A 57,062-nucleotide genomic window follows, 5' to 3' on the forward strand; every position below is an offset into this window, starting at 1 on the left:
TGAAGCGAAGTGAGAGGATAAGAAATAGTACAAATACAAACACAGCAATCTGCTTGCATTATCTAAATTCTGTAATTACTCATAAAGACAAGTTAAAAGATTTTACAGAGAAAATTATTCAGATCTAAGTCCCCCACAACGCATGGATATTCAAAAACAATTAAAAAATAAATAGAAAAGGGGATTCAGCCACACACCTGGTCTTGATCTTGATTCGTCAAGCGAGACATTATCGCATTGTGGATTGGATGAACAAATGGTTTAAAATCAAAGCCCATGCTCTGAGCCACATAAGAGAAAATATCAGTCGCAAGGATCTGTGGGTTGTGTATGGGTAAAAGTATGGTTTGAATAATGAAAGAAAACGCTGACACCGTATCTAGAGAACAGACTGACTCAGCAAGCTAGTACAAAATGTCTCAATGTAATGAGATACTCACCTGAGTACTTGGACGGACTACTCTGACAAGTTCCCCACAGACCCTTAATGCCTCAGCGGTCACCTTGTAATAGCGTTCTCCAACAGCAGCTAAAACAGGACTGGAGAGAGCCTAGATTAACATAAGAGTTGGAAGAGTCGGTCAAATCAACCCGCATCGGTTGTTTATGTCCACTTTTTGGGTCAAAGGTTGTTATGTTCTTTTTTTTTTAAACTGAGGGTTTTGAGGTATATGGACTCAACAACAATGACTAAACATTTTGTTAATATTTCAATGGACTAAAAACCATAAAACGTATCCAACCTTAATGTAAGGATGGAAAACAGGAGGCGCATGCGATGCCAAGACTAACTTTGTGAAGACAAGAGCTTCGATTTTCAAGTTTGATGTAGAAGATTTATCCTGGAGGGGAAAAAGAGGAAACATGAGCAAATGAACAAAGAACACCACTGAAAATACATGAAAAAATATGTGAATATCCCAACTAACATTTAGTGCTCTTTCAATTCCAGGAACTAGCGAACCAATATGATCAGCAAGGCAGTCCGGTAAGACAACCACTAGCTCTCTCAAAACAGAGAATGCTCCAACCTGCGGATAGGTAAGGAGTTACTGAAATATCATATAGGAACCAAACCAAAAGGAGAGTTTTATACTTCCATACCTTTGTCTTAACAGACTTCTCACGCAGTTGCCTATTTATGGATTTCACAACCTTTGAGACTTCTTGCTTCAGTAGCCATTTCGGACTGCTTTAAACAAAGTTATATATTTAGTCAGTAAGGACTCATTAGTAACGTGAAGACGTCCATACTGATGGAGTGAAAGGGTGCAGAAAATTTGCCTTGATTCATCGGTGTCAGTTTGACCTTTTGTCACATTTCCTGTTTGCCGTAATAGATCAATGAATGTGTTGAAAACATCCATCTGTAACAACAGTTTCTCGGATCAGTAACCATATAACAACGCAAGATAAATAATTTATATATTTTACATACCTTCACATTCTCCTCCCTTTCCTTAAATCTATCAATTAGTTTCGGGCAGGCCTGTACAAGAAGAGACTTATTTTAAAATTTCTCAACAGTAAGGACTACAGTAAATTTTCATTCCGTATATTAATAAACAATACAATAATGCCAGTTATCAACGGAAGCAAAGGATGATTTTACAATATGAATAATCCTCTTGATCATTATTAAGAAAATTATATACCTCTTGGTATACTTTAGAGATCATCTCAGAACGGGAAACTATTAATCCTGCTAAGCATTTTGCTGCTGCTCTCCTAACTTTCCAGCTGGCATCCTCATCATCCGTGTACTCATTTGCACTCTCGCTGTGAGGGAAAAAGACATATATCACTGAGACAATGGTGCAGTGTAAGGGAATAGGATACGGATGCAATGTTTATATCCGAACTTACTCATCTTCTTCATCTTCAGGAGTCTCATCATCAGTATCTTCATCCATGTTGTCCGTAAAATTTGGGTCGTAACTTATATATTCCAAAGTGAGATTTAAAATTTCATCACAATATGGTGAGATGTCTCTTGGACACCGTAGCAAGAAACTTTCAAGTGCCTGCAGTTGAATTTCAGAACGGGCATATTATCACCAGCCGTATACCACTTTCATTAAAGCTTGATAACGACAGAATAAGAGAAAAGAGGCTACAAGCACGCCTACGTAGTTACCCATTGGATAAGAAAACAAATATGTACGCCTAGTGTCTAGTGACAAAGTAGAATAGGGAATCTGGGGAGACCTGTAAGCTATATTCGCGGAGCTCCTCATCATTTTCTGAAGCGCTGGTGCAGTAATTGATCAATACTGGAACAGTGTTACCAAGATGAGTCCCAAATCGGTATCCGACAGCACGGCTAAACCAAAACAAAAAACGCATTAAATTACATTACACCCGTGTCAAGCCTAATAACAGATATACGGTAAACAACGCATCCCACTCAATACATAGGTATAAAACCACAACTAACAGAAACATATGATAGCACTGCAGTTATACCACAACCAAGAAGGATAGAAAGGAAGTACCTTATTGCTCCAATCATTTGTATATTGGTGCGTGTAATCTCCGATTTAGCATTCTTGTTACTTAGGTTTTTCACAACTTGAACTGTCGCCTTCGCGAGCAAATCATCAGATAGACTCGACGCAAGAGATGCTAAACCCAAAAAGATTGAAAAATGAGAAATCAGATATCCACCACTGAATTAGGAGTTCAACATAAGACTAGGGAGAAACAAATGGAGCTGAATATATCGTTTGAACCAGCATTAGTATCAAATAAATTGACACCAACCGCTGAAATCCATATTCCAATAGTTCATATTGGGATGAGGAAAGCTGTCAATTAATCCCCATGAATTAGAATATGGTTTCAAAAACAAGCCAGCTATTGACAGAGCTAGCCAGCAATCTTATTGACTCAGTTTTGTTAACTTACCAATGCATGTAACAGTCTTCTTCCTAACTGTGGCTTGGTTACAGTCCAATTGCGATAACAGTGTGTTCAGTAGCTTCTCGTGATCATCGGCCATTAAACTTCCGTACTTTTGAACAACATCACACATGATCTCAAGACATTCACACTTAATCCCTGGGCTCATTCCCTTCAGAAGCAAGCGAGCGGAAAGTTAGTTACTTGCAAAAACAAGTAGATAGTACATCAGTTTTCATAGGGTAAAGCAAATATTATAAGCGTGTATAGTTCTATGGTTTACTAAGAGCTATCCAGAAAGAGCTATTAAATTCTAACAGGGCCAGCAAAACTGTAACGTAAAATCAATTCAATTGTTAGTATCAATTCATCTATTGTGTAGCCTGATTTTCACTTTGAATTGTAATTTTGCTGGCATCCTGAAATTGCCTCAGACCCTAATTGTGGCATATCATTTGGAAAAAAAAAAGGAATAGGCCTCCCAGAAACTAACCTGGCCACTTATCCCTCCAATCATTTGTGGAGTTAGAGTAACAAGAATAGATGGAGCAAGCGAAGGAGCAACTTGAGCAACAACAGTCCTGAGAGCTATGCTCGCGGTATCACGGTGTTGGTCTTTCCCACGCAGCAGTTTATCACACAGTTTGTTGGTCATCTCCACAATACGCTCTTCTCCAACCTTCTTCACCAATGGAGCAAGACTGGAACAAAACACAAACAGATAACTTTAAAAAAATCTCACGAGCAAAAGGAAAAAAAGGCTGTTGAGAGAAGAAAGCTAACCACTTAACAGCCAATCCAGAAACATCACCAGCAACATCATCGAGCTGTTGCAAAATGATGGTCGACAATCTCATCTCCAGGTCGGAGTCGAGTTTGAAGGAATCCTTATTCAACTCATTGAGCAAATCAGAGGTTGCCATGTATCTATAATCTTTATCTTTACCCGTCATCTGAACATCATACAAAAAAAACATAGAAATAAAGAAAGTGAATATAATCAAATCACAAACAAAGTTGAGCTTCGTTTGAGATATAGATGATGAAAGAAGACCTTTTCAATGATTCCAGAGAGTTGTAAGTTGGCCATATTTTGCTTGACCTGATATCAAATCACTCCTTCCAACTGCAATCAAACAAGGATCCATCATTCAATTGGACTAAAACGCTTACTCAAAAACCATATCAGCAGAGCAATGCAACTCTAACAAGTTCAATACGTCAGAAGAACAAGCGAGAAGCCTTGAACACGGACTAAATCTCACTCGGTAACGAAAACCTAATTGATCAATCGAAGATCGCAGAGAGGAAGCTCGGTTCTATAAATCTAAGTACCTTCACAGCAAAACCCTAAGACTACGAGTACGAATACCAGACGATGTTAGTGACAGACATCATCATCAGAGAGAACATAATAGGAGGAAACCCTAACCTGAGAAGAAGAAATCGACGGGAGAGAGCGGCGGAGACGGAAACAGGGCACCGAGAGAGGTTCGATCTTACGGTGGTGAAGTTTTGCAAAGTAATAAAGGATTAGAAGAAGCGACAACTGTAATTATTCCTTTTCTGTACTCGCGTGAATCGTTAATTTTCTCTTCTAAAAGAGAAACTGAGTAGTTACAAATGGGCCAAGTGGAGATTAAATGGGCTTAGGCTTCTTTTGTGGTAAAGTAGTTATTAATGGGCTTTATTCTAGAAGCTTCTTCACATATCATTTATTGTTTTGGACAAACTAGAGATTACGGATGATGCAGATGGTTGCGATTTTAAACGTTTTCTAGAAATTTGTACGACTGGTAGAACAGTTAGAAATTTGTGCATTTGCGGAACTCTCATGACTGGTTAACTACCAAATACAATAACTGCTAAATAATAAACTAACAATATTTATATTTCATATTAATTATTAAAGTATTATAAATCATAATATTATAATAAATCTTTATAAAATCATACTAGTATTTTTTTTTAATTAGAGAAAATATTATTCTTTTAAAATTTTATAATATAAATTAAAATATAATATGTATACATTTTACAATTGCTATTATTTCAATTTATTTTTTATTGAATATTATTTATTTTTTTTTAAATAAAAACTTTTACATGTTCCTGAATTTAGCTTAGTCGTATTTCTCTATCCGCATGTCGTCCAGTGGAAACTTGGGAAAGAAACCAAAACGGAGCAACCGCGGACGCTAGTTGAAACCAGTTTTTTTCTTTAAGAGGTTCCTTAACTGGAAACTTGACAACATTCAAGGTTTTTTCGAATGTGCAACGTCCACATTGAAACCAACTCACCTCTGCAAATTTATCACTTACCTCCAGCCATTTCTAATTATTTCTTTCAGGTTTTTATCGACAAAGAAGAATGTATAGAGTAAGTGAGAATATCAAATTTATCTTCTTACCCCTTTTTCACCTTAGAATTGGTGAGTTAAATTTTGAATGTTTCCGCAGCAAGACAGGAGTGTAGCATTACTGAATTTTGCTAATGAATTGCAGAGCAGGAAGAAAGATTAAAACATCTCATCATCATCAAATTCTCTATCGTTTAATGATGGCCGTGAGATTAAGGAGTAGTAATAAATTCCTACTTGATTCATTCACAAAAACAAGACTGTGTTTAAAACGATGAAAGATGATAATGTTGTATGTTCTAGATCGATGATCTCTGGTTACATAAATTAAGTTTTTGTGGAGGATTCTGAAAAGATTTTCAATGCGACCAAAGTAAAGTATGTTGGGGTCTACAATGCAGTGGTTGAAGTTTTAAACAGATTAGTCGAAACAATTATATTTTATGTGGTGATCAAGAGAATAAAAGAAGATGTTTCAAGAGTACTGGTAATTAATAAACATTTAGTATTATTCAATTCAGATACAGTGAGCTTGAAAACATATATGTTCTGTAATGATCACCAACGAGAAAAAATGGTTGATCATTTGTGTATTAGTGTATCTGGTTTGATGGTGCATTTCTAGAGGTTGCTTTGTCAACCAAGAGAACACAAAACACTCTTGCGGAACTTATCCATGGCATCTTTGAAATCAGGCATTGTAGATTGACATCAGTAGAATATGGCAAGAATACATGGTTACATGCTTCCTAGCAACTTGCCTGATAAAAGAAATACCGTCAAAGCCGCTCTTTTTTTTGCAATTCCCAAAAACAACATGAGACGTTGCTTTGAATTCTCAGTTTACAGTAACAAACCTTGATGAAGTCAATAAAAGAGCTAGCTTATTCGTAATTTTTTCATATAAAATTTAATAGTTATAAATATATTTATAACCAATGAGATCTTCATACATTTTCTCGCCAATTTGAAAGCATGTTGTTGCTCAAACACGGTGAAGGCACGTCTTCTCAGATTCTGGAAGCCCTAAATGTCAGAAAAGGTGGAGAGCTTACGATTCTTGATATGCTTCTTCTCGATGATCAGGTAAACTCGGCGATTTTTTGTTTCTTATTTCTGTTAATTACGTATTTCACAAACCTGAATTTATAAAAATTGGTTCATTGAGTGAGCTATGTACGAGCTTAGTGGCTTTGATGTTACGAGGAGCAACAATTATTTCAAGCTCTTTGATTCCATCGTCGCCATCCGACTTAACGAGTTTACGAAGATGGACGAAGTGACTATTGTTGTAAATCCGATTCCAACGAAAATGTTTAAGTTCCGTAGTGTTGATCAACTCATGGATTTGCCTAATACATTACCGGGTCATCATGGTCACTGATGCTCCCTGAGTTGTTAAGCAAAATCATACGCCCGCGTGAAGAAGTGGATAGAGATCACACAGGATAACTCCGGCAAAATCACTTTCCCTTCTTGCCTCAAAATGGTATATCTTGAGAGAATCATTTTTTTTAATTTTGATTGAGTTATATATTAGGCATTGATTAAAATATCTTTGAGACAAGTTCTTTGATATATTATTATGTAAACTTGGTTGCATTGGATCATAATTGAAAGAATAGTTGCAACTGTGATTGAAATTTTTAAACTTTTAGTTGTGAAATCAATCAATTATGTATTTTGTTGAGTTTTCAATTATAGTATTGATAAAAAAAAATCATAAATGCAAGTTCTTTGATCATATTGCTATGCTTTCAATCATGAGTGAAAGCATAGTTTCTCCTGGATTGAAAGTTATAAGTTGTAAGTAATATCCTTCTCTAACACAGTGTTATAACTTACACAATAACTCGTAGCTACACCCAAATTTTATGTTTAGATTTTAATTTTCATTATATATTTTTATATGTTTATTTAATATATGAATAATATAATCTATTATTAAGATATAAGTAGATATATAATTATAAAATCATTTTTTAACTTTTCTTTGTTTTTGTCTTACAAATTTCGAATTACAGTATCCAAATTTTTTATTTTTTTGTTATTAGAAAATATATAATAAGGTGATGAGCAAAATGAACAAAAAATAATTAAATTTTAGTTACGGTGTTTGATTGATTTAGACTATAGATATGTTTAATTTCACTTACAACTTTTTTATAACTTTTGTTACCAATTAGTCTTTAAGTAATTTAATGGACTCATCCCTTTAAATCTAAAATCTTACTTAATGTTATTTTTCCAAAAATCAGCACTTTAAAAGTTTAAATGTTATAATATTTCCTATATAAAATTACTTACAATTACATCACCAAAAATTACAGACTAAATTATGTGTTTATATAAATTTACATCATTAGTGTAACTTATAAAATATATATATATATATATATATATATATATATATAATGTTAAATTTCCGTTAGGACGGGCCAATCCCTACTATCTTATAATAAACATATGTTTTAAAAAGATAACTAGATTTTGACCCGCGATTAAAAAGCGCGGGTTTGTTTTTATTTATTTTGAAATATAAAAAAATTTAACATGAATAAGAATTTTGAAATTTTTATATATTTATGTTACAAACTCGTATTATAGTAAAAAAGTGAATATGTTTAAAACTATGTAATTTATTAATTATTTTATTTAAGATTTTTGTATGTACACTCTTGTATAACCTTTTTAAGCTTGGCATATTATCCGATCCGAGAAACCAACCCAATAATTGACTTAAAATACAGGTTTTGTTTGGATCCGGATTCACGGTAAACCACCTTTTGTGTATTTTTGGAACCCGCGGGTCATGGTTCGAGTATGGATCAGGTCTCAGTTCGAGTTTGGGTCATGATTGAGACCCGACCGGATACCTAAAATACCTAAAAAAAATTGCGTATATCTGGGTATTTTGATTTTTTTCTGTATTATGAATATTGTTTAAAGTTTTGGATTTGGTTTTATGTATAGTTTCGGGTTTTTAATAAAATTTCAAATTTTAAAAATATGTTTTGGGTATTCAGATAAAAATCTGAGTGTATTTTTTTGGTTCCTCCGTCAGATTTCAGATTAAAATTTGGAGAAGGATTTGGTATTTGAATAGTTTCAGGTATTTATTGGGGTTTTCGAATATTTTTGAGTTTTAAGATGTTCCAAATCTTTTTTTTAGTCTTAAATATCCGGATTCGCTATATATTTTTTTTAAAATTGAAATATTTAGTTGGGATTAAATGTCTAGGATTTAAAAGTTCCGGACCCAAAATAAATCAATCTGTATACGACCGCAAGACTCGAATAAATCAATCGTGGTGAATCACGAGTCAATGAAATAGGAAATATGTATTGACCATATTTATTTTCATAGCTATAATCGTTAGGCGTCAAGTTAGTTAAGTAGTGAGCATCTAACTGTGAGGTTTTAATGTTAGCACGTGAAATGTTTGTATACTTAGAATAAATCATAGCGTTAAATGTTAGTATGGTAAATTCGTAGTACATCTATCAATCAGAAAATATAATTGAATTTGTAGATATTTTTAATTTTAGTTATATCCTGTACAACCCTAAAATATCTCTAGCTATCAATATAATTAATAAACTAGACCTTGACCCGCCCGACCGGGCGGGTATTTATTTTCTGTTTTTAGTTTTTTTTTTGTTTATATTAAATGATGAATTTGATACTTACACATAAATCCAGATTGAAAATTATTTTTTTCAGTTATAATAAAACTTAAAATTAAAAGCTTAATAAAATATTCTGATATAAAATATAAATTTCTTAACTAAAATAATATAGAGGTGTGTCATATTTTTTTCCAATTCGAAAATCTTAGGATCCCAAATAAAATAAAATTTATAAATACATAAAATATATAAACATATTTGGAACTATAAATTTCTATCAAAATAAATTTGTTAAAAAATAATTTAGCGCTGTTGTTGTTTATTTCTAGAGCTTGATCCGTGACCGTATAAATATTTGCTTTCATTTTAATTTTTTATTTGTACTAATGGTATTATATATATATGTAAATTAAAATGTATTACATAATTATTAATAGAACATTTTAAAACATAACAATTTTATTTATTACTTTGAATAATTATATTTTGTGATTTTGATCGTCTATTATATCACAGTGTATCATATAAACAAATCCAACATTTATAACTAATTAGACTTATATTATGAAAGCATTATACTAATAATATATGAATAAATTGTTTTATATTTTATTTATATATTATATAAATTAATTATGATGTGTGATTTTTTATTTTATTATTTATACCGATAAATATTAAAAATATTTAACATGTTAAAACAAAGTATAATGGGAAATATATTTTCGTAAAGATTTGATTAAGAAAATCTATTATTTAAATTAAGAAAATACATTAAATGTTTAAATCTATAATTTAAATTAGGAAAAGACAAATATACTTAAATATAGGTTCAATAAAGATAACTATAATTAAGGAAAATGCAATTATAAATCAGAAAAGACAACTATAGTTAAGGAAAATTAATTTATTATTTCAGTGGCATTCTAATGTAAATAACTTCAAAAATTTAGGGGCATTTTCAAAGTGTACTTCTATTTTAATAATATAGACTAGATTATGACCCGCCCTTAAAAAGGCGGGTTTATTTTTTGTTTTTATATTTTTTTAGAAATTTAATTTTTATATTTATGTTTTTAATCATATTTTTTGTTTTTGTATTATATTTCTTTTATAAAATGTTTTAATAGTTTTATTCAAATAGTTGGACCACACCTATATCAATAGGTCATGTTCATGTTTTAATAGTATTGATGCATATATATATATATAATTACTTAATTTCAAATTAGATTAAAATTTGAAACCCGGTTGAACCGGTTGGAATGGTTGGACCAGTCTGACCACTGATCCAAATTTAACTGAGTCAATGTCTGGTTTGATTCTCAAAACATAGATAAATATTTTATGTTGAGTTAAAGTTATATTAAAAAAATTCTTGTATGATTTAAATATATGATTAATATTATATTATTAGTATATAATGTTGGTTTGAGTTAAATTTTGAATCAGTTAAATAAGTGATGGGCTTACAAATTAATATCGTATTCAACTGATAGATTTGAGGAGATTGTAACCTTAATATATTTAATAATGGTAATTGGAAATATTTCTTTATATACTTAAAATTGATAGCATTGTTTTACAAAATTATAAAATTATAAAGAATGGTGGTTTTTTAAAAGTGAATCACGCATATCATATTCAAAATCTTTCCTTTATTAGTTAGAGAATATTTAGATAGATAGATTATTAATGATAATTTTAAATAAATAGTTGTTAAAATTCAGTGGCATGTAATTGTAATTATTTAGAAAGAATTAGGGTTAACTACTAAATGTACTTTAGTTCTAATAGTTTAGAAGATAACAACCTTAACTATTGTATAGTTAGAGAAATAAAAGGAATAACCAAAATTAATTAGTTAATGAAATAGTCCAAACAACATTGCATACGTAGATTTTTTAAAACTCCTTTTCATTTAATAGTATAGATATAGAAGCTAGCCACACAATGATTAATTAACAAACCAACAAAGAGTTAAACATTAATAATTAAGGTAGTTATAAATTAAGAAATCCCAAGAGAACACACATAGAACCACAATCTTAACTTAAACTAAGGAATAGAAGCAAGATTCTCAATGGGGGATTTATTGATGTCGTTATTACCAGAAGAAAGCTCAACGACATTGTTAATAACGTTGTTGCTCTTCTTGGATAGATTGTGTTTGTTGTTATGTATCCAAACTTTAAGAACTCTTCTCCGAACTCCAATCTCTTGACAAAACTGCTGAACAACAGCTTCCTCCTGTCTCTGCATCTTCCAACCAATGCTCTCCGCAAAACTCAGCATCTTCTCCTTCTGTTCTTGACTAAACTTTGTTCTATACCTTTTCTTCTGATTATGTCGGCCGTAACTGTACGGTGCTGGAGGCGGTGGTACCTGACCGTCTTCCTCCAGATGATCTTCTGACTCTGAGTTTGATCCAGCTGCGGTTGCAACGCCAATTGGCATTACCATTTGCTGTGGTAATGGCGATTTTATCATCTTGTTATGGCTGTGATGGAACATGAGTTTTCTCTGAGGTTGAGGTGGTTGGTGGTGGTGGTGGTAGTAAGTGGAGAAGAAGGTGTTTTCTTGGCCTTCGATTTCTCTTCTATGGAAGTTTCTGTGGCAGTTACAAGCTGAGCAAGTGAGAGCTTCAATGGAACCTTCTTCACCGCTTGGCATAAATTCTCCACAACCATCAATAGCATTGCCTCCCATGGAAGCTGCATGATTCTTCAGACATTCCTTGTACTTGATCACCACTGGCTTCTCCTTTTTAATGTTGTTGTTGTTGAGCATGGTATTGTAATCCACAAGATGAGGAGGAGGAGGATCATGATTTTTGTCAAGACCATTACCATTTGAGGGGACTATTGGTGGGTTTGGAGCAGTAGAATTGGCCGGATGATGATGAATCATGTGTCCATGAGCACCATAACTATTGTCATAAGCAGTGCTTATTGGTATAGGCATGACATGATCTTCTTCACTTGCAACTTCCATTGGATCTTCTGGTATCTTTTCTGCAGAAAATAATCAAATAAATACTCTTTTTAATTGGGATTTGCAAAGTGTTTCTTGGTTTGGGGACAAAGAAACTAGTTAAAACTTAAAAGCAATTAGTAGAGATAACTAATGAGTAAGATCAAATGATTAAGCTACAAAAAGGCAAGAGCTTTCTTCACTACTCATTAAGCTCGATTAAAAATATTTTTCCCAGAACAAACAAAAAAACCCTAATTCTGGAAGGTCCAAAAAGATAGAGAACAAAACAAAAAATACAAAAGAAAATATATGACTTTATTGCAAGCATGCTCAAGCAAAAGCTGACAACCCCACTTAAAAAAAAATCTTTGTTAAAGTGAGAGGTTTATGATAAAAGACATTAACCTAACAAATATTGTATTGTCAAAACTCTTATATTAAAATCTAACGACAATTTTTTTGACGAAAGGTTTATATCTAACGACAATTTGAGATAGAGAGATTGAAGAAAGAACACATATACCCTTGCAACGAGAAAAGTCCGCAGCTTTCTCTTGATATGCTTCTGAAAAGCAGTATTATTTGTCTTCAGGATAAACAGGAAGAAGTATCTAAACCACAGTGATCTGAAAATTATAGTCAGATGACAAGTTTTGAGATATACTTAGGGTTTGTAAAGGAAAGACTTCTAAGAAAGAAGATAATGAGAGAGAGCGAAAGAGAGTATTGTAGGTGGGTTTTCGATGTGAAGGCACTCTCTTAAGGGCTTAGAGTATTATTGAAAGCCTAAAAAGCAAGAGAGAGATAATTGTTCGTTGAACTACAGCTTTTTTACTCTCTTTTTCTACAGGCAAAGAGAAAAAAACACCATTAATGAATTACATCGCTTTGACCTGGTTTTCATATTTAATAAGTGAGAAATTTACCCAAATATATTAAATTTGTATTTGTGTTTGTTTGTTTTTTTCGTATTCTAGCGGGTGTAGTATACAATAAATAATTACACCAACCAGCAATGTTTAAAAGTTAGTAACTTAGATCAGCATTAATGCTGGTATCTTAACACGAGTTTCTAAAAATTAAATAATTAAAATAAATGAAAATTAGGAAAGAAAAATTTGAGAGACTTTAAATTAAGAGCATTAAGAAATGGTGTTTGGTCTGACACATATATGTGTAATGTATTTATTGGTTCTTTTTTATAAAGAAAAATGAAAAGTATATATATTTTTATTATATTTTTTTTATTTTAAGATCTTTTTACACGGTTTTAGCATTAATACTGTCCTTAGTACTTAAGAGAATAAATGATTTAAAATATCTATAGATAAAAAAAATTAAATTCATCCACACAAAAATTATCAAGAATGGTAGAGAAGAGATACGACAAATCTGGATATCCGAAAAATTTAGAATATCTACATCCGAATCCGGACTCGTCGAATCCGTAGATTTAATACACGAAACTGGATTCGGGATTTTTAAATATCCGAGTTTTAGATCTGGATTTGGATCCGGATTCATAACATAATAAAAAATAGTTTTAAATACTAAAACTCAAAAATAATACATAAATTAAATATTTATACAAACACTTATAAATATATGTATATAATATTAAAACTAATTTTATGTATAAATATTAATATATCAAATAAATTATTGATAAATTAAAAATCTAATATATTTTAAAAATACAGATCCAAATATTTTATTTTTGGAGTGGACCTAGAGTAAATCTGGATCTCTGATAATAAATCTCAAACCTAAAGAGCAGGGAAGAAAATGAGAATTAAAGGCTATGGGAGATTGCTTGGCTTGCACTATCAGACGTCAAATTTACAACCGTGTCGAAACGTGTCATATAATTTAGTGGAAAGAGTATTGAAGCCGGTAGACAAACAAAAAGTCAGAAAAAAGAAGCAAACATGTCGAAATTAGTTCTCAATACGCACACTTAACCACCAATATAATCGCGTGGCAAGCACGTATTTTGGAGTTAATTCATGGCATTATAACTTAAAAACTCATAACAATAATACTAACATAAAACCTTTTGCAAAAAAAAAAAAATACTAACATAAGAACCACACTGTTCATTTACTCAAATCACATCGATAATTATCTTCGGCATTAAATAAGTCACGTATGATATTAGCATCCAGAGGTTGTCATGTCATGCATGTGAATTTATATCATTCACTTAAAGTTACTAGTATTAATTTTGGTCCTACGATTAATATGCACTCATAAATTACTGCGATCTTCGGTGTCGTGGTCATATGCTAGGATAAGATCTGCGTCTTGCGCATGTTGAATTTATATAATTTTGTAAGAAAAATTGTATGGAAAAATAAAATCTATATTTTTGATCGAATTAATATTTTGACACTTAAACAATTTTCAACAAATTATTTTTGTTAATTACATAATTTGTTTGTTGAAGAGCTGATCTCATTTTTTAAAAATATTTTAAGTCAACAAATCACTTATCGCATAAAAACCTAACGTTTAGGCCGAAAAATCTGAAGCCTAATATTTGGTTACAATGAAACAATATCAGCTCGGTTTTATATCATAATTTAGCAATTTGAAAGTTAATTATAGTTATAAGAAGTTTATGTTTATATGTCAATCATATCTATCTTCAATATTTTTTCTCTCTTTTATGTTGCTTTTTTATTTTTGTTATTTCTCGATATAAATATTGATTATGGAGTCTATTCTCATTTTTTGGCATGAGATTTAGAAATTGTTAAGATTTAAAATAATTAAAGAGATACATATTTAGATTAAAGAATAAAATAATAATTAAGAAATCAGTTACTATTATGTAATAAATTTGCGTGCACATATAAATTAAACGATCATTCTTATTTGTTCGCAATCATTTTAAAATAAACATATAAAACAATCAATTTTATCTATGTATATGATGTATAATTAAATTTAAATGATATTAACATAGATATATAGTATATTTTTAATATGGATATTTATTAAATGAGGTTTCTACTCATATGATTTTATGCTTATTTGCATATTTGTGTAACAAAAATTTACACCAATGAATTGCTTTTTAATGTGTGATGTTTAGTTGTTTCAATAATTTATAGTCATTTCAAAAATAAGGATTTCACAATTAAAATATTAATTTTTCAATAAATCTTCAATGCAAATATCAAAATACAAGGTTTTATAAATTTGAGATTTTAAAACTTTATGAGAAAACTTCGTATCATTTTTCAGAAACTGATTGATTTTGAGAAAGCAAGCTAAAATAATAAAAAGAGACGAAAATCACCATATATTATCAAGTCACCTTCGTAAGCATTTCTCACGCATTTGTCAAAAAGATCGTTTTCTTTGTCTGAGCTTGTAGAGTTTGTCAGGTTCGCCGGAAAACTCGTTAGCTTCGTCAAATCTCGCCGGAAAATTCGTAGATGTTATCAAATCTTGTCAGATTTGATTACCGTAAAAAATTAAGATATCGTTCAATTTTGTGGAACTGAGATTTGATGAAATTGTGGAGAAAAAGAGAATAGTTTTAGGTAATTAGATAGGGGTATAATATATTTTTCCTACTAAAATTTTATTGATAAAATTGATTAAGGTAGAAATGAAATAGGGAAATTCCCTTGGATAGTTTTTTTAGTTTGTTTTCACAAAATAAATTTCAGTGAAAAAAATAATCAAACGAAGTTTTATTAAAAGGTAAAATATGCATTTACACTCTTTGAGTTAACTAATCTAGACTTAGGGCTTAGAGTTCAGATGTGGGTTTTGAAGATGGGGTTTTAAATTTCAAAAAAAAAAAAAAAGCTATTTTGGTTATTTTATTTTTTGAAAGTTATTTTTGTGACAAAAACTTTAAAAGGCTATTTGAGAGAATTGCCGAATCAAATATGGTACAATTGGAAAATTCTCTTTATATTGTTATGTATTATATTTATTTAAGTGATTTAATATTAAAAAGACATTATGGTTTCTACTGTTGGCATCCATGGAAACCGGGAGGACAAATAGGCGGGACTGGGAACTGCTCCACTGAGACATTTGCATCCGGGTTTGGTCAAGGAGAAATTGGCTCGGGTGGGAACTCGATCGGTTAAGACTCAAATTGAATAGGCTCGCTCGCTCCTAGCCTGCGTAACCACCAGTCACTGCAAAGAGCTTCATGGTCTTGATCATCTTTGTGTTGTGATTAAAAAATGTTTAGCCTAGTTTGCTTATTTATTATTACTGTTGTGACCAAAGCAGAAAGCAATATGATATTATATTATTGTCTTTAATAACTGGAATTATATTGCAACATATGTAGCAATATATTATTGGTGTTCAAGAGATTGGTGATTACCAAGATAATTCAGTTGTATATTACGTGTATATGCTATTAACAAAAATTGGCAGATGTTCATAAACTTAATTTTTCTACAAAAATGCTACACAAACCAGAAAAAAAAAATAAACCACTGCTCAAGATTGACATTTTATTAAATTTCATAGTAACATTTTTCTAAGATTTATAAAAAGAACACAAAAAAGGAGAGTCTATTAAACTCAATAAGATATGAACTTTACAGTGAATAAAATAAAACTATCCTTTGACATATCAATTATCAAATAGTATTCAAGGAAAACTATGCGGAAGTGGAATATCAGATGAGAAAATTAGATTTTTGAGAGAACAATTTGTTTTCAATGACTCTTGGAACTAAAGCTTCATCTTCTAAAGTTACCTTCTGCCTTCCTTGGCTTAGCACATCCATTAAACAGAGAGAAGCCTCTCTTCCGGCTTCTCCGGGGACGAACAGGAGTTCCCTTACTCTGTTTCGACTTAAATCAAATCCACAGAAACGAATCAATAATATATTGAAAAAACCATTCAGTTTCTGATTATTGACCCACATACCTTGTTACTCTTTTGAGTCTTGTGTGTGTTCCAACAAAATAACATATTACACCCAACTCTTCTTGTTCCTGGTCCTGATTCGTATCCTCCTCTAAAACAACCAAATCCAAAATGTTGATACAAAAACCAACTTTTTGTAGCGGCATGGGAACACAACAAGGATTATAAAGAACTTACAGATTGTCTTTCTTGTGTCCGAAGTTAGAATCATGAAGCAAGCTCGGGGAAAGAGGACAATGCTCTCCTCTTTTACCGGCTAGATTCTCTTGAAGCTCACCGTTTTCACCGATTTTCAGAAGCTTAACTTCATTGTTTAACTCATCTACCCAATGGTGAGAAGTTAATCCAGAAGAAGATATAGCAGGAGAAGAACCTACGTTAGGTTGACGATAAGTGTCTTCTTGAGGTAAAATCTGGTTCCTTTCGGGTTTTAACCCTACTAGCGATCCAGGTGTGTCTTTATCAGCCGTTTGTAACCACGCCGTCTCTAGTCTTTGTTCTCGGATGATGGATTCTATCCTTTGCATTGGGATTTTTGATCTGCTTTCTTCGCTGCTACCAACTCCTATGTCTGATGCAGCGTTTAAACCAGTAATGGCATTCAGATCTCCACCTCTGTTGGTCATTTCTGGTTTCCGGGTTTGATGAGGAGGGGCTACGAGTAACTGGGTTTCAGGCAAAAGGATTATCCTGACCTCTACGCTTCTCCTTAGTACCATTTCCATCGAGTTTGTGATACTGCTTAGAAACCTTTCAGCTCTTGATTTGATATCTGTTTCTCCAAACGCGAGGTAAGCAACTAGAATGCCTGCAAGCCATATACAACCTTTTAACTCAGCAGGAAATAAAAAAAGTGATAAAAGAAAAAAAGTTTTAAGCTTTTTACCTTCAACTTCACTAATAGATATAAGTTTCCCATGCGTATAGAGTAGCTGCCTCAGTGTTTTGGAATGGCATTTTTCGATACATTTTCTCCATATATCGTTTAGTTTCTCTGAACTTCTTTGTGTAAGCATCATGGTGCTTGCGGTGCTATTGTCATGCGAGGAGATGGAGGCATCGCTCTCTGGAACTTGGCTAGATGAGGATGATTTATAGCAGGTATTATCGATAACCCTGGAGAAGGATTTCGGTTCGTGGGCGTGGTTTCCGCTCCTCTTTCTAATCGAAGCTGGGGATGCTGACTTACTAAAGTGCAGTCCTCCTATTCTCTGTTTGTATGCCATCACTTCCCTCGAAAGGCTTGATGGGTCATCATCAGTCGCTCTAGAGCTTTGCCTTCTACTACTTCCGGTATGTGTTGTTCCAGGAGAAGGCATTGACCCAAGCTGAAGCAATGTCGCTGTGAACCATGTTGAACGGTCATTAGAAACTCTTAGCTGCTTCTCAGCCTCAGAAAGAAGTTTCAAAGCGTGCTTCAGTCCCTCCATATCCGCTTCAGTCACTACAAAACAATAGCAAGGATTTGATCAATCAGCTAAAACACTCCGAATCAAACGGAGTGGTCAAAGACACATCATGGCTTATAGGGTCTGGTTTTGATTGAGTAAAAAAAATGACATGTGAAATGTTCTCAACAAGCTAATAGATCATAATGCATCGAAGTTAAAATTCTAACCACTATGGATTTTAATTAGTTTGCTAATGACTCACAGTTTCTTCCATCAAGGAAGGCGTCGCTGTATTTTTCGTCTACGACCTTGTATGTACCAGCAATGATATCCATGATAAGACTAGCAAGTTGAGACATCAACACTATTGGGTCAGCTCCAAGGTCCAATAACTCTCTAGCTCGTTTCACTGTCTCTGCCGTATCAGATGACAATGCTAATTCCAAGAGTTCTAACAATTTTTCATCTGAAACAACGCCCACCTACACAAACACCAATGCCACATTTTCAACATTAGTAAGATTACCCTTTTCAATGCATATAAACATAGACAAGTTAGAAAAACTTACTAGCTCGTTTACTAGACCAGTGGTGATACGTTTTCCTAGCAAACTCAACTGTTCCAACATAGTTTCAGCATCTCGAAGGGAGCCATCCGCGTTCATAGCAATCAGGTCCAACGCGTGCGAGTCCACATCAAGATTTTCGTCAGAAGCAATCTTCTTTAGTCTCACTACTATGTCTGCATCTTTGAGTTTGTCGAAGAGGAACTTCTGGCACCTTGACTGAATGGTCCGAGGAACATTATCAAGGTCTGTCGTTATAAATATGAAGACAACTCTCTGCAGAGGTTTCTCAAGAAACTTAAGAAAAGACAGCCACGTCTTAGATGGCAGCAAATGACACTCATCTATCACAAAAACCTTGTATGTTGAGGAACTCCGAGGAAGTATTGTCGGTAAGTTTCTTAAAAGGTACCTAACCTTATCAGCTCCCTTCTTATTAGCTCCATCAAGTTCCCAAAAATCTCTACTTTTAGCAGACATGAAGTCACTGCACTCTTTACAGTACCCACAAGGCTTCATTTCTTCAGTGGCCACACAATTCAACGCGGCTGAAAAAATCCTCGCCGTCGATGTCTTCCCAGTTCCCCTCGGACCCTGGAAGAGATAAACAGGAGCGATCCTACTCCTTTTTACAGCGTTCATTAGCGATTGAACCACTATACTCTGCCCAATCAATTCATCAAAGAACATTGGTTTGTATTTTTGACTGAAGCTTCGGATGTTTTCCGGTGTACTACCTTCTTCTCCTTCCCCATCTAACACTGCAGCCTCCAAACCATCTTGACTCCTATAACTAGTAGACCACCTCCTCCCATCTAATCTACTCTGAGCCTCTAAATCAATCTCTCCAAAATTAGTGGAAAGCTCGTCGTCACTAAGTCCGGTTCCCAGAGAAGACCCTCCTCTACCGTCACCACCGTATGTGAGCAAAGGCAGAACACCTTGAGCACTTCTTGAAGCAATTTTCTGTTTACTAAACCCTCCAGAAGAATGTCGACTATGTCTACGGTACACCGATTGACTCCCACACAAAATGCTACTTCCCGTTCTCCTCAAAGTATCCGAAAAGGAGGGAGAGCAGCAGCTTCTACATCCACCTCTATGTTTCATAGCCTTCTTGGTCCAATAACAAGGAATCCCACAACCTTGCCTCCCTGGTAAATCCAAGTGATCATCCAACTCATCATCACCGTCATTAACCGAAGTCGTGGTGCCATCCCAAGATCCAACGTTGCTCGGATTACGAACAGCATACATGTTATAGGAGCTAGTGGATAAAGCCGGCGTGCTATTATAAGTACACGAAGAGTCCTCTTTTCTATTAGCTCCTCTCAGCAGCTTATTAGAGGAAGAACGTGACCAGTTCTTGTGCTTAAGCTTCAAAAGCAAAGGAGAAGCAACACTGCCAGCGATCTTCCTTAGATCCTCTGGAAAGCTGAGTTCCTCTGTATCGTCTGATAGCTCAGTATTCTCACCTCTCCTTACAGCTAAAGCTGATGCAGCATTAGATTCTCTAGGTTGATATTTTGATAGAAAATCCAAACGAGAGGAGGAGTTTTGTTTCTTACTCTTCTTCTTGATACCACCAACACTGTTCTTCCTCATCTTTGACACACCCCCTTGAGACGCTAGATTCGCGTCTCTGCATCTGGATATCAAGGAAGCCGAATGGATTCCATGAGAATCGCCACCGTTCCTCGCATCACTCACATCATCATCATCATCATCGTTGACGCTAGCTTCAGTCCACGAAGATTCTTCTTCTTCTTCTTCTTCTCCTTCCTCTTCCTTGCCGTTTTTGGCTAAACCGCTTTTCTCGCTGGAGGATCTCTGAGTTTTCCAGTTGTACAAGAACACTTTCTTCTCCTTGCCTCCTCGGTTACTACTACTAGTCTCTCCTCGAATCGGGAGCTTCTGACCCGAGCTCGCGCCGTTTCTGGTCGGGGGAGGATCCACAGCCGCGGCAGCAGCAGCGAGGGATCTAGAGGAATCGAGAGGAGATCTCCAGGAGGAAGTGGTGCCTGGATCGCGTAAAACACGGCCAGCTTTCCTGATTTGAGTCAGCTCTCTCTTCAGATGCAGTTTGCTCAGATCCGAAACTCTCGCACTCGACATTTCTTCTCCTACCACCTTCCCTAGATTCTCGCTTCCTCTCTCAACCTCGCGTGTGACTGTTTCGCATGCTCAAGCACACGAGCGAATAGCTGTAAAGAACACGACGATGGAAACAATCGTAGTGAAACGGATCAGAAGAAGCAAAAAGAGTAGATCCAGGAAACAGTACGATACACTAAAGAAAGAAGAAAAAGAAGAAACAAGTTGATAAATGGAGTGTACTTTGTTTTCGCCGGAACTAAGCCCTAGGGCTTATTATGCATCTCCGGCGGTGGAACGCAAAAACAGAAAAAGGATGAATCTCGAGCTCTGAGTAGTTGCCTGCGACTGCTGCGAGAGAGAAAGCATGAAGAAAAGAGAGAGAATGTATTTTTTCAATTTAAAAACTTCAATGATTTTCCGATTTTTTTTAAGCATCTTATTTTAAAAGTATTTTGTTTTGGAGAAAAATGAAGCATAGAAAATAAAAATAAAAAACTGTGACGCTTAAGGAAAAGTGCGGATTTCACCTTTGCTCCGGTCTCGTCATGCCCCTCTCCACTGTTTTCTTTCTAAGCCTGCGTCATCTGTTTTTAACTTTTTAAAGAAAAATTAATATTGTAATTAAATTTTTGTAATAATATTTTTACAGAAGAATATGTCGGTAATAATTTTGTCGATGAGACCAAGATGAACAGAATTAGAAAGTATTGGGGAGGTGTTCAAGAAACAAAAGTATTGGAAAATACATATATAAACAGATGAATACTAAAACAAAGTTTATATGCAGTGTTGTTACTTACTTTCTTTTTCAAGACTAGCATTTTGCTTTTATATATTTTCTACCGAGTTACTGATGCCTTACTATATACTAGTAGCAAAGTTTAAAAATCATGATCCTCATTCTATAATAAATACAACTTTTCCAGCTTTCAAATTTTTATTTCACCTGTATTCTTAAGATACATTTTGATATATAAAAATAGATATGTAGCCTTTCAGCATACAATTTGTTTTCAGCATACAAGTTTCCACAAACCAAGTCAAGTTTATTATTACAAGGTGTTGTTAATTTCCTTCTTGGTTCTGCCTTTGAAATGGCCAACAGCAACTCTTGGTTTGAAAAAAAACAATCTTGGTTACACAATCAACCTCGGTCGACCTCGTGTGAAGCTTGCCTTTTTAAACACACGATCTTGAAATTATAAAGCCTCTCTCTCATGTGACAAAAACGACAGAAAGTCGAATATATAGCAGAAAATATAGCAAATGAGTTAATAACACAAAATACGAGCAACCACTTGAAAGTTGAAATATATTTATTTGTCTTCAATAGTGATCACGGTGGTAATTTTCATTTATCAAACATTTCTTTTTTTGAGATATTTTATCAAACATTTATTCGGTAACATCTTTCATCTTTGGTACGTCGAAGATAGCGAAAAAGATGAAAATAAGTTATTTAAGACGTGCTTACTTTAATAAAGTTTCACAAAATGTATCGGTATAAGAAGAGTAACTTCATTAATGATTTCACATTAGCCATAACATATTCGATAGGTCTTTTGAATGTGTTGATATACTATTATTTGGTACGTGGAAGAAAACGAAATGATATGAACTTTTTTTTGGAGAAGAAAACAGCATGATCAATCCTCAAGTGGCTGATATCGGTTAAAGTTTATCTATCTTTCCTTTTTCATCGAATAATTATGACTAATGTGAAATCATTTTGAACTTGAAACTTAAAATATGAGTTGTTACAAGAACTTTGCGTTGGAGTTATGACCAAATAACTGTATATTACTATTTCACCAAATTACCTTTTCTCTTTTGGGTAAAGTATCTCACCAAATTGCTTTATGAGCCTAAATCTTTGCCGTGACAATGTCTTAACTGTGAAAATCTCATGTCTGTGCTGTTTTAATGTTTGTTTCCGTTGGATACGCCGAAGAAAATGAATAAGATCACATGACTATTTGTTCACATTATTAGTATTTATTATTGATGCTCTTTTCTGATTACAGTTATTGTTTTCATCAATTATCCTTTTTATTTCATGACATCTAACAGAGAGGAACATATTTTATAACGTAAATTCGTAAATCCAAATATGATGAGGCTTCAGAAAGGGTTCATATTAGTATATCTTTCTGATGACAGAGGTAAGAAATTAAATGATCAATTAACGAGTAAGTGAGGTTCTCGACATAAAAATAAAATAAAAACATAACGGAGGTTAGATCTTGAGCGAACTTTCAATGATTTGGTCATATACTCGTAAGAAAGTCAAAAGAAAGGATGAGAAGGAAAATCATCATATGAACACATTGAAAACTCACAACTTCCAAACCATGTCTTAGATCTAATCATTGTGTTAAATTTTTTGGGCTTCCACTTAAAATCAATTGACAATTATTGGTGTGACCCAAGTCTCTTATATATTACTCATGTTCCATTTATATTTCCAATATGAGATCTTTATCCCAACACCCTCCCTCGAAATAATGGTGCGTATAACCATTAATCTCGCGAATCCATCATACCCCTCCGAGACAATGCTTGTATTCTCTAGCAATCTCGGAGAACTGAGCCTTCTCTGGGCTATCAGTTAATGGGTTGATCGGGCCACTGTCCGGGCCGGATTAAAGGGTCAGAGTGTGGGCCGGCTCTGATACCATGTTAAATTTCTTGGGCTTCCACTTAAAATCAATTGACAATTAGTGGTATGACTCAAGTCCCTTATATATTACTCATGTCCCATTTATATTTCCAATGTGGGATCTTTATCCCAACACATTGCAATCTCGTTATAACAAAATGCTAATTCTGGTCAATTCTATAATGATAGTGTGCCGTAACACACTTTAAATACTCCTTGACGTTTTAAAAGTTTATACAATTTGGTTAGTTTTTCAATCCTGTTTATGCAAAGTTGTTTACTTGTAAATAGCCATCTGCATTGAGAAATATTCTGCTGGAGTTATACATTTATTTTTATTAATCAGCCAAGATGTATATTTACACAAATAGCAAAATTGGAAGAAAAAAAAGAAAAAATTTAATTGAGTAAAGTCAAAATACCAAACAAAAGAAAAAACAGAGCAGAGATGAAATGCTAAAATAGTCTTCGAAACATCAGTGGAAAACGGGTAAAAGCATATTTGAGAGAAGCAAATATGACCACAAATAGTTTTTCGATGGTGCCATGGTGGTAGTCAGCTAAGAAAGATAGATCAATACACCGTTATGCGTTTTGATTACGAATCAGAACGAAGTCTAATCTACCGCGAGCTTTGGATGAGAAATTGGAGAACGTATGAGACTAACATATAGTGACGGTCAGGGGCGAAGCCATAATTTGTTTTATATGGGTGCATCATTAAAAGGAAAAGAGTGAGTGCATGGCATGATTTTTACCATTTTACTTGACAAATTCTAATATTTTTAGGCCTAAAATTTGAAATTTTATTTTTCAAAAAATTGAAATTTTGTTACTGTTGTTTATGCTTTATGAATTTTACTTGGAAAATTTCCAACCTGTCTTCGCCCCTGGTGACAGGGAAGTTTAAATAAAAAGGCTATTATTCAAATACAACACATAGTTGAAGGACATTGATTTTTTTTTTGGGTAAAATAGGATATATATTTTTTTCTAATTAAGTAATGAAGAATATCTTATTTATGTTGGGGTGTTTACTTTTAAGTTTTAACTAAAACTAGATTTTGATCCGCGCTTTATTTTGGATTTTAAAAGATTTTGAAATAGTAGTTTTTTGATTATTGCACATTATTATGTTACAAAGTGTATTATATCGAAGAAGAGATTTTTAAAATTATATAATTTATAAATTGGTTTATTTGATATTGTGCATACACACGCTTATGTAATTATTATTTTTTAGGCATAGTCATTTTATCCGAATCTAAAAATTTGGATCGAAACTGACCTAGAAATACAGATTCGGGTTTGGTCCGGGTCCACGGCAAAGTACTTATTGAGTATTTCGTAAATTAAAAGAAAGAAAAAGAAATACAGTTTTCTTAGGAAATAGACACACAATTCCAAACACAATAAATTAACAGTTTTATTATCTGATAGACAAGTTTTATATTGGACGACATTAAGCAGACACACCTTGTCACAATTTTGAATACCAGACATATATAGAGTAACAAAAAGAATATTAGACACAGTGTCTATAATGTTATATTTTATTATAATTTGATTCTTCTATATATTAATCTCGGAACATAATTCGATTATATGATAACTTATATTCTTGGTTTAATATTTGAAAAGAAAAGAAACATATACAATAGTTTGTTGATGTTTTCTCGACACATCCATGAATCCAAGATTAGTTGATTACTAAATGGAAAATCTAAAATTAATATTATCTTCCAAAAAAAATTAATACGTCAATCAATATATATTCTTATAACTATACAAATATTTCGTGTTTTCAATTTAATGGCTACATAGTGCTAAAAATGTGACTCAAACGGATCCAGTTTGGTAAATAAGTAATTAGAAAAAAACTCCAGTGTTGGGTTTATGCACTCAAAGAGAATAGTGAATAGGTTGAAAGATCGTTCGATCATGCCAACAACGCAGTAGATGTGTTTACGAAGATGACATTTGTGTACTTATCTGAGATCTTTCTGAATTTGCATCAAAACAAAACCTGGTTGTTTACCTTTAGGTTGGATTAGAGTATTTAGATAATGCATTTGTAGTTGCATATAAAATAACAAGAGTCCAAAAAACACATGCAACTGTTTTGTTAGATATTAAGAGGCCCCTATCAGTATGGTCCATATATCTGAGTCATTTACTTCATGTCTTTTGCGGAAAGGTCCGGACTATAAATATCTTGTGAAATATATGAAGATTTAGATTTTTTTTTGGACAACTTATGAACATTTAGATAGTGTTAAAAGAAAGAACCAACTGAGCCAGACATATAGCCTAGTAATTTTATGTTAATTTATATAGTCTTTTTTTTTTGATCAAAAAGACTATAAAGCCTGAGTGATAGCGATTTCCCAAATCCAAAACCCTTAATCGAACATGAATTAACACATTTCATTTTCAATTACATAATATCTATAATCTGATCGCTATCACATTTCGTATTACCACTCATTTGTCCAAAGGCAGAAATTTTCAGACTAAACCAACCGCTTGATCTGTCGGATCTGTCTCAAACCTCACGTTATCATGTAAATGAAGACAGAGCCGGGCCTGCAAAAATTGGGGCCCCATTCAAAATTTTGTTTTACAATCAAATAAATATTTAAACAAAAATAATCATACATATCTTATATAATTTCACATTATATTATTTTAATAACTCATTTGATCTTTTAACAATTATATGTATATATATATAAGTTATGTTTTGATTTGTATTATATATAACTTGAGTAGTGCGTTGGATCTATGCTTAGGCAGCGTAATACTTCATATACGTCAGTTTCAAAAAAAAAATACTTCATATACGTTGCCATGTCTGTATAGCCTGACTGACAACGATTTCCCAAATCCAAAGTCAATAATGGAATATGAATTAACACGCTCCCACACTTTCTTATTACCATTCAGTTGCACAAGGAAAAGAAAAATCGTGTATTCAAAGACTTGACCAACAGTTTGGTCCGTGGGAATCTGTCTTAAACCTCACGTTATCATGTAAATGGAGATTACAAAGATTCTGTACGTTGGGTAATAATTGAACGCCAAGAATGTTGAACTAAAATACTTAAATAGCAAAATAACTGAAAAATACCTTTTTTGTTTCGTTCAAAATATAACTGAGAGAGATATATAAAGCAGCAAAATAACAAAATTACCAATAGTTTGTCCAGAATCTTTCAACTTTAGACTGTGTTAACTAATAAAAAACGTAAAAGCATATGACCAAAAACAACAATTAGTGTAGACGAAAAGGACTAAAATAACCTCAAACATGCACATTAGTATTTGTAGTATTGACATTAACAAGAAGAAAATTCATCCGACTTTTAACCTTTTCTTTCTTTTTCTTCTGGTTGTTTAAGTAACATCAAGGTCTGGCTCTCTTGTTAGTGCAACTTGGGCACTTGTAGTGCTTGATGTGCTCTGCTTTTGCAGGTGTTATATTCACACATTTTCCATGGAACCATTTCTCACACGCGTCGCAGCATATCCAAAACTCATCTGCACCGTAGTTGTCTCCACAAGCGCCACAAACCGCACCTTGTTCTTCCTCGTCTTCACTCTCATCTTCTTCTTTAGGCAATGGAGATGACATCTTCGAAACCTTTTTGAGGGATTAATACAAAGAGATCAGAGAGCTTATCAAAAGATGAAGATTGAGAGACGGATATATTATATTAGATAAACAGAAGATGCCTTCAAGCCGCTAGGTTTGCTTTTGCTATTGTTGTTGTTGGTACCAGAATGATCTTTGGATTGCTTAGCATTGCCCGTCACAACCTCGAAAATGGTTGGGAGATCGTTTATCATCTGGAAGAGTCTCTTCCTGTAAAGGAACCAATTCCTCAGATAAGCTTTAGGAGGCAAATAAATGGTTACTAGATTGCTTAGGAGACTTTTAATCCCATAGAAGAACTAGATAAATACATATACTTTGATTCATATTACATGTTTGCTTGCAGATAACTTATAAATAAACTGTTTCCGAGCTGCCAACACAGTCAATGCTACAATCCAATGCAAACTGCCTAGGCTAATTACAAGAAACACTAAACAGAGCTGAGAAGGACGGAAAGGAGACTTACCTCTCATTCTTACCAAACCCGAAACGTGCACCAAAGTAGAAGGCAACAGAAAGCAGCCAGGAATCACTGTGAACAGCGACCAAAGAGACCCAGTCCTTTTCTTGCATGCCGTCTCTAGCGAAATTGATGCCTAGAGCTGGTTCAGGAAGCTCGGGAGGAACTTCCTCCACGGGAAGATTAACCTCCCATGTCTCATTTGGAAGTCCATACAGAGACAAGTTCTCCTTCTCTGCATCAACAAAAACACCTTATTTAGAAAAACAACACAGAATACTAAGGACACACCACAATCCGAGGAATAAGATAATCCAAGATAAAAGCTTTTTAACACAGGAGAAAAGTTGTATAAACAAAATAAACAGTCACTATGTAAAAAAAAAAATTAATTACTTTTTACCAAATAATCAAACTATTAAAAAGTGAAAACTTTTTTTAACTCTTAACTGAGATCTGAACGGTATAACACTTTCACTCGGAAACAATTGACAATCAACTGAAACTGTAACTAACCAGGATCGCACGTTTGGTGAAACTTGACCATATCTGCACATGAATAAAGAAAACAAAACAAAACAAAACACAAGCTTATCCTTTTGATTCGCTGGGTCGGAGAAAACAAAAGAGGAAAGAACAGAAGAGAGAGAGAGGAGATAGAACTTACCGAAAGTGAGAGCCTTAATGAGACCAGCTCGTCTACCTCTGAAGTCGATAAATACATCTTCCACAGTTCGTGGTGTATGTTGACTAGTAATCCCCTCCATTTTCTTTTTATCAACTTCACTGACCGGAGAATAAATTAGCCTAACAATCGCCGGCTAAGGTGACTGTCACGGTTGAAACAAAAGTTTCGGAAAGAATGTCTCAAGGAAACGAAAAGGATCCCAGAATATCAGAATTCACTTTTTGGGTTTCGGAATTGAGGAAATTAAATTTTTTTCTTCTAAAAGAGAATTAATTTGGGGAAATTTGGGAAAAGGAGAAATAGAGAGAAGCTATAGAAACCCTAAGTCGAATTAAAAATTAAGACGATTTTAATACATACTATATAGCTAATATGTTTTCTGACGTCATATATAACAAAGATTAATTTATCAAAACAATATTATTTTAGATATATTCAGTAAAATAAAAAATTATAAATAAAACATAAACTCTCAAAATGGTACTTATATATATTAACAATCAAAGATGTCAATCATCTTTTAATTTATCAAAACTGACATCATTTTTAGATAAATTTATAAAATTATATGTCGATAACTTTTTGCATACTTTTAATTTGCCGACAATAAAAATGAAAAAAAACTTTTGACAGTCAATATATATACAAGCGAGATTTTGAGAGTTTGTCTAATATTTAAAATAATTTTTACGGAATTTATCCAAAACAATATCATCTTGATAAATTAATGGATAACTAACACGAAAAAGAGTCGATTTCAATATAAACTTTTAGTATCGTGTCTATTCTTTCGCGAACGTTGTAATTATTACATACTGAACTAAACAAATTTTTGAAAATAATACATGAACTTTACGCGTCGGAAATGAAAAGGCACAACACATAAATTCATGTACTATTTTGATTTTTTTCAGTATGATATATGCATTACTATAAAGTTCTTGAATATATAAGCATGATAAATAAAATTCATGTTGAAATAGACCATTTTCCATATTTATATACTCTAGTCTTATGAATATTCATCTGAATGCGATATTCATCTGAATACGATATTATTGGTAGTTCAGTTTGGTTCATTTTACTTTTGATTCTATAAAAGGTTACAATATAGGTCTAATCATTTGTGAAATTTTCCTCTTTTTGACTCCCTTATTTGGGCGATTTTTTCTCTCTCTTTTCTTAACGAGGTTCTCTTCGGTTTAAGGAAAGTAGAGCTTATAACGAGATTTTTTCCTCTTTTTGTGACTACACAAACAGAAAATCTCTACTTTTTGGGGTAAAATCTTGGATCATTAAGTGTTTTTGTTTGAACATTCTAGGGCTTCCGTTCGGCCGCCATAGTGTTCTTGACGAGTAACAAGTCTGTCGTGAGTTCTGGGAAGATTTTCTCGAGTGAAACATGAATCTGAATAAGGTTTTCGAGACGATGTCGCTGGAAGAAGAAGATGTTCCGATCAACCTCCCTGATTTGCCTCAATTCAGTGCAGTTGAGAGCAACAAGTTGAGTATCATCGGCAGGATTTTGAATCCTGAGAGTCAGAGGATGAAGGATCTGATATTGGATATGCCACGAAAGTGGCAAGTGTATGGCAGAGTTCGTGGGGTAGCCTTGTCTCCCACGATGTTTCAGTTCACGTTCAAGTATGAACATGATCTAGAGGAAGTATTAAGGAAGCGTGTTTGGACTTTCAATGAATGGAGTATAGTCATAGATAGATGGTTGGAGAAGCCTCCTGATGACTATTTGAAGTATTTACTGGTGTGGGTTCAGCTCAGGAACATCCCAGTGAATCACTACACTAAGGAGGCTATTGAAGCTTTTGCGGATAATTTGGGTAAGGTGGATATTGTGGCGTTTGATCCAAGCAAAGCTCAAAGCAATGACTATGTCAGAGTTCGCTTTTTTTTTCAATGTGGCCAGACCAGTTAGGAAAGCTAAGGTTTTTAATCTTCCTGGTGGAGACTCAGTGACGATCAGATACGATTTTGAGCGTGTTCAGAAAAGATGCTACCATTGTCAACGGCTTACTCATGAGAAGGACAAGTGCCCTATACTTGTTCAAGAGAGGAGAGACCAAGCAGTTGTGCGTCGACAGAAGGTTCTATTGGAAAAACAGAACAATAAACTGAAGCTCCAACGAGATGATCCACTCTTTGGGGTTCTAAGTGACGAGCAAGTTGGACTGGACTCTGCTACAGGAAGGCGCAAGATTAGCCCTGAGGTTCTTCAGAATATGAGGGAGTACTTGCTTGCGTCGGAAGGGAGTGACAGACGTGTAAGGGAGGAAAGAGTGAAGAAATCAGTCATGGACTTGGTGAATGACCCGATAGGTCAGAGAGATTTTATGAGATTGGAAGCTCCTCCTATCGTCACAAGTGAGGTGAATATTGATAAGGGACCGGTGTTTGATTACTCTTTGAAGAATGTGGAGAATCAGATGTTACGTCGTAAGACAACAGAGAAAAGCAACCACAAGCTTCACGATGATAGGCGAGGCTCTGTTTCGTCTCCGGCTGGAGATGGCAGGAGATTCTTGGACTCTCCTCTTGAATTTTTTGAGTGTTCAACGGGTTTTAGTGCTGGTTGCTCAGGTGCTAACTCTTCCGGGACCTCAAAGATCAAGAGTGGGAAACGCTTTCGTCCACCCAAGAAGATGAGGAAGTTCAGAGCAAAAACTGACGGTGAGGTAAGAGGGGAGGGAAGTGGAACAGATCGGACTGAGACTGATGAGAAGAGTTCAGTAAAGAGAAGAGCAGAGTGTGTGGCAGGGGAGTTCATGAGAGTTGCGCGAAGGTCAAAATTAGAGGTGGTCCCAAATGGGGGACTGCCCAATCAATAATGCGGATACTCAGCTGGAATTGTCGAGGATTGGGACGGTCTCAAGACTCGACAATTCCCCGTCTCAAGGAGATACGTAAAATGTATTTCCCTGAGATATTGTTTTTGATGGAAACGAAACAACAAAAGGATATGGTAGTGGACTTGAAGGTGGTTTTGGGTTATGATAGAGTTGTAGTGGTTGACCCGATTGGTTTGTCAGCTGGGCTGGCAGTAATGTGGAAGAGTGAAGTGAGTGTGGTGGTGAAGTTCGCAAATAAAAATTTGATAGATTGCTGGATTAGTTACAGAGGAGTGTCCCTTTATGTAACATTCGTATACGGTGAGCCAAGTCAGTATGGAAAAAATAGAGTTTGGGAGCGTATCATGCGACTGGGAGCTGGACGTAAAGAGATGTGGGGTTTGGTGGGAGATTTCAACGAAATCCTGCATAATGGTGAGAAGCTTGGGGGAATTCGGAAAGGAGAGGCTTCTTTTCAGGATTTCAAACAGATGCTAGAGATATGTGAGATGAAAGATCTGGAAGGTTTTGGCGATAGCTTCACTTGGGCTGGGATGAGATATAAAAAGTATGTTCAATGCAAGTTGGATCGTTGCTTCGGGAACAAGAAATGGAGAACCACTTTTGCTAAAGCTTCGCAGACTTTTATGGAACGTTTGGGCTCTGATCATAGGCCAGTAATGGTGGACCTAGCTTATGAGAGACTGAGGAGAAGAGGTGGCTTTCGGTTTGATAAGCGTATGGTAGGTAAACATGGAGTGGAGGAGATGATAGAAGAATCGTGGAAAAGAGCTAGAGGTGAGCAAAAGCTCTCGATAATGGCGAGCTTGGGAGCAGTTAGAGGGTCTTTGGGGAGATGGAAAAAAGAGAACAACCTTAACTCTAATGAACGTATGGCAAAGCTTAGAGATGATTTGGAACTCGAAACTTCCTCTCTATCTCCATGTTGGGAGAGGGTTAATGAGTTAAATAGGGAGATTGGTAAAGCTTTTAAGGAGGAGGAAGAATTCTGGTTTCAGAAAAGCAGAGACAAGTGGTTGGTGGTGGGAGACAACAACACGAGTTTCTTTCATGCTTCAGTTAAAGCTAGCAGACAGAAGAACCAGATTACAAAACTGATTGATGATGATGGTTTTGAGGCGTCTACTTTACCTACGATGGGCAAAGTTGCGACAGACTATTTTGCTAAGTTGTTTACCTCCTCTACATCGAACAATTTGGAGGTCTTCTTTAACGGTCTTAATCCGAGAGTCACAGAGACTATGAACCAGAAGCTAATAAAGGAGATAATTGGGGAAGAAGTTCGTGCTGCTGTGTTCTCTATTAATGCATCGAGTGCACCTGGAAGTGATGGCATGAATGGTCTTTTCTTTCAAGAATATTGGATTATTGTGGGGGCTGAGATCACCGAGGAGATAAAGAATTTTTTCATCAATGGAGTCTTTCCTTTGGAGTGGAATCTTACGCAGATATGCCTCATTCCCAAGATCAATAACCCAACTAGGATGGTGGACCTTCGACCTATAAGTTTGTGTTCCGTGATGTACAAGATTGTGGCAAAGGTGCTGGTGGCTCGGTTGAAACCTATTCTGGAATACGTTGTGTCTCCAAATCAGCCTGCTTTCGTTCCTGATAGACTCATTTCTGACAATATCATTATTGCTCATGAGATGGTCCACGGCTTGCGAACTCATGATAGGATTTCAAAGGAATTCATGGCGATCAAGACAGATATGTCGAAAGCATATGATCGCATTGAGTGGAAGTATTTGGAAGGTCTTTTGACGGCTTTAGGCTTCCATGGTATTTTCAGAAATTGGGTTATGCTCTGTGTGCAATCAGTTTCGTATACGGTCCTTATTAATGGTGAGGAGCAAGGTGAGGTTATGCCCCATAGAGGCCTTCGTCAAGGTGACCCTCTGTCACCTTTTCTATTTGACTTATGCACGGAAGGTCTCTCATACCGTTTGAATGAGGCTGAGAGGAGGGGGGAGATCACGGGTATCAAGTTCTCAGAGGAGGGCCCTGCTGTACATCATTTATTTTTCGCTGATGATTCCCTACTCTTGTTAAAAGCAAACGAAGAAGAGTGTGCTGCAGTTTGCAAGATTCTGAGAGACTACGAGGAGGTCTCGGGCCAGATGATCAACTTTCAGAAATCTGTGATCACCTTTGGGAGTAAGGTTAGTGAAGAGATGAAGGAAAAGTTAAAGGAGGCAACAGGGATTGAGAATGAAGGTGGCACTGGGAAGTATCTGGGGTTGCCGGAGTGTTTTAGTGGGTCCAAGGTGGAGATGCTGTATTATATTTATGAGAAGATGACTGCGAGGTTTCAAGGGTGGTATGCTTTCTTTCTTTCGACGGGTGGGAAAGAAGTGTTGTTGAAATCAGTGGCAATGGCAATGCCTGTATTTGCAATGTCTGTTTTTAGGCTCCCAAAGACTACTTGCAAGAACCTTACGAGTGCAATGGCCAACTTTTGGTGGAATGCCCAAGAAGGAAAGAATAAAATGCATTGGGTGTCGTGGGATCGCATGTGTCTAGACAAAGAAGATGGTGGTCTCGGGTTCAAAGACCTAGAGAAATTCAATCAAGCTTTGCTTGCGAAGCAAGGGTGGCGGCTGTGGCGCTTGCTCATGGATCCATCGTCGCTCTGTGCCAGAGTTATCAAGAGTAGATACTATCCATCGGGTGTCTTTTTGGATGCTAAGGTTGGAGTGAGACCTTCTTATGCGTGGAGGAGCATACTTCATGGCCGTGAGTTATTGGTCAAGGGGCTCAGGCGCAATGTAGGATCTGGTGAGAACATCAGTGTATGGGTGGATAAGTGGCTTTTTTATGGAGAACCTATAGCCCCAATGAGAAAACAGACTTTTTTCAACGTAAACTTAAGAGTTTGTGACCTTATCAACCCAATAACAAAATCATGGGACGTGGAGAAGCTAGAGGAGGTGTTTTTTCCATGTGATATAGAGCGGATTCTGAAGACGAGACCGGCTGTGGGAAGAGAGGACTCATATGAGTGGGTTCATACTAAATGGGGTGCGTACTCAGTGAAGTCGGGTTACTGGTTGACGTGTAAGCTTGATAGGTCTGAGGTTAGGCAAAAAGCGCAGTGTATGCCGTCTTTAAATGGCTTGAGAAGTAAGGTTTGGAAGGTTAACACGGCTCCAAAAATTAAGATCTTTATGTGGAAGGCCCTATCAAATGCTCTGGCTGTAGCAGATGAGTGTCTGTCGAGAGGTATGTCTGTTGATCCTAGATGTCAGAACTGTGGGCAGGAGGGTGAGTCCATCAATCATGTCCTCTTTACTTGCCCTGCGGCGCGGGTAGTGTGGGCAACGTCGGACTTACCGTTCCCTAACGGAGGTTTTGAATCTCGGTCTCTGTTTGAGAATTTTCACTACCTCCTTAGCATTGGAAATGATCGCAGGATCCCAAAGGAAGTGAGTGCTGTGTTTCCCTGGATTCTTTGGCTGTTGTGGAAGAATAAAAATACTTTTAAGTTTGAAGGGAAAGAGTATGAGCCAGTGGAGACAGTAGCCAAATGCAGAGAAGAGGCAAGACGATGGTTTGAGGCTATTGCGACGTCAAAAGGTCCAGATGCAGGTAGAACGAAACATGCAAGAGCTGTGAATATGTGGAAAGCTCCTGAACTTGGAAGATTTAAGTGTAACGTTGGAGTGGCTTGGGATCAGAAAACCAGAATGGTGGGAGGAGGTTGGATCGTGAGAAATAATGAAGGAGGTGCCATACTTCATAGCCGTAGAGCTTTCAACGGAGCATCATCTCTTATAGAGGCTAAAAGATTGGGGTTCATTTGGGCTGTGGAAAGTATGATCTCTCACAAAATGCATAAGGTTACTTTTGATGTGGAGTCTTCTGAGTTGGCGGGTGTCGTAAACAAACCGAAAGCTTGGCCTGCTTTTCGTGGGATGGGTGTGGAGTTTGGGGAGGCTCTGAGTAATATTACAGAGTGGGAGGTGTCTGCAGTCTAGAGAAGCTCAAACATAATTGCTTTCTTGATTGCGAGAAGTGTAACAAGGGAGCAGAGGTTTCAGTCTTATGTAGCTCAAGGAAGTCCTCGTTGGTTGAGCAGTGTGGTCGCAGAGGAGAGTTTAGTTGTTTGGGGATTTGGAGTCTTAGGCTCTTTGTCTGTCTCGGGTGGAGATTATGGGATTGTGATCTGATGCTTCTCATTTGTGTTTCGGTGGTGTGTATTGTGGGTCGTATGGTGCTGTCCTCCTTTTGATTTTTCTTGATTTTCTGTTGCTATGTTTTGCTCTGTTTAGAAACCTTTTACTTTCTTTGAGTTAAAAAAAAGATCTAATCATTTGTGACATCCAGTTTACTTCGTTTTATATTCAAAATAAAAATGTAAATTTTAAAGTGAACAATGTAATCCTTTATCCCTTATAAATATTAATTGAGAAATATTGCAATATTTGAGATAATCAGTTGACAATTAAGGTTTTTTAATAGTAAAGATCTGATAACCATCATTTTTGTTTACCTTTTAATTATTAAAAGAAATTAGACAATTATATATTAGCATATAATAACAATTTATATTTTTATATCAATACTATTAAAACAGAAGAACTTTTTATCGACTATGTTTTGAACTATCAAAAAAGTCATAACAATCCAACTATAATAATTTCATTAGTTATTATCATATAATGTTTTTCTAATCTAACAAATATCTATTAATATTTCCATATTTGTAAAATAGAATTAATTTAACTTCCTATTTTTTCTCTTACAACTAACTTAATAATATTTTCAAAATAAGATATTTAAAAAGATATTGTCAAGTATTCTTTTCTAAGATTTTATTATAAAATATATATTTTAATGTCTTTTTATTTAAGATGTAAACATAAATGCTTTTTAATATTTATTTCAAATAATAAAATTCGTAATTAATATTAAATAAATTATTAACAAATATTAATTCTTTCATTATAGAATAAAAAATAATATTCCCATAATGTTTATATTCATAATTAAATTAATACATCAACTAATAAATATAAAGTAACTTAATTAATTTATTAAATATTTTATAAATCATAAAACTAAAGAATAACATACATTCATGAATTTTACCACATACTTCAACGTATTAAAATAAAATATTAAAGTAAGATATATAAAATAAGAAATAATTACATATTTAAATTTGAGTATTAAAACTAATTAGTTATAGTATGACACAGGTTGAAAGAAGTATATTTTATTTATATAATAATAAAATAAATTTTTACCAATATAAAAATTAAAACTATAATTTACAGTTTTAAATATAAGTAAATTAATAATGACGGTTTCATAAATGAATTATCTTATTTTAAACAAATTATATTTATTAATTTTGATTTATGTATCTATAAAAACAATTTTAAATAAAAATACATGTATGAAATTACCTATTTTCAGTAAATAAATTTTTGGAAAAAAACTAAGCCTATATATCCGGGTCGGGTAAACACAAGTATAATTATATTAAGTTATTTTCATAAATAACTGAACGGTTTATATATCTCTTGAACTAAAAAAGAAAAAAACTATAATCAAACTGAAACCGAAATCCAAAAAGAAAAACAATCTAAAACCAAAACCAAAAACCAAACATTGTATTTAAACATATTGATGAATAAAAAGACGGGTTAATAAATTTGTTGACTAAACCAGTCTCAAACATTTAACAAAGAAGATCAATACATATGATGATGACAAAAAAAAATCTTATCCGCTCTTTGAAAGAGCGGGTCAAACTCTAGTCTAATATATTAAAATAGAAGTCATGACTTCTTTCATGTATGATTTTTAGTGTGGATCCTCCCTTAGAAAATCATAACTTTAAATATGTATATTATTTATTCAACTATGCATTTTATTTTAAGCTAACAATAAAAAGTTTAATTAATTAAAACCATTAACTTCCCAATATTTTAGGGATTTCATAAATAAGAGTAACAATATATTGAATCCAACTTATATCTAAATCACATATATATTAAAATTTTGAAAAAATCTGTTAAAAAGATTATAACAGAACTTAATTTTCAAAAATTATATGTAAATATTTTAACTAATTTCGTGATTAGTTTTGAAATATTATTATACACTAATATATTCAGTTATTGTTTACAAAATGAAAAACAAATATTTTATCTTATTTTATCAATTATATTAAAAGAAAATTATTATGTTGATTTAAATATTTTAAAAATATATTAATTTTCAAAAAAATGTATGTAAATATTTCACTAATTTCGTAATTATCGATAAATATTATTTTGAATTAATATATATGTGCAATTATTATTTACAAAATTTTAAATAAAATTCTATCATACAATTATCTATTTTATAATCATAATTAATTATGTTAAAATGAAGTTATTATACTGAACTACATATGATAAAGTTATATTAAATTTATAGATTATAAATTTTATTTTCATACATATAAAATATTTATGTTAAAAATATAATATGATGACAAACTACAATACATGTATAAAAGTCAATATATAACTATAGATGAGAGTTTGAAACAATCTATTTGATGAAAACAACTATAGTCCAATGTTATTATGTTTGAAAAGCATTAAATTTACACAACATATATGTGATTACTATAATATATACCAATTCAGAACCGAAAGCAAAATGTTTATATAACTATAGACGAAAACAAACACCTGCGCGGTTGCGCGGATCTAGATCTAGTATATATTAAAAGAATGATTAAGCTCCAGAGATGTTCTCAAAAATTAAAGCTGGTAATTACAAAAAAATAACTAATAGAAAATTGACATATTGCATAAAAACCTCTCACAACTTTAACAAATGCTCTTTTGTGAGAAACAGCTCTCACTTTCTCTCCACTATTTTCTTGTTTTTTTTCTATTTAAAAACTAATGAACATTTTTCAGAGTTCAACCATTGCTGCTGACCTTAGGGCATTAAAATAACAAGAATAGTACCTTACTAATATTTTTATTATTATTTTTGTTCATAATTTAGTTATTAATTATTTTAAAAAATTAAAACAAAAGCAACCCACAAAATAATGTCATATGTACTCACAGTTTCTTTAGAAAGACAAGAAACTTTTCCCGATTCTTGCTGTCTTTCTATTTTTCTCCTTTCTCTTTCTTTCTTTTTAAGCTTTTAATATTTTAAAATTTGCTAGAGACGGCTGAATTTTAACCGCTGCGAGTGCCCTTATATTTTGAATTTTTAAAAATGATTATAGATTATAAAAATTATTAAAAATTTCACATTGAAAATTTGGTGAATAATTAATTTATTATAACAAAATGCAATGACAATAAGATCATATGAATATAAAATCTCATTTAATAGATATTCAGAATATATATATATATATATATATATATATATATTTTTTGAATTCAAAAATATACCATATAAAATACATAAATATGTTAATTTATAGAAATTTGCATTGAAAAGATATTGAGACCTTAATATTTTAATATCAAAATTTTTGTTAAATTTTTTAAAACAATTAAAAATTTCTAAAACTATTAAAAATCTCACACTGAAATTTTGTAATTAATGGATTATTTTTTTTGTTAGAGCAAACAAATGTTTATAAAACTATATGAATAGGAACCTTCAATTAATGTATATTCATATGTATGTGTGTGTGTGTGTGTGTGTGTGTGTGTGTGTGTGTGTGTGTGTTAATCCTATTTAAATTTAATTATATACCATATAAATATATATAAAATGATTGTTTTGATTCATTTACCAATAAATATTGTTGTAAATAAGAGTGTTTGTTTGTTGACAAAAAAAAGAGTGTTTGTTTTGATTTATGTGTTTACTCCAATTTAGTTATATACATGACAGTTATTCGATTTTCATTTATTCAATATACACTATTTAATAATATGTAAATGAACACAAAATAAGTAATATATGTAAAAATAATTTGAATACATGATCTTCGTTAAGACGCGGATCTTAGCCTAATACATATTCTATATGTATATAACATGATTATATCTATATTTTGTGATATATAGTGAATTTTGGTTTAGTCCAAGACCTCTAACACACAGCCCAGCCCTACCGGAATATGACGGGATGAAATGTCTGGTCCAGTTAAGAGTACTGGAGTTTTTCAACCTGGGAGTAATGGGTGCTTCATGGTCTGATGGGTTCAAATTCATCGGTTGCGCTTTGGTTGCGGGAGTTTGTGGATGTGAGTGGTTATGGCTTCTAACATTTTAACCGATTTGTATGACTGGTACAACGGTTAAAAGTTAGTGTATTTATGACTCGTTGAATATGAAATTCTGCAACGGTTAAAAAGAATTATTAATATTAACATATTGTAACATTATTTATCAATATTAACATATTGTAACATTATAAAATATAAAAATACTATTATGATAAAATATAATAATTATGGATGTAATATGATTAATAATAATAATAATAATAATAATATTGAAATAATTTTGATAAATTCGTTTTAAGGATTTCTATTAAACATTTAAAAGAATATTTTGTTTGTTTATATATGTATATATCTTTATATATGTTTATATATTAAATTTTGAAAATTATAATGAATAGTCTTAGTTTAAAGTTTTTATAAAACAAATAATGATATTATTTGTGAATTTAAATTGAAATATAAAATGTGTAAATATTTTTATTTATAATATTTCCATTTTAAATTTTTAATTTAAAAATTTAAAGTATTTTAGAAAATAATTTTATATTTATGTATCCATCCGTAAATTCTGGTTGAAATCAGTTTTTGATTTTAATAAGTTAGGAGCGGTCTGAAATAATTTGTATTGTTTTTGTTATTATTTCAAAATGCCAATAATCATACTAACCACAAAAGTTACGTTTACGGATGGTAGCCGAGATACGACTATACTCTTAGTCCAAGATGCTAAAACACAGCCCGGCTTTACCGGAATACGTAGTAATGAAATGTCTTGCCCAGTTAAGAGTAATGGGCTTTTGCAACCTGGGAGTAATGGGTGCTGTGAGATTTGGAAGTAATGATCATACTTTAGAAGCTAATACAGGAAATAATTTTCTTAAGTTTACATTATTTCTTGGTAATCATGTTAAAAGGGTTACATTTTCCTTTTCTTTTACAAAGTCGAGAGGCAAACGAAACTATTTGTCTTTAAACACTGGGAGAAAAAACGCTTTTGGATTAACTACGTGCTAGAAGTATCAAAACAATAATACTCTATAAAACTTCATTGGGATAGATTAAACGAACATATATACAGAGCTTTTTCTTGAAGTGCAAGACATAAAGAAATGGAAAACAATTTAAGATATCAGAGAGTTGCAGAAAATGGTACCTTCCAACGTAGCTCCTCTTAATCTCATTGCACACATTTTTTATCCATCATTACACACATTTATATACGAATCTATCTTGCTAATCAATTGTGGATTTGGGACTTATCGATGAGTCATAATATTCGGTGTGAATCCTCCAAAACTATTATCAACCAGTGGTCATAAGTTAAATGCTTAATTTTTTACTCTAGTTGGTGAGGTGTTGGCGACAATTTTTTGATGAAAAACTGATAAACGAAACATTTCTAGCTATATAATTCACAACGTTTGTTACTCGCATAACTATTTTTCTTTTGAACAAACTCGCATTACTATTTGAACAACATCAATGCATGCATCAAACAAATATCTAAAATAAAATGCACATGATATATTTGAACAAGGGTTAGAAGCCAAATTAAGATACATTTTATTACTAGTCGTGGACTGACATTTAAGCTAGTATCCAAATCTTGTGGAAAAGTTCAACATAGTTGTTATTTAAAACTTATGGTCTTTTTACATTGCATTCCCTACGTTTTTATTTTGTCAAAACCCTAAGTCTTACGTACGTAGACAAAATTAACTAGCCAGCGTCTTTTTATAGTTTGTCACCATTTATTGAATTATTATGAGTTAGTATAAATAAAGTCGCACTAATCAGGATTAACAACTGGGATCTAATTTGTGTTAGTCAAAACATATTAGAAGAAGAAAAATTGGATCTAGTGTGGACGACAATGCCAAATGAATTTAAATAATTGGTAAGTTTAAGACACAAAATATCAGACTCTTCTTATCAGTTGTGATTTCAGAAAAATATACTGAAAACCAAATACCATTCAATTTGTTGAAACATATTTTATGAATTTGTGATTTTCATTAGTGTGATCTTGTTGTGATCTTGTTAGTACATGAAAAAACAGAATCGAACAGGTTTAATTATTTTTTGTTTGGTTCGACTTTGAGATCAAAATATTTAGCATCATTTGGTTAAAAACGGTGTTAAACCGGACGGATATATACCTCAGTCGTAGTTTATAGGATCCTAGTTTTTATTATATACCAATGAATTAAATAGAAGTTCCAAATATAAATTACTTATAAAATGGATATATGTAGAAAATCAGTTTCATTACATAAATTGCAGTAACCAATCATAGTTTATAGCTATAACTAAATTGTTTAATTATATAATGAATATATAAAGATATATAAATTCTTAGCAAAAAAAAGATATATAATGAGCAGCATTATGAAGTTACTGGTAATACTTAAGAGCTAATTAAATCACTTGAAAGGAGTATCAGTATAATGATCTTTGTTTCCATGGTCAGGTACTAGTGGATTCCACATATCCCACAAGGGATTGTTTGGAATCGTCCCTGCAGGGATCATGTTCATGGCCAACGCCGCCTGAGTTTGAGGCGTTAGCGCCGCTGTTGTCGCCGCAGCCACCAGTTGCAACGCGTTTGCGTTTGCGCTTAGTTGTTGATTATGAAACTGTTGAGCAATTTGATAGTATTGGTGATTGATATTAACTCCATCAGATATTTGGTAGTTAACGAGTCTCTGAAGATCATCAACAATTGCGGTCTCGTCATCTTCTTGATTAGTTGTAGAGACAATAGGTGTGTTGCTTGCACCATAAGGCATTGGACGATAGATGTTCTGATTGGCTAAGGCTATGGTGACGTCAGAATTACTGTTTGTGGTGGTTGTGGTGCTACCGTCGCCAGAATATTCGGTTGAGAGCTTGTCGAGATTGTTGCTGATGTTGTTGTTGCTGTTGTTGTTAAGGTTGTTGTCGGAATGATTAGAGGAAGATGAATGGTGTTGTTGTTGTTGTCTTAAGGCCAAGCGGGATGATGATGATGCTGAGTTATGATTATGATGTCTTGTGGATAGAGAACGTGGCAAGGATGGATGATCTTCTACTCCTGGCCTTTTGTACACTCGGCACAATGATATCTCAGCCTATATATATACATACATGTGCACAGTGATCAGACATGAGATATATATCAGTAAATAACGTGTACAATTAGAATAAATATGATGATGTCATTGGTAAAGTACTATTATTTGACGTGGATAGGATATATATTACACTGATCACAATTTTCAATTGGAGATTTAAGAATTGATTTATACATTTTTCTACTTAGTCATGTATTTTAACAGTACAGTACATAGTTGGATGTGTGTAAAACATACACATTTTAGATTTGTACACTTATGTCAAGCTTGGTGTTTTTAGATCTAATAAGAACTAATACGTACACAAATGTAATGCATTCAAATGGTGACATCTTAATATACGAATATACCAAAAACAATGTATTTATCAGCCAGTGAAAAAATTACCTTTTAAAATTTGGTGTTTCCGTATATCGTAATCATTCATAACTTCTATACATAATTTATTTATACAAATAACAATACCGTTGTATTGTACATTCATATAAATTCCACAAGAATTTCAAAAAAAAAGTGTCAGGCATGTTAAATATAAAGTCATGAATGTGAGAAAGAGCAGGGAACAATGTGATGAATTCTAAGAACACTAACTAAGGCTCTGCAAAAACAATGTGATACATGTGAGTATAGACATGTAAGTAGCTATCTTATTAATGCCTTCTACTATGCATATGGGCCATGGCTAGAAATTTAAAGAGTTCATGCGTATGGCATGAACATGTTCAGGATTTAAGCGCAAACGCCGCCTTGCATTTAATTAGAGTTCCGTCACGAGCATTTTAAATCTTATAAAACGAATAATAAGTAAACTAATCATATAAGAAAATAAATAAAATTCAAACAATCTAGGGATTTTTAATTTCAATTTGTAAGGCACCAACTAGCTAGGGTTATACCTATGTCTATATGGGTTACATATAAAAGAGACTTTATTGAATATGTACCTTTTGGTATTTCTCGGTTTCATGGTGAGGGAGACGATACTCGTTCATAATCCAACTGGTACGAGTGCCTTTAGGGGCTTTACCGGAGTAGAAAACTAGGGTTTTCTTTAATCCAATCGGCCGAGAAGTCTCCGATCTGATCATCCGATCAGCTCCAGTTGCTTTCCAATACCCTGAAGTCGTTACTCGATTTGGTCTATCTCCATTTCTATACTTACGATCTCTTGGCACATAGAAGTACCACTCTTTCTCACCTATCGCCGCCATAGCTGCATATACATACACATACCTATCAACAACCATATATAATCAAGCCCTTTGTCCAAAAAAAAACAACCATATATAATCTTATGATAACACCAAAAAGCAAGACTTATATTTATATACACACTATCATGTGAATATCTTATGAATTCTTAATTGAGATAAAATGAAATATGCATAGGTTTGAGAACTGAAGTAACGGTTGATTCTTCGGAGTTCCATTGAAATATACAAAACACCGTCATTCTTTTTTTTGTGTTAAAATTTTCGTTATTCCAAAATGAAAATAAAGAGGAAATATTGAAATATATTTAGAATATGGGAGATTTACACAGATGTAGTCTGTAAGAAGTTTATATAGGTTAGTTCCAAAAAAAAAAGAAGTTTATATAGGTTAGTTCAAAAAAGAAGAAGTTTATATAGGTTAGTTCAGAAAAGAAGAAGTTTATATAGGTTTAAGAAAAGAACTAGAGAGAGAGTGAGGAGAATCTCTAGATCTTAATAAATTTTGTATATGTTTATATTCAGTATATATAGTAAAATTTCAAATAGTTTGACGGTTTCTTTGTGTATAATTTATACATATCAAATGTACACTTACCTGGAAGTTCCCAAGGATCGTAGCGATAAAGATCGAGGAAAGTGATGAGTTCTACATTGAAGCGTTTGCCTTCTACTTTCCGGCGAAGATAAAATTCTATAAGTTCTTCTTCGGTGGGATGGAATCGGAATCCAGGCATGACCATGTCATGATCATGATCATCAGCTTCATCATCATTTCGAGCACGACTCTCGTGGCCGCCTCCATGAGTATCCTCTTCTATATCTTTTTCATTGTTGTTGTTGACTTGGTTACTCATTGTGGTGAGGCTTGTTGTGGATGATACAATTGCCATGTAAGAAGATACTATATGAGTATATGTGTATGCATGTGGATTAAGATAAGATGAAAAAAAGGATTAAGGGTTTGTTGGTTTTTATACTAAACAAGGGAAGGGAATAAGAAAGATGAAATTGAGTGGTGTTGGATAGAGATAAGAGGAGGAGAAGAAGAAATGAAGATTATATAGGAGTGAAACGTTGTCGTTTTAAGGAGATGAAACCAAACTAGAATAAGACAGAGAGAGGAGGAGAGTTAAGGAGGGGATAAAGACTTGTCAAATTGACGACAGGGTGTCCACGGTTTTGTTTTCTTAGCCGTGCCTTTAGACCTTTCTCTCACTCTCCATTTCTAGTTTTTTTTTTGTTATCATAAAAACAAATATCCAATCAAATTTTTATGTTAAACAATCTAATAGTTTAACAAGTCTTGTATAATAATGTATTAAGAAATAAAATCGTACACGCATAACCACATAAAAGATTCATTTTGGTAGATGACTTAATCTTCACTCTCTGTTTACTTATGTATTTGTAGGTATTGTTGTAAAAAGAAACTCTCTTTAAAAAAATATATATATAACTAAGATGATTCTCAATGTAAGCAAAACACTCATCCTGTTTCACTTTGTTACACAAAAAATTCATTTGCTTTTTTTAAATATAATTATTCTTATTTTCAGTTTAATATTAATTGTAAATTACATTGGTTTTATAAATTATCTTATGTATTTTATATATCACTCTATCTGTTTAATAATAAATGTGATTCTATTTTTTTTTCCTTATTACACAAAAATGTTACTTTACAATTCCAATGCACATTATACTTATTTTCAGATAAAACTTGATTGCAAACTGTATTAATTTTATAAATAATTTTATTTATCTCAAACACTATTTAAAAATGTGTAGTTAATAACAATTTACATATATTTCTGTTATTTTTTAATCAGTGTAAAAAATGTTAAACTGACACTTATTCAGAAATGGAGGGAATATTAGTTAAATAAATATAATTAATAAAATCATAAATATATTTCAATTATTTTCTAAATTTGTATGAAAAGTGTAAGTTCCACTTAATGTAAATTTCCATTGCTATTAAAGAAGAAAACAAAAATGTAAAGGATACATAATAAGTCATTGTTAGAGCTCGGATGTTAAAATAAAACGATAGCAAGTTTGAATTATTCTTGTTATTTTACTCATTAAATAAACCCCAGAATTCTGATTGGTGGCCTATATTACTAATAAAATAATAATATTATGTATGATTATTACTATTCATTATGTCACTCGTTATAAATATATTTACGTGTTTTTCATTTGCTTCACGAACGTTCTTTTATTATTGTTTTCCATTTCATTTTAAATGATATTTTTGGCCCACCATACCTTCGCTATAAATTATCTTAACAATTATGAATATGAAACAAACCCTCCATGTTTTTTTTGTCAATACTCTCCATGTTTCTAAAGTTAGAAATAAGCTGTACTTACACTTCATAAATCAGAAGCCTATACCAATTCTTCAAAAGTTGTATATATATTACCATCTATTTTATTGATAATTTCTTTAAAAAGTTAGCTTTAAAGTTAAGATATTGCTATCGGCTGTCATTATAAACCGTTTTAAATATTGGTTTATACCTTTTTTTTTTGCTAAATGGTTTATACCTTTTCTAAATTGTTTTTCTGTTGCTGATGTAGAAAGTAGAAACTATATATAATAGTTAAATTTAAAATGGAAAAATGACTGAAAATATCAAGTTAAATCATAAGTTTTTATAAAAAAAAATATCAAGTTAAATGAGGAATGAATGAAAGGGATCGTAGAGGTGGTAGTGGGGGATTCTACGAAACAAGAGTGGGGTTTTTCGGAACCTTACTCTACGTTTATTTATTGATTTAATCTACTGTTTTCAATTCGAAAGAAATCCCTGAATGCATGCATCAGAACACATCTCATAAGCCTAGTATTAATAGACCTTTGTATTTGGATTTTGCATACCAAAACAAAAAAAAATCCATTAGGCCATCAGGATATTATTATTATTTTGGATTAGATATATATGTAATTAACTTTTAATTGTTACCGAGGTCAATGAAAATTGCACCATTTGTGCTCGTCAATTGTTATAGCCAAGTTGTAAAAGTTTGGCTAAATCAGTCATAACATGAAAAGGAAAAAGATTCAAGCGAGTTCGAGAACAAGAAATTTAAGGATTTGAAAGAGGTTTAATATGATACTAGAGCTGGTTAAGTAATTATAAACTTAAAAGTCTTATGCACTCACTTTCAGAAGTCTTGTCCTAACTAAAATCAGACACTTTTCGTCGATAATCAAATTTGTTTTCCTCAAGATAGAATTTCATTGGATTTGGTTACCCATCAACACAATCTCATTGGTCATCAAATCTTGTAGTTAGGTGACATGATTTACGTTTACAAGAAATAATTGAATCCGAGTTTCTTTCTAAATCGTTATAATAGTCACATTCTTATAATTAGTGACCATTAATTCCTTCATCGCAATTATTCTAATATTTCTTTTTCAAAAAAAAAATAAAAAAATTATTCTAATATTTTTTAAACATAAGTTGTGATGTATCTTCCAGTGACATGGACCGACCTCCATTTTCAAATCGTTTGCTCTATCAAGATTTGGATCGTATCCTTCACATTCTTGTGTTCTAAATTTCCATCACTAACGAAAACATAATGTTGATTTGGTTACCGATCAATACAATCTCATTGGTCATCATCAAATTTGTAAAAAAGGTAGTATATTTTGTTATAATCATATAAGTATTACTGGGAACCTTTTCTGACACTAATAAATCTTGAACCGTTAGTTTTTTATTTTTTTTCACCAACTTCATTCTTAAATTAATATATTATTAGTCTTAACTTTTATTATGGACCCTTCCTTGCAATTATTTATCAACGATGTATCAAGTTACATAGCTGGACCGACCTTTGTTATCTAGTAGTATCCTTCACATTCAAATTTTCTCTTACTAGAATGTTGTAGTAAGAACAGACTTTTTCAGCTTTAAAATTAAAATAATAATTAATTTATAGTTAGCCTGTGATTGGTTATTTGGATTCTGGTCTTATGTACGTAGTTGGAAAATATCTACAACAGTTACTATTTTTGCATCATATGCCTTTTTGGTAAGCTGTTTCTTCACAGGTGCTCAGATAAAGTATTTTAAATATTCAGTGATCGTTGGAAAATGCATATAAATAAATAGTATTATCTAGTAATTAACCTGTTAAACACCTATTTTTCAGACATAAATACTTCATTTTTTTAATTCAAATTCTCTGTAGTAGCTTTACTTTGATACATCAAATGTTTTAAGTTATAACTAAGATTTTTTATACATATATATGCATAAAATAATTGGTTAACTAATTCATAACAATCCATGGACGGAAAGTGTAACGCCCCGACCGCCCACGGCTAATGGGCCATCCACGCCCGCTCTCTCGGCCCGTGGGCCCATTCCATCCGACGGTCGGTCGTTAATTTTCCAAGGCTCGAAATCATTATTTACTGACCCTGCAATCACCACCCGACCTTTCCCCGTGCTTTGGCCTCATTCGCACGCTATCGCGAATCACTTCCCGAGAGGTCACCCATCTTTGCACTACTCCAGCTCAAGCACGCTTAACTCTGGAGTTCTTTCAGGATGTGCTCCGGAAAAGGTAAGTCAACTTTGGTGATATAGGTAGTCAAATCAATTCTCTTAAGCTTTTTCACATATCACAACTCGGGATGTTACAATTCACCCCCTCTCAAAAAACGCAACGTCCTCGTTGCGCTCCACGACATGTCTCAAGACGCCTCTCAGGTCAGAACTGAGATAGCTAACCAGCTCTGATACCAAATTGTAACACCCGGTTCATCCTCACTCGATACTGGCATGTTACCAAACCACAATTGTGTCTCAAAATCCGAAAAAAATCTCAAAGTCGAATTTCATATAAATAACGAAATAAATCCATAAATCCAATAACTCATATACTGAAATAATCGCTGAAAATAATAAAATATAAGTTTGAGAATAAAACAAATGAAAACGCCTAGAAACACCAGCTGTCCGATCAGTCTCCTACTCGTCTGTCTCACCTGAAAGGGAGGAAAAAATGAGGGATGAGTAACAGGGGAGTCACTCAGTGAGGTATGGGATGTTAAGCCCGAATTTCATTGACTTAGACAGAACACTCTGAATAAATATAATTTAATCTAAACATGTGACAAGCACGGCACCTAAAGTACCCATAAATCAAACAATGGTTCTAGCGGGATACACACCCGCTGCCCAATAAAAGGCCAAAAACTCCGCCGACAAAGTGCTCGGTAACACACGCCCGTAGACGATTTATCGACCTCGAAGCCTTGGCACAACAGGTCGACTAAGCTGTGCCGCAGCACCTCCACATCACATCATCAAATCATCAAATCCACTGGTCTCCGGCCGGCACACAGAATTACGTCTCCGTGGTCGGCTAACATCCAAATCATCTCAATATACTATTTAAATAATTAATAATCAATTACAAAAGACAAGCATTGTTGAACCATCTAGCACCCTAGTTCCGGTTTAAGCAGAGAACCTACATAGCTAAACAAGGAAAGACTGACTCAATTCACACAGACTGAACACATCAAAACTAAACTATACTTATTCAAAGTCCTAGGTCGTGTACGAGAAATTACGAGAATAGCCCTCACCTTAGCAACTGGCTGGAAGGAACAACGGAAGATGGTCAACCGAGATCAACTGCAACACGAAGGTTAACGACTTTTCAGGATCTCAGGAAATAAAGTTTCCATAAATGGAAACTTTCCTAAAATAGAAACTTTCCTAAAATAGCGGGTTTCCTAAAATAGAATTCTCTAAATAGATTCCTATAACTAAAAAATATGGAGGCGACAAACTTACTAGAAAAACCGCTGGAAACTCGATCGGAAATCTCGCCGAAAGCTTGCCCGGAAATCCCACCGGAAAAAAATTCACTAGTGACTGATCGTTGAATAGTTCAACAACTTGTCACGCGCAAAGAATACTTTAACTTGATGAGAAAAAGGAGAAGGGATGGAGCTTCTTATATAAGGCAAGGGAAGAGAGGTAAGTTTCATCAACTTTCAATGTGAGACAAAGGTAAAAAAAAAGGGTTTTGGGTTTTTAATTGTAAAATGAGAAACAAATGGGCTTTGCCCTAGATTAGGGTCGTTACAATTCTTCCCCACTAATAAGGAATTCGTCCCCGAATTCAAATACTGAGCTGAGAAAGGGAACAGATGTCTTCAACATGACTTAACTTTTTTTTAGAAAAGATTCTCTACTAGTTACACTCCAAACTATGCGGTCCTCCATATCAAATAAGGTGAATGCTCTCACACTAAACTGTCAGTGATCTTAAACACTTTTCTTTTCTTCTAAAAACACATGATAAACACAAAGGACATCATCCAAAAGCATTAATTATCAAATTGAAAAGATGCGTACCATCAGTCGGCTTAACTCTCTCGCAGCCTCCTACTGGAAATACTCATGGATCGGTGGCTTGACGCTTAGGCGGTGGTGGAAGTGTGGCATGTCCCCTCGTCGGACACTCTCTCGAAATATGGTCCGGCTGATTACAGTTGTAACAATTCATGTTTATTGCTGCTGGTGCTGCAATATGTCCAGCGGAAGTCGCATCAACTGGTCTAACCCGACAAAACTTCGCAATGTGGCCAAACCTCCCACACTCAAAACACTTGGCACATTCTCCCATATGATGACGATGACAACGAGAACAATACGGTGCCTCTGACTGATCCCCGGTCCTCCTCTGAGACTCTGTAGTCCTCTCAGGTTTAGGCTGAGCAGATTTGAGAAGTTTCTGCTCCTCTATCCAACATGCTTCCTGTTCAACTGCTTTTTCCACCAAGTCTCCCAATCTGTAGTAAGTGACGATATTACACCTGTTGCGAATCTCCAAACGCATCCCATCCAAAAACTTCCTGATCAACTCATCTTCAGGAATACCACCTCCAACAAACCTGCGAAGCTGGTTGAACTTAACCTCATACTGCTTGATCGACAAGTCACCCTGGCTCACATGCTCGAAGTCCCTCTTCTTTCTATCCATAGCTTGTTTCGGAAAGTACTTCTTATCAAACTCCTCGATAAAATCTTCAAAAGTGAGAATGTCAGGCCCATGATTCAATCGCACTCCCTCCCAATATACCAATGCATCTCCACGCAAGTACTGCATAGCCAGTCTAAGCTTAAATTCTGGGGGACAATCAATGTTCTCCAGCTTCCGTTGTAGACTCAGTTTCCAATCATAAGCAGCTGTAGGATCCACTGTTCCTACAAAATGCTCCATACCCATGTTCTTCATCATACTGGTGAGTCGTAATACCTCTCATCATGAGCTGGATAAACCTGTGGTAATGGCGGTGGAGGTGGTAGAATATGCTGGCCTGGAACCTGCTGCAATGGTACCTGAGGAATCTGCGCTGTTGGAACCTACTGCAATGGTATCTGAGGAATCTGCACTGCTGGAACCTGCTGCGCTGGGACCTGCTGCGCTGGAACCTGCTGCACTGGGACCTGCTGCGCTGGGACCTGTTGCACTAGGATCTGCTGTGGTGGAACCTGAGCGGCAGCCAACTGGCGAGCAACTTCCTGTGCGGCTACTCGGGCAGCTTCCTGTGCAGCAACCCGAGCTGCTTCCTGGGTAACCTGCTGAATGGCAGCCTGAGCAGCTTGCGTAGCTGCTGCCTGAACCATCTGCATGAGTGCAGCCTGATCAATCTGTGGGGCTACTGGCGGCACACCTTCTGTCTGAACATCCACTGGGGGAGCCTGGTCATCTACAACCTCACGAGCATCGACTCTGGCTCTAACGGTGCGAGTACGCTTAGCTCCTCTCTTTGGCGGCATCTGAAAGGGAGGGGAAATAACAAGAACAGTCAATAACGGAACATTATCGAACAGAAAGGTGTTTCTAAGTTTTGAAAACGTTGAAAACTTTTTATATCTTTGAAAATCAGGTCCCTTAACTGGCGTCCCGGGTCAGGGCCGAGACACAACCCCGCTGTGATACCACTTGTAACGCCCCGATCTCCCAAGGCTAATGGGCCACCCACGTCCACTCTCTCGGCCCGTGGGCCCTATCCCATCCAACGGTCGGTCGTTAATTTTCCAAGGCTCGAAATCATTATTTACTGACCCTGTAATCACCACCCGACCTTTCCCCGTGTTTTGGCCTCATTCGCACGCTATCGCGAATCACTTCCCGATAGGTCACCCATCCTTCTACTACTCCAGCTCAAGCACGCTTAACTCTGGAGTCATTTCAGGATGTGTTTCGGAAAAGGTAAGTCAACTTTGGTGATATAGGTAGCCAAATCAATTTTCTTAAGGTTTTTCACATATCACAATTCGGGATGTTACAGAAAGACTAATCACGGAGATGAGAGACCAGCCGAGTCTTACCACAATCACAATGGCTCCTAGTCTTCGACCATGATATATAATCTACTATAAAATCTAAAATGACATTGACCAAAAAAAATGACAAGAATAATCGTCTCTTCACAAAACGCTTGAATAAGTTCGGCCTTTAATTGATATCCCGCCAACATGTCAAATGCATCATTTATGCTGTTTTTGGTGGTTAACTGCTAACTGGCCTATTTAAATTTTATTATAGAACATCAGGATGATTAAAGTGTGTGTGTTTAAGAATACACCCAGTTAAGCAGTTACGAATAATTTGGGTTTACGAATTCTGTAGTAACAACTAACAAGTTTCTCTACGGTTTTACCCAAAAAGTTTCTCTAAGATCTAAGTAATATTGAAAAAAACAGTCTTACTCCAAAACGAAAATATGTTTCATAATATAAACTAAGTTCAGTCATACTATATTTGCAATAAATTAACGAGGGAAGTTTTAAATAGAATAATATTTGGAACGAGAATCATATGCTTTAGTTCTAGTATAGGATTTCAGTCGAACATTTTCTATTTATCATAACAAATAGAAATGAATTAATAATTGTGTTATATTTAATTGAGATTTGACTGTTGTAGAAAAATATCTCAAACTCAACTAATACTTTCGCAGAGAAAAATAATGTCCATTTTAATTCTTGACCTAATATCTGTCAATATAATATCATGCAAGTATATCGGGAATAAGGGAGCCACAGGCATTTCGTGGCCTGGGCCTTCTTGGCGGTTGTCAACCCTTTTTCTTGGCTCTTTTAGCATTTACTCAGTTGTTTGTATTTTTATGTACAAAATTAATATCTTATATTTCACTTTCATTTTTTTGCTTATCTTACATTTTATTTTCCATGTCCAAATCTTACTTAATATCATCGGATTACGTATAGTACCGTCACATATAAGAATTACATATGTATTTTTTTTTACTGAACAAGAATTACATATTCGTCTAACAGACTTGGAAAGTTTAATAAATGACGAAATGCTTCCATAAATGCATGTTCCCTTCCCAGTGATATATATATATCTATAATTTTTTCTTTAAAAAAAAAAAATTCTTCGAAGTGATATAATTTGCAAACCAACATTTTCGTGAATATACAGCCATAAGATTTCATATACACGTATATTAGATATATAAATGGAAACTGTATTTTAAGAAAAATAATGAATGTAACTCATGAATAATGAATTTTCTAAAAATTATGTTATTAATTTAAGAATTTCAAAATCTATTCAAATCTCTTATTATTCAAAAAATTATGTTATTATTGATTTTCTAATTCTAACTAAATCTAATGTTATTGGAAAATAAATTATATTCATTTTTACTCATAAGAATCAACTTTCAAAATATCATATGTAACCATGTGATTTTTAAAATCTATGTGATAACTCTTACCAAATATCAATTCCACCGTAAATCCGAATTACATATCCAAAACAATAATTCATTATATTTTATATACCTTTACAATTTTGAATATATAGTTATATTTATTGTTTTATCATTTTGAATATATAATTATAATTATAAATATTAAAAATTTGAAAATAATTTTTTAAAAATAGTTTGAAAAAAGCATTTTCAAATTTGAAAACGAAAATTTAAAAATTATATTTTTAAATTGAAAATTGTTTTTTTATTAAAAATTCAAATTTGAAAACATATAATTTAAAAATATAAAAATGATATAGAAAAATCATTTTTAATATTTTTTGCTTTTTATATTATTTCTTTATTACTCTTTATATATCTATAGAACAAATTTGCCTCTTTAATGAATTTTCTTTTGGTAATCCAAATTCAAGAAAATATATACCAATCTATAATGAAGTTATGATCAAGTTTTATAAGTCAATGTTTATATATTTTCACAAATACAATCCATGTAATTTTAAAAATATATCAACTCTTTAAATTCACAAACTCTATACAATTATATCTCCCAATGACTTCCCAATGACTCCCCTAAGTTTTTCTAAAAGATGGCCACAGAAGAAAACCTACCAAATTGCATGGAAGAATGAGACTGGTGTTTATTTCTGTGTCTATCTTTGTGTTTGTGTTGTATGGACCGCCCAATCAATAATGCAGCCACAAGTTAATCGTAGAATCGTTTGTCTTCTTTTACACAACATTACAAATTCTAACTTTTTTAATTTTAATCCTGGGGACAAAATTTAATGCATGAATATGACCTTTGGCCATCGCTCCTACTATTATCTAGAGTTTTTTTTTTCATTTATGTATTATATCAAATAAAAGTATTTTGATAGTTCACGATATTTTCATATATGTCGATATATCAGATCTTTCTGTGCTCAAGAATTTGTTTGGACTGGCTAGACCGCAAGCATGTGTTGAGAGATTCGGAAGCTCGAGAGTTCATATTGAACATTAGAAATTGCGATAATTGATGTTATTTGTAACCCTAATTTTGGAGCTACAGCATACACTTTGATCGTGTGGAAAAGAGAGTACACAACTAGACTCTTGCAATTCTCATACAATTTTTTATGCCCTTAGTTATTAGCACGATTAAATTATAAGTTCGGTAGGTTTAATGTTTTGATTTATTATCACTTACATGTATATAAGCATATTTTTTTCAATTTCTCCACCATCCAAAAATGATGCAAAAGTTTCCGGTTTGTATTGTCTATGCATGTAGATTTTTTGAAGGGTTTTCTACATTTTTCTATTTATAGTTGCATTGTACTCCCTCCGTTTTATTATATGTGTCGTTTAAGATTTTTGTACACAAATTAAAAAAATGATTAATATTTGTATTGAAAATTATGTAAAATAACACTTATAATAAAACAAAATATAAAATTTAAAATGACACTTAATATGAAACGGAGAGAATATAAGTAGGAGCAGATGTAAGAAGCTAATCAATTGGGGGCACAATGATTTTTTCATTATAATTATTTTTAAAGTGGAAACATTCAACAAACTTTATAGTATTTAGCAAAGAATTTTTTTAAAAAAGTTGGGGGCACGTGCCCCTATTGCCGTTGTCATGTGTCCACCCCGAGTATAAGATACTAAAATATTAACTTGTTTTTAGTAAAAATGTAGATTTTTAAAATCAATATTTTGAAAAATGTCCAAATCTTATATAGTAAAAAGGTTTCAAAATAAATGGTAAAAGTATAGCTTGACTACTAGGGGTGGAAACAGATCGAATAATACCATAATTTTCAGTATTTTTGATTTGCTTCATATTCTATGTATATCTGATATTTTCGAATTGCTTTAGTGTGGAGAAATATGGATATCCAGAATTTTCTGGACATTTGCGATTATTTACGGATATTTACAAATATCTCACCCATTTTATTTAATACAAGTAAATCTAAGAAAACTATACAAATTTGTTTTCAACAAATATTTTCTACATAATATAAAAAAATGAAAATTTAATAAGACTATATGTTCAATAAATTTTTGAAATTAATCAAATTTCTTATAAACACATTTTTTGAAAAAGCTATAGTTTTTAAAAGTTGTTTTATTTCTCTAGTTTTATATTTTAGTTAAAATTTTAAATAAAATTAATAAAATTATATGTTAAAATAAGAATTACATAAATTTATATGTATAAAACTCTATATTTATTTGTAGATATACATCTCTATTTATATAAAGTCGGAACATATCCATTATTCGACTCTATATTTGTTGCTTTGATTTAATGATATACGGATATCTAATTTTTTTTAGCGATTCAAATAAATAATGAATAAAAGTAAATTAACGGATAAAATGTACAGTTGTACTGATTTCCTCCTTAAAAATTTACGAGAATGTGTGTTCAAAATAACAAAAGACAAAACAAAAATGTATGCCTGACGTCACGGAAAAGGATAAATGACGTGGGAGTATCTGATCGGACGCTAGATATGACAAGAGGCCCACCAGCACCGTCGGATTTAATGAGAATGGGCACAAGTTTGCTTGACTCTCTGACTAGACGGACCTCTAACCACGACTCTGACAGTCAGTTGACTCTGACTTTTTAACTACACCCATCTTCTTTAGAATGTGTTTTCTTTTTGTTTTCTTCTCTTTTTAATAACAATAATCCAACTCCTCGTTGCGGTTTTTCTTTTTTAATATTCTTTCTATCAAGTAATTTTCTTCTCCAAGAATCACGCAGGAGGGGACCTTATTATCTTTAGTGGTGTTAAAAGAATCAATACAAATAAGTAAACGTCTCTATAAATATCCTGAAAATAGACATGAGGTTTTGTGCGACTAATTCGATCTTATTAGTAACTTGAGTTTTCTTTGCCAAGTAATAATTTGAGTCTTGTGCTTCTATTAATTTTTCTACATAAAATTCTTTGATGCCTAAACTATATTCATTCTACTGAGAATGGTGCACTGGAAATTAGATAGGGTTTATATCGTAAGTCTTTTTTTTTGTGAAAAGGCTTTCAAGTTTGTAGTAAGTTTCGTTCTTGGATCAGATTCCTATATATTGTGATGAGTGTTTAGTTTCCGCGTAGAAGTAATACATCGTGGAAAGAGTGGAGTTGAAATCTTTCTTTTAACTACAGTAGATATAAAATGTATTGACATTACTTTGCTCCAAAGACTTTCTCTCTTTTGGATTCTCCTTTAATTCTGGCCCTTCACGACCTTTCTATTTGTAGAGGAAACCCATTAAAAATCTACAAGTTCATTGATATCTTATGTGTTTTATTCACTGTCCTCCATCGGTCAGGCTGCAACCAAACTTGGATTCATTTGTGACTTGTCCTCTATGTTCAACTCAAAATTTGGCACACTTTTATTTTGTTCGGAGTATAGAATAAACCTAAAATAGAATAAAAATAGGAAGAAATCCCTTTATAATATGAAAACTCCATCACAATTTCAACTGAATCATTATAAAAAGAATTTACAAAGAAAATGATTAACTTACACCAAAAGAGAAAAGAGTTAGACATGA

At 33.5% G+C, this 57,062-nt stretch overlaps 8 protein-coding genes across 10 annotated transcripts in view; 2 read left to right on the forward strand and 6 right to left on the reverse strand.

Annotated features, from left to right (window-relative positions):
* Nucleotides 1-4,488, reverse strand: part of LOC108854800 (cullin-associated NEDD8-dissociated protein 1) — a 7,929-nt gene extending 3,441 nt beyond the window's left edge. Inside the window, exons 1-16 of the mRNA XM_018628464.2 lie at nucleotides 4,334-4,488; nucleotides 3,956-4,027; nucleotides 3,685-3,854; nucleotides 3,395-3,602; nucleotides 2,908-3,073; nucleotides 2,496-2,625; nucleotides 2,209-2,323; nucleotides 1,867-2,024; nucleotides 1,656-1,779; nucleotides 1,439-1,489; nucleotides 1,285-1,367; nucleotides 1,105-1,189; nucleotides 930-1,031; nucleotides 744-842; nucleotides 441-551; nucleotides 198-281 (exon numbers count right to left, since the gene is read on the reverse strand). Coding sequence (XP_018483966.1) covers nucleotides 198-281; nucleotides 441-551; nucleotides 744-842; nucleotides 930-1,031; nucleotides 1,105-1,189; nucleotides 1,285-1,367; nucleotides 1,439-1,489; nucleotides 1,656-1,779; nucleotides 1,867-2,024; nucleotides 2,209-2,323; nucleotides 2,496-2,625; nucleotides 2,908-3,073; nucleotides 3,395-3,602; nucleotides 3,685-3,854; nucleotides 3,956-3,991 — 1,722 coding nt within the window. The 5' untranslated portion in view covers nucleotides 3,992-4,027; nucleotides 4,334-4,488. The remainder of the gene's footprint in view (nucleotides 1-197; nucleotides 282-440; nucleotides 552-743; nucleotides 843-929; nucleotides 1,032-1,104; nucleotides 1,190-1,284; nucleotides 1,368-1,438; nucleotides 1,490-1,655; nucleotides 1,780-1,866; nucleotides 2,025-2,208; nucleotides 2,324-2,495; nucleotides 2,626-2,907; nucleotides 3,074-3,394; nucleotides 3,603-3,684; nucleotides 3,855-3,955; nucleotides 4,028-4,333) is intronic.
* Nucleotides 4,489-10,807: 6,319 nt separating this feature from the next.
* On the reverse strand, nucleotides 10,808-12,655 carry LOC108854426 (zinc-finger homeodomain protein 3). Of its 2 annotated transcripts, none has more exons than XM_018627986.2 (2): nucleotides 12,391-12,655; nucleotides 10,808-11,900 (listed from the first exon to the last, which is right to left on the reverse strand). In XM_018627986.2, exon 2 carries the CDS (start codon nucleotides 11,883-11,885, stop codon nucleotides 10,950-10,952), a length of 936 nt encoding a protein of 311 aa, XP_018483488.1. In that variant the 5' UTR covers nucleotides 11,886-11,900; nucleotides 12,391-12,655; the 3' UTR covers nucleotides 10,808-10,949. The 2 variants fall into 2 exon arrangements, with proteins under 2 accessions (XP_018483488.1, XP_018483487.1); XM_018627985.2 differs by having other exon boundaries at nucleotides 10,809-11,905; nucleotides 12,391-12,654.
* Nucleotides 12,656-16,340: 3,685 nt separating this feature from the next.
* Nucleotides 16,341-21,241, reverse strand: LOC108854425 (protein STICHEL). Of its 2 annotated transcripts, none has more exons than XM_018627984.2 (7): nucleotides 21,074-21,241; nucleotides 18,740-20,940; nucleotides 18,433-18,652; nucleotides 17,666-18,223; nucleotides 16,957-17,587; nucleotides 16,780-16,870; nucleotides 16,341-16,694 (listed from the first exon to the last, which is right to left on the reverse strand). In XM_018627984.2, the coding sequence occupies exons 2-7, from the start codon at nucleotides 20,849-20,851 to the stop codon at nucleotides 16,590-16,592; spliced, it is 3,717 nt and encodes a 1,238-aa protein (XP_018483486.2). In that variant the 5' UTR covers nucleotides 20,852-20,940; nucleotides 21,074-21,241; the 3' UTR covers nucleotides 16,341-16,589. The 2 variants fall into 2 exon arrangements, with proteins under 2 accessions (XP_018483486.2, XP_018483485.2); XM_018627983.2 differs by having other exon boundaries at nucleotides 16,341-16,703.
* Nucleotides 21,242-26,661: 5,420 nt separating this feature from the next.
* On the reverse strand, nucleotides 26,662-28,629 carry LOC108849339 (PHD finger protein ALFIN-LIKE 6). Its single transcript, XM_018622884.2, has 5 exons — nucleotides 28,278-28,629; nucleotides 28,127-28,159; nucleotides 27,617-27,845; nucleotides 27,228-27,357; nucleotides 26,662-27,135 (listed from the first exon to the last, which is right to left on the reverse strand). The coding sequence occupies exons 1-5, from the start codon at nucleotides 28,375-28,377 to the stop codon at nucleotides 26,899-26,901; spliced, it is 729 nt and encodes a 242-aa protein (XP_018478386.1). The 5' UTR covers nucleotides 28,378-28,629; the 3' UTR covers nucleotides 26,662-26,898.
* Nucleotides 28,630-29,700: 1,071 nt separating this feature from the next.
* Nucleotides 29,701-31,141, forward strand: LOC108850376 (uncharacterized). Its single transcript, XM_018623917.1, has 2 exons — nucleotides 29,701-30,155; nucleotides 30,223-31,141. Exons 1-2 carry the CDS (start codon nucleotides 29,701-29,703, stop codon nucleotides 31,139-31,141), a joined length of 1,374 nt encoding a protein of 457 aa, XP_018479419.1.
* On the forward strand, nucleotides 31,141-35,139 carry LOC108850377 (uncharacterized). The gene has a single exon (XM_018623918.1). It carries the CDS (start codon nucleotides 31,141-31,143, stop codon nucleotides 35,137-35,139), a length of 3,999 nt encoding a protein of 1,332 aa, XP_018479420.1.
* A 6,584-nt stretch (nucleotides 35,140-41,723) lies between these two features.
* On the reverse strand, nucleotides 41,724-44,725 carry LOC108849434 (NAC domain-containing protein 35). The gene is made up of 3 exons (XM_018622989.2): nucleotides 44,294-44,725; nucleotides 43,429-43,697; nucleotides 41,724-42,481 (listed from the first exon to the last, which is right to left on the reverse strand). The coding sequence occupies exons 1-3, from the start codon at nucleotides 44,586-44,588 to the stop codon at nucleotides 41,795-41,797; spliced, it is 1,251 nt and encodes a 416-aa protein (XP_018478491.1). The 5' UTR covers nucleotides 44,589-44,725; the 3' UTR covers nucleotides 41,724-41,794.
* A 5,414-nt stretch (nucleotides 44,726-50,139) lies between these two features.
* On the reverse strand, nucleotides 50,140-50,970 carry LOC108850378 (uncharacterized). Its single transcript, XM_018623919.1, has one exon. The coding sequence runs from the start codon at nucleotides 50,968-50,970 to the stop codon at nucleotides 50,140-50,142; it is 831 nt and encodes a 276-aa protein (XP_018479421.1).
* Nucleotides 50,971-57,062: the final 6,092 nt, after the last annotated feature.

Source organism: Raphanus sativus, chromosome 4, assembly GCF_000801105.2.
Source record: "Raphanus sativus cultivar WK10039 chromosome 4, ASM80110v3, whole genome shotgun sequence".
Classification (NCBI taxonomy): domain Eukaryota; kingdom Viridiplantae; phylum Streptophyta; class Magnoliopsida; order Brassicales; family Brassicaceae; genus Raphanus; species Raphanus sativus.

Coding starts and splice junctions, on each gene's coding strand:
- LOC108850378 (XM_018623919.1), bottom strand. CDS start 50,970: ATGGGTATGGAGCATTTTGTAGGAACAGTGGATCCTACAGCTGCTTAT.
- LOC108854425 (XM_018627983.2), bottom strand. CDS start 20,851: ATGTCGAGTGCGAGAGTTTCGGATCTGAGCAAACTGCATCTGAAGAGA. Junction 16,871..16,956: donor GGACACAAGAAAGACAATCT/GTAAGTTCTTTA, acceptor TGGTTGTTTTAG/AGGAGGATACGAATCAGGAC. Junction 16,704..16,779: donor AGACTCAAAAGAGTAACAAG/GTATGTGGGTCA, acceptor ATTTGATTTAAG/TCGAAACAGAGTAAGGGAAC.
- LOC108849339 (XM_018622884.2), bottom strand. CDS start 28,377: ATGGAGGGGATTACTAGTCAACATACACCACGAACTGTGGAAGATGTA. Junction 27,846..28,126: donor TCACCAAACGTGCGATCCTG/GTTAGTTACAGT, acceptor TTGTTGATGCAG/AGAAGGAGAACTTGTCTCTG. Junction 27,136..27,227: donor GCAAACCTAGCGGCTTGAAG/GCATCTTCTGTT, acceptor TCCCTCAAAAAG/GTTTCGAAGATGTCATCTCC.
- LOC108854426 (XM_018627986.2), bottom strand. CDS start 11,885: ATGGAAGTTGCAAGTGAAGAAGATCATGTCATGCCTATACCAATAAGC.
- LOC108850376 (XM_018623917.1), top strand. CDS start 29,701: ATGAATCTGAATAAGGTTTTCGAGACGATGTCGCTGGAAGAAGAAGAT. Junction 30,156..30,222: donor GGTAAGGTGGATATTGTGGC/GTTTGATCCAAG, acceptor CAATGTGGCCAG/ACCAGTTAGGAAAGCTAAGG.
- LOC108850377 (XM_018623918.1), top strand. CDS start 31,141: ATGCGGATACTCAGCTGGAATTGTCGAGGATTGGGACGGTCTCAAGAC.
- LOC108849434 (XM_018622989.2), bottom strand. CDS start 44,588: ATGGCAATTGTATCATCCACAACAAGCCTCACCACAATGAGTAACCAA. Junction 43,698..44,293: donor CGATCCTTGGGAACTTCCAG/GTAAGTGTACAT, acceptor ATGTATATGCAG/CTATGGCGGCGATAGGTGAG. Junction 42,482..43,428: donor AAACCGAGAAATACCAAAAG/GTACATATTCAA, acceptor GTATATATATAG/GCTGAGATATCATTGTGCCG.